The sequence below is a fragment of the Uloborus diversus genome, chromosome 1, assembly GCF_026930045.1.
Source record: "Uloborus diversus isolate 005 chromosome 1, Udiv.v.3.1, whole genome shotgun sequence".
Classification (NCBI taxonomy): Eukaryota; Metazoa; Arthropoda; class Arachnida; order Araneae; family Uloboridae; genus Uloborus; species Uloborus diversus.
The window spans coordinates 221,237,664-221,309,752 of record NC_072731.1 but is presented as its reverse complement, the minus strand read 5'-3'; the positions used below and the strand labels follow the sequence as shown (position 1 = coordinate 221,309,752).

At 33.2% G+C, this 72,089-nt stretch overlaps 1 protein-coding gene across 1 annotated transcript; it reads left to right on the top strand.

Moving 5' to 3' along the window:
* Positions 1-26,643: 26,643 nt before the first annotated feature.
* LOC129234174 (RING finger protein nhl-1-like) lies at positions 26,644-57,321 on the top strand. Its single transcript, XM_054868085.1, is given in 8 exon segments — positions 26,644-28,417; positions 29,180-29,184; positions 34,356-34,709; positions 34,743-35,807; positions 35,809-35,829; positions 44,866-45,147; positions 52,602-53,034; positions 55,138-57,321. Coding segments are annotated over 7 exon segments (3,933 nt in total). The 3' UTR covers position 53,034; positions 55,138-57,321.
* The last annotated feature ends 14,768 nt before the right edge of the window (positions 57,322-72,089 follow it).

Genomic DNA, 72,089 nt, shown 5'->3' with positions numbered 1-72,089 from the left:
GAAATTATTTTTGGTCTCAAATTTTATTTAGTAGAAAGTGGCACCATACTTCAAAATTATTATTGGTCCACTTTATTCAATAGGAATTGGCACCGCCTTTTTAGATTAGTATTGATCATAACTTTAATCATAGAGTAAAGAAATTACATAGAGAGGCCCCGCTATACTAAGAAATTGAAGCCGGAAGTTGCATCGCTGTATCCCAAGATCCTTAGCTTCTTGTTAAATATCTTGACATACATTTTGATTCAAAACATTGTATTACTGAATCTCAATTGGTAGTTACTTTAAACATAGATATTAATGTAAGTTTATTAATCATGTTTTTGAAATTGCATTAAGACATGAATTAAAATGCAGACCAATCTGCCAGCAACTTTATTTGTTCCCTTCGTGACAATAGTGAAAACCATTCTCGCAAAGCGACCATGTTATCCTAACCTCGCCCATCATTGCACTGCTGTATCCCATAATTGTTTCCAAAATTTTAAAAGTATTTTTTCTGAAAGAGCATGTTTAAAAACATAGGATTTAACCATTTTTTAAATATTTTCACAAAGTTTAGTATTTTTAACAAGTATTTTAAATGGTGCAATTTCATTTTTTACGCTATTGCACATGATCTCACTAGTGATGAAATGCCTATCACTGATGCCATGAGCGTAGAGAGCAATATTTAATTAGCTTCTTTACTCACGTGTACGGGCAACGATATGGTTTAAGCCCCTATATATACGAGCCGACGCATCAGCTTAAGATTAGCCTTTTTGGATCGGAGCGCGTGTTTGAGTGGTTGTCTTTTCTGGCAAGTTATCGCGTTTGGTGATCGTTCACTGTGAGCAATTATTAGCGGCACGTGAATTGTTTATTAAATAAAACGTTATTTTCGGCAAATTTGGCGAAATCCGAAACTTTGATGTGGTAACCCTAGCAGTGCAACAATGAAAAATCCGATCCAAAATGGCTAAACTTAAGCTGATGCGTCGGCCTATCTACAGTGGCTCCCAAAAGTGTTCGTACACTTTGATATTTTTTAGTAAAACCAAAATAACTCGAAACTGAATAAATAATTCGAATATGAAGTCCAATATTTTTTCACATCATTCCTATGTCATTCTAAATACAACCCATTGGTTTTTTCAAAATATTGACGAATCTTCTTTTTGAAATGGGTCAGAAAACGAAGAAACAGAGAAATAACACGCCACAAAAGTCATCGTACACTCAAATATTTTCGAATAAATTCATGATTAAAATTATCAAATGTAGTTTTTTAATTTTTTTGTATTGTGTTGACCCTTAAAAGTCATTTGGCTTTAATTTTTTTGTTTATTTATTCCTTAATATTGTGCTTATTACTGTAAAATGGCTTTTATTTGTAAAAAACCTCAAACACCATTTAAAATTTGAATTTTTTTCTCACAGTAGTGGTAAATTGGTTTGAAATGTCTTTAATTTAGTTAATTTATCTGTTTGTATAGTAAAGCGCTTGATAAAATGCTTTTAAGAAAGGAATCGGACCGAAAACAAGGTAAGAAAAGGTCAACCGGCAAAGCTGACAAAACGTGACCGGAGATTTAAAGTTAAAAAATTTATGAAAAATACACATTTGAGTGCTGTAAAAGTTTCTGCAGAGTTAAATGAAACATTTTACATTTAATTTTCACCTAAAATTGTTCGCCAACTTCTCTTATTAGCTGGATTAAATGGTACCTCTTCCCGCAGAAATTTTCTTGGTCCGTGCGAAAAACAGAAAACTTACTCTTTTCGCCGCAAAATCAATGATACATAAGCTAAAAACGTTTTAGAATCACGTCTTACTTGCAGATAAAAATTTAATTCAACATTTTTGGTTAAATTGTTGTATAACTGTAAGTAGAAGAAAAAATTAGGAACTTAATATTAAGAACTTCTTTGGATCAGTTAATCAGGACGGCGGAGGTGTTCTAGAGTGAGGGTGCATATCAGCATCAGGAATTGATAGTTTGTAATTTTTTGATGAAATAATGAATCATGCTGTTCCATTAAATATTTTAAAAACCAATTTTGAACTCTTAGCCAAAAATTTGGTTATTGGAAACAACTTTTTTTTTTATCAAGATAACGATTAGAAGCACACGGGTGCCAACGTTTGCGTCTAGCACCTCGAAAATTGTCCTAAAGTTTAGAAAATACCACCTCAATCTCCAGATTTTAACTTAATGTAACGTATTTAGACATATCTGGAGGCTAGATTACGAAAATAGGGCTTTAAAACGAAAATAGAGTTAGAAACAGTAAGACTCAAAATGTGGTTGAACACTTACTCAGAAATTACGCAAAAAAAAAAAAAGAAAAAAAAGAATGAAATCTATTCCCAGACATTTAAAAGGTGTTATGAATATTGAATGATATTCTACTAATTAATAACTTAATCAAAAGTTTGATTATTCAATAATATATAGACATTTTATAAAGTGTACGAAGACTTTTGTGAGATAAAATTTCCGGCACTTTTTAGTTTTTGATTTTTAAAAAATTAAATTTTAATATTTTTTAAAAACTTTTCATGTAGTTTTGTTAAAAATTGATCATAGATCTTAGATAATTAAATACCTATTCCGAAATATTAATTTTAACCAATGGATTGGGGCATATTTCGTTGAAAGTCGTAGGTGTACGAAGACTTTTGGGAGTCACTGTATATAGCGGCTCTGATATGGTTGATAGCAAGCGTAGAGCGCAATATTTAATTCGCTTCTAAATTATCATAAGCTGGAAACGAGGTAGACTGCAAGCGTAAGCATTCACCGCGCCAGTGGAGATCGTCAAAGAACATCACTTGGGACGTCATAATGATCACATTTTATTTTCAAAATCGGACATTTTAAAAAATTAAAAAATAAGCGTTGGGAAAATGAAAGTTTTTCCTTGCTCTATGTTATTTTTTTTTTTCTTATTCTATCAATTTCAGTGATTAAAAGTAGTGCTTTTGACTGAAAGAAACAACCCCATTCGGCTTCAATTTCATCTCCTTTTTACCATAGACGGGGCCTCTCTATGCAAATTTTTTCACTTAATGAATTTTATTTTACAGAAAACGCTACCAAATTTCAAGATTATTCTTGACCTTAAATTTTATTTAATGGAAGAGTACTTCAGATTTTTAGATTCTTATGGGTCTTATCTTTAGAAAATTTTCTTTCATGAGTCATAACTCTTTTACTAGTCATAGAATTATTTTTTTATACTAAAGGTAATAATTTCATTAAATGCAACTTTGTTTTCAAAACTCGTGTACTTTGTTTTAAGGGTATTCAGTTATTCATAATATATATATTTATATTGTACTTTTTGATTAAACGAATGCTCTACAATCAGATTACTCGTTGAGTTATGTAAATTTCTAATACTAATCACTACCTCAGCTTGTTGCCATGAAGGTAGCCATAGCATCACAGCCCCAGCGTTTGTTTTGGGGACCTCCTTGCGAGATAAGTTCCATTGTCCTCCCTCTTCATTCTCGCTAAGTTCAGATTTTAGATGCAAAAAAAAAAAAAAAAAAAAAAAAAGCTTTCATCTTAATAATTTCCTCTTGAGCTCTTTTTTTTCACAAGGGCTCTTTTGTTTATTTGCTTTTGGCAACTATTGTGTGGAGTTAAGGATTACGCTGAGATTTGCACAAGTTCAGTTGCTTTCTAATTTAAGAGGGAAAACATGAGTTCTGTCTGTTCAGCAAAATTATAGAATTAATTTCATTGTACTTATTTATTTTTCGATCAAAACTCGAAGTAGTAGTAAACGTATGTTTAGGTGGTGTAGCAGGGGCATGCACGGGGGAGGGGGAGAAGGGTTGGCCCGGTTGGCCCGGGCCCGAGTCTTAAGGGGTCCCAAGATTTTTAAAATGAGGGGTGAAATATAGTGTAGAGACGAAGGGGCAAACAATGTGGAGGGGGAGGGGGCATAAAAGTCATTTTTGACGAGCCCGAAAATTTCTGTGCACGCCTCTGGGTGGTAGTAGTACTCGCGTTTTCATTGAAAACAGTTTTAAAAACACGATTCTTTTTTTTTCCTCTATATCTTTTAAGAGTAAATATTTTTGAGTTATACAGCTGTTCATTAGTTTCCAACCTTTTGCCGCTATGAGTACCCCCAACGAAAAAATTTCAGTTTAATTAATATAACCCTGTTTAATTAAACTGTTAAAGTATAATTACTGTTACTAATTTAAGTTTAAAGCATAAAATTTTACAGATTGAAAATTTTATTACTAATCAGACATAAAATTAAAAAAAAAAAAAAACTCACTTAATAGTTAGTGGAAACGCTGGCGTGTATATGTTTACGAATTTCCTTAGTGTTTAGCTCCAGCTTATTTTAATACACGCACACACAAACACACACACACAAATACAGCCGTAAATCATCTTCAACAATAAGCTTGGTTCTATACTTTCTCTTCAAAGAAGTTTAACTTGAAATCTCTTTTAAGTTGTCCTATTTCCAGAAAGTACTTCATTCACAGCAATTTCTACTAGTACTTAGTGTTCGGTTTCAAGCCAAGTCCAGAAATTAACTGATAAAGTACAGCAATAATTTTGTCACAATGTAGGATTCTGTAGCGCAGCCAGAAAAAAAATTCTGGGAGGGGTTTTCAAAATCGAAAATCGTTGCTTTCTTTCGCATTCATTTGTAATGCGAAAATATTCAATATATTTAATCTAAGAGTTTTCATAGATTAGTAATTATTTATTTATAACATTCGCTTAAAAATAATTAATAATTCGTATTGATATCATCATGACTTTAAAACGATGAAAATGAAAAAAAGCACAGTAAATTTTTCATTGCTTTTACTTCTATTTTATATTCATTTTTTGTGGGGTTCTTTTTAGCGAGATCATTTAAAACCTCCTCTCTTCAAATACCTCAAAGTCTTTATGAATGTCAAATGCTAGTAAATCATAGTTTCGATCTTTCAATAAGAATTGGGAAGGAGCTTCATAAAAAACCGAAGTGGTATATATATACATACTTCCTCTCCCTAGGTTTCCAAAAATTGATTTGTGCAATGCTGAAGTGCTAAGCGATCATGGTGCGCTTTAACCAATTTAGCTCTCTTATACCCGAAGAAGGTGCTCACCATAAGATATTACTTGTATATTTAAGAACTGGAAGGTAATTTTTTAACGGTTTAACGATCATTCAAAACAAGTAAGATATTTTGTTGGAACTTAGAGCCTATTCTGTTTGGAAAAATTTAAATACTGTTTTTTCTCCCCGTGATTCTTACGGGAGGTCTAAATGTGCTCGAGTTCTGGGACGGGTTTTCACCCCAAAACTCTTCCCGTGGTTGCGCCACTAGTAAAATCATTTCATATTACTCAAACTTTTGTGTCAATTAAATTCTGGAATTATCAATACAACTATTTTTTTCTGGTGTATAATCGCATAACCCTTGCAGATTTTTTGTGTACTCCACGGTTGATATTGTGTCCTATTTTATTGTAATAATTCGGGGCGACGAAAGATATTAGAGGAAAAAAATGAACTGATTTTCCATATCGCTCACTCCTTTTAACAATGTCATATCGCAAAAAACGTGATTTTTCAGGAGAGGGATTTTAAAAATTAAAAGTAAGATATCATGTAGTAAAACTATTTTCAAGCCACTGATTGAACTTTTTCTTACGCATAAGGTCGTATAGGTTTTCAAGAAAATCTGGTGTTTTTCCTGTTTCATGAAGAAGTGTAAAAAGTGTTAGTTTTAAAAAGTTGCGTTTTATATTTACGACGATGACGTTCTTGCCCTAAATTTCAAAGATACTATTTGAAATATCTCAAAATATGTCCTTATTGTTACTAATTGTTCTCCTTATAATACCGACAACACCGACATAAATGCAAATAATGTGTTCTTGATTAAAAAATGCTCTTTTTTTTGTGTGTGAAATACTATTTTCGGATTAAATTATACCATCCTTCCATAAACGACACAGATGTTTCATAGGTAATGGATCAAGTGTAACCCAAGATACGACATTCTTGGAAGAAACATTCCAAAAATACTTGAAAACGCAAATACGATACTTTTGCTCTCTAACTGTGAAATATTAAGTTATTCGCAACTCCAATAAACTATAGGGGGCGCTGCAGAACTGTCTAATGGCGGATGAAAAAGGTAAAACAAACAAATGCCGTAACATATAACTTGCTTTGATGCTTAGTGAATGACAGTGATTTTTCAATCGTGTTTGTGGGAAGCTTTCTTTTCTATTCTTCTGAAATTACATTACTTCATAAACTGTCTGAAGCCTGTAATTTGCCCCATAGAAAACACGAGGAAAGGAATGTTTTACCTTTTTCTTTAGTATTGTTAATCACCGCAAGGTAGCGTATTCGAGCTCTGGAGTTGCGAATAGAATTGCAGGTCCTGGTGAGATATGCTACTCATTCATGGCAGTTCAAAAAAGGGCATAACTCAAAATCACTAATTTTTGAGTTATGACGTTTTTGAAAGGAGTGAACGATATGTTTTATACATACAATCAGCAATGATGTAATAGAATTATTACATAATTTTATTACATTATTCATATTAAAATAATTTTAAATTAATTATAATGATTGTATTTAAATCATAATCTAATAAATCCGCAAAAAAAGTTTATTAATACTTTTGCGCAACAGCTTTTAATCAGATTTTTTTTTTTTTGTAAATTTAATCAAATTTAACAAAATTAATGTAGCTGTTGAACATAATTTGCATTATACTATAGCTATTAATTAAAAAAGATAAGGTTATTTTTTATCGTGGTAAAATATTTAAAAATAAGCACTTTTAATAATAATAACAAATTAATTAGCAAGAAGTTTCGTCCAGAATTAACCAAGCCTACTTTCCGGTATGTCAATATCGACTTTCTAGTATCTGGTCAATATTCTCAAAATTAGCTAAAATCGCTAATTATTTCAAACGTAACTTTTAAACATTTTAATTGATTTCTAGAAATAAAATATGCCTGCTGAACAAATAGATGCTTAAAAAATAAATAAACGAACAAATAAAGTAGTAGCACGTTTTATTCAAAACAGTTAATGTATTTTTTACCATTAAAAAATCTGCAATCGCTTTCAAAAAGAAAAAAATAATTAAAAAAATAATAAGCTCAATAAAATAAACACATTATGTCAAAAAAAAAATTTGTTTTTTCCCTGTTGCCAAAAAAAAAAATTAAAAAATGAATAAATGTACTTTCAAAAATAAATAAAAACAATAAAATGTCAACTTAAAGAAATAATTTTCATTATAAAAAAAAATCATCTGCGCATATCTTGATGTAGAAACATAAAGAACTCCAAATTTCTCCTTCAAAAACTAAATACGTAAATTAAACATTAGAGTGAAAATAAAAACAAATTATATCAACAAATAATTATTTCACAGTAAAATCCATCACTGCGGAGTCAATCTCATTTTGGGTAAAAGAGTCAGATTTGAGAGTCGATGGTTTTCAGTTCAAAGACTCGGAGTTACAATCGGTCATTTTCCCCCAAACTCCACAACTCTGTAAATGTTTGTGGAGTCGGAGTCTGACATATTATGGGATAAAGGAGCCGGAGTCGGAATCAAAGACTTGAAAATTCCAAGAGTCGGGGAAAGTCATTTTCATTCGTGTCTAAACTTTTGCCAAAGCTAGGAAGTCAGAGTCGGAGTCGGGGAGTCGGAGTCTGACTAATTTTTGTGTACAGGAGTCTGTGTCAGAGTCGACTACCCTAAAATTCTAAGAGTAGGAGATTTGGTCATGAAGAGCTATTTCCAACTAAATTTGTTTGAAGTAAATCCACCTTTAAGTTCGGGATCAAAATTGAGTTTTAGTTTCTCCTTAGGCGCTAATGTTAAGGGATTTGAACTGTTCAAAATTGATCGGAAAATTGTTCAACTCAAAAAGAGCATTTCTATAGGATGTTCTTCTTTAAAAGCTTTTTTCTACAAATTTTGTTTGAAGTGCAGAATTTATATTTACCTTGAATTTCCCTGTAGGCGCTAACGTTAAGTTTTATTGAACTGTTCAAAATTGAACGAAAAATTGTTCAACTCAAAAAATGGATAATGGGAATGAGGTATCCTCGCCGAGATCTTTCGAACAAAAAAAATTGTTCGAATCAGACTATTCATTCAAACGTTATTGGGGGGGGGGGGGCAGACAGATATACAGACAAATTTTCCCCATCTCACTACCCTACTCTCCAGTTTCTAATTTTTCGGCATTCAATTGTTTTCATTTTTGATTCTTTTTTTTTTCGCGATGTTTTTCAAAGGCATTCAGCCTTCTTTCATGTTTTTTCTCCTTTCTCTGACTTTTAGTGAGAAAGTAGACAAAAAACAAATACATGCACTGTGCTATTATTAAAGTGAAAACCAAAATAAAAAAAACGCACAAATTCGGAAGAAAATACTCCATATAGTTATTTTAATGCTACAATAGAGTCTCTTCCTCAGTATAAAAAACTGTATCGGTACGTGGTGACGTTCAGTTCTCTAACGACTTTTTTGTTTTGTTGTTGAGTATTTTTGCACTTATGAGGAAACCCCATTGTAGCCTTGAAGCTGCTATATGAACTGCATTTTCTTCAGAATGTATGCTTTATTTAAGTTGGTTTTTCCCTTTAGTTATATTGTAGCACAAAGTTTATTTGATCATTTTTCATTTTCTGTGTTATTAGTTAGCGAAGGAATAACACTAGGTTAAGAAGATAACTTTAATGGTCTTGCACACAATACGTTGCATTACAAAACATTACAAAAAGAAACGCATAGATAAAACAAAGTAAACGTGCTCCTACTTTGAATTTCAAATTTGCAATTCTCAGTGAACAATTTTAAAAGTCTTTCTGCGGAGTTAAGCAGGCAACTTTTAAATCTCAGATTAGCGAGTCAGGTTAAGGAAGGTAAATTTAGTGAATATTGTACGCAATAGCTTGCATTGAAAAATTACTAAAAACAATGCATGGATAAACTAAACTAAACGTGTTCTTTCTCTGAATTTCAAATTTGCAACTCTCAGTCAACAATTTAAAAAATGTGTTTCTGCTGAATTAAGCTGGCAATTTTTTAAATTCAAATTTGCTTATCGAAAATTTTCATGGACAGCGCCTTCTGCTTGTAAAGTCAACTTTTTTTTTTCTTTTTTCTTTTTCTTTCTTTTTTTTTTTTTTTTTTTTTGAGTGAAAAGCAATCGTTTTGTAAAACATTTTCTAAAATAATAGGTATTTGTATTATTGCATTTAATAAATTGTTTGATTTAAAAATTGTTATACTCTATAAAATAAAGATTCCAATATTTTTAAAAAATATATATACACATTTGGTAACACATATCATACTGCAATAAGCTTCAGATTCAGTCCAATTGGATATTGAACTAAAAGTGATAACATAATGAACAGAAATTTGAACTAAAACAAAAATTCTCAGCTTTAAATTTATTTGAATGCCATAAAAAACTCAATTTTACTTTAATTTTACATTTTCTTTTCTGACGTCAATTTAATATTTCACACACACACACATTTTACAATTTTTTTTCCATTTGAAAACAAATGTACAGTTTTAATGATTATATACTACCTTATGGTTTAAATTTTAATGTCAACGTTCGTCTATTTTATAAACGTGCTACTGTCTTTAAAAAAGAAACTTTTCAATAAACCACTCAACATTCTACATGATATTGTGTATAGACATCTGAATATGTGTTAATTTGATGCAAAACCTTTTCTTCAATGAGAAGAATCAATATATTTATATGTTATTGCTAAATCATTCATTTTTGGTCTAGAATTTTTAAGTTACCGAAAAAAGTGGACGAAATGGACAAAATGATATTTTGTCCAGGGTGGTTTTTTCTAGATTTTTCCAGCGGTTTTTTCTCGGGTGGAAAAACGGATTAACTTGCCCTATTCCATAGGGGAGAGCGTGGTACTTTTGAGAGGCAAGTAGTTATGTGATTTCAAATTGAACTTGAATGTTATGTTTGATGTACTTTAAATATTTCGTGTTAAAAGACGAAATAAAGCATAATTGATACTATGAATGAAAAATAGTTTAGCAGAATTATTTGTTTCAGCGTTAGCACTCCGTTCACCAGATTTTTATTTATTTATTTATTTATTTAATTGTGAAAGGTTTCTTAGGAGAAAACCATAGCTTGATAGTTATAGAGATAAATATATTGGATAGATTTAAATAAATAGATCTAAACAGATATAGGTATTGACAGAAATAATTTTTGATTTGACTGTACATCGTGTGACCATAGGTTCACAGATTAAACATAAGTAAGCTTTTTAAATAAAACATGAAGTGTTTCTGTATTCTTTCAAATGTTCTTTTTGACAGTATTAGTCTTCTTAGTTTTTTTTTCTTTTTTTTACTGCAGTATTTCAAAACCCTGAGGGCATTATGAATCACACAATCCACTATAGTATTAAAATCTGTTCGCGTCCGTCTGTCTGTCTGTCTGTCTGTCTGTCTGTCTGAAGATCGATCTTCTCGAGAACCACTGCGAATCGGGAGTCAAACGAGATACCGATCAATTCGAAATTTTCCAAAGAAAACAATAGGACCAATCTCATAATTGTACGACTTTAATTAGCGGCGATATTAATTAAAGCTTTAATTAACATAACGCTATTCAGGAATTTTTATTTCTTTCCTGTTGCCATTTTGCATATGGTTGAGCAAATAAAATTCTAATAATTGTGTCAAAAGAGATTTTTTTGGCTGCTGTCCAAATCTTAAAACAACGTTTCCATCTAGAATTTCATTTTTAATTAGTTTAAAATTGGTTGCTCTATTCGGACATTTATCGTCTGTCCTTTCTTATTTTTTCACATTCAACGTTCTTAACTCTTTTCAGCATATGAAAAATGTTTCTTTAGTAATGTTTATTGATTGAAGTGTAAGTTTATCATTCACCGGCCTCATATTTGGGTACATTTAGGATGTGCGACTAATTATGTTTATTTTGTTGGACTTTTTTCCGTCACATGGGTGAGTTTTCGAATTGTAATAAATCTCTTTTTCCTTCCTGTTTCGATTTTTGCAATACAGTTTGTATCGTTAAAAGAACACGTTAAATTAAGATTGTTTGGATTTCTTTAAGTGAAACAGAGTTGAACAAAAAGGATTTTAACTAAAGCTTAATTGGAATCTGATGGCTTGATATTAAATTAATGCTTATTGGTATTTAATAAGTCTTAGTGCTTTAGTTTCACGTAATCAACAAAAAAGTGTGTGTCATTTTATGTAAAAAGCTGATTGTAATTGTACATAAATATTTCAGATATATTCTATCAGATTTAATTCAGTTTAAAGTGAGCACATATTATAGTTGAGAATGCATATATTTTCATCTTTTGTGCTAATTGAAAATACTCATAACTTGTATTATTGATAAATATGATTAACGTTAAAGAGGTTTTTGCCAAAAATATGCTCTACTGGTGTTTTGCGAACCTTGCATTACGCGTAATTATTTACTCCTTAGCGCTTTAGAAACTGATGTCAGACTATACAAAAACATCAATTGAACAGCTCTTTCATTTTTTAAGTAGCCCGTGCAACGCCGGGCAGGCAGACCAGTATTGCTTTTATAAAAAACGATGCTAAAATGTTCTGATATTTTAATGCAATCATTAACAACTTGTTAATTGTCATTGCCACATGTTCAGCATACCTGTTTAACTCGCCCATCCAAAAGCTTTTGGCCCTTACGATGTAAAGAAGAGCGTCGCAAGAAAAAGCAGTTCCCTTTCGCATGGAAATTGACTTGATCCGCAGCCAGACAAAATCTCCGCGAGGAGACGTTTTGATTGATATCAAGAGAGCAATCCAGTAGCATTGCGTTTCCTGTAAGTAAAGCAGAACCCTCTCCCGTGTTGTTCTTTCCAGTACGGGATCTGCAAATTTGGTGCTAGAAACGAAAAAGTTTTCTCAGCTTTTTACCATTGCAAATGGTGTTGGTAACTGTGAAACCATGTCGTTTTCCAATTAGTAACATGCTTTTAAAGTATGTATATTACTCATTCAATCTTTGTCTATGCTTGTTTGCTCTTAATTACTTCTTTGATTAATGCTTTGTCTAATTAGCTTACGTAAAAGTTTTTCTTTTTTCTTTTTGAAGTAGCACGAAAGAAAGCGAAATATATCGATAAAATATCTCTTAAAAAAGTCAGAAACAAATCAAATAACTTAAGGAATGGTATTGAGAATTTAAAAAAAAAACTTGCAAGTAGGATATTGAAATAAAAACGTGTTTTTCAGTTTGTCGGTCTGTCCGTCCTCCATAATAACTTTAAAATTGGGAAAAGTCCGATTTAGGCGAGACTGGACAAGTTATTTTTTGTTCGAAACTTCTCTACAAGTAAATTGCCTCAATTCCATTTTTCATTTCTTGGTTTTAGCAACTTTTTGATTAATTTAGGAAGTTTAAGGTACAAGGCCCATATAAATCCCAAACTAATAGCCCGATTTACAAACTTTGCTGATAAAAGTATCTGACGAATAACATGGGCAAAAATATTCTTTTGATGTTGGTATTTTAAGAGGAGTTTTTGAACAATTCAAAAGAAGTTAACATTAACGAATTTAAACCATTTGCCTTTTTTGTTTAAAAACTAACGACATTGTAAGTTTTTTTTTTTTTTTTTTTTTTGAAAACGGTCAAAGACAAAATACAGCTGTTGAAAAAAGTTTTAGTTTTTATTTATAATTCAAGTTAGATTTATTCATAAAGTAATGCATAAAAAGGGTTCTTACCTTATTTTATTTAATCATGTATTAATTTTAACTTTCAAATGTAGAATTTCATATTGGACGGTATTTTTGTTTTAATGCACTTGAATTATTTTTTCTTCTAATTTTGTCCACTTTCATAGTACTTTTTGAATTTAAAGTAACTCCTGATTTGAAGAAAATATTAATCCCTGATAATGTGAGAAATTTAACTGGTTTTTATACAGTAACTTGCTTTTTGTCTTTTCACATGTTTCATACTTTGTTTTCAAAAGACTCTTATTGGGTGTATTGGAAGTAGACTCGTTTAGTTCTGGACAAATTTCTCGCTTTATTATTTATTTATTTTTTTAAATTTTATTTTCATTGTGCAGCTCACCTACTGTTTTCGGTCGAATTCTTTCGATGTTCATCTATTTTTTAGAATCGACTGCGTTGACCACGATTTCTTGGATATTGAGAATGCTTTGACAATAAGTTATTGAAGTATTTATGAAACGTTTCACGATTTTTTTAGAAGAAAAACTAGAAAAACTATTTTTTAGTAGAGTGAAATAAATTAGTCGAATATCTTAATATCGGGCTAATAATTTACTGTTCAAGGATAAATTACAAACAGTGACTACGCAAATTTTTTGAAAGATCTTTTTAATGCATTCAAGTACAATAAAAAGAAACAAGTTTTGAAAACTGTCAGTCTGTTTTCCTCTGAACAGTTAGTTAAGTTTCCTTATCTCCTGACTTTTCGTCTTAAAGAAACTTTCTTCATGAATGCTGCTTTTATGTCCTCTCAATCAACAAGAGAGCTGAATGAAAACGAAATTATATTTAATTACGACACACGATAAAGGCATAACATGCACAGCAGATAAAGTCCATACTAGACGGAGCCTCTGTTTGACAAAACTTTAAAAAATCTAACTTGTATTTTACTTGCAATGCACGAGCGCGCAGCAACGTTGTCTAGGGGGGGGGGCTGAATTTAAATTTCGGGAGGGCAGAAATTCGCAATTTGCTGAATGGAACTCAAAATTTTGTTGAATGATGATAATTTTTCCGAATGAAATTACAAATTTTGCCGAATGTCGATAATTTTCTCGAATCATTAGACAAAATTTGCCGAATAAGGAAATTTTTGGAAGATCACAGTGACCTCCCGTGACTTCCCATCGGGGTGCTCTGGGTTGCTTGGAAAACTTCTAGTTCGAGCGGACTATTTTATTCAGACTCTAACTATAGTTCAACCTAACATATCCTATTTGTTGCATAAAAAAAGAAATATATCACAAAAGTAAGGTAGCCTTTTGAAACTGTGACGACCAATTGATGGTGTTGCTATAGTACTAAGTTTGAAACTTTTCTCATTCAACGGTATTTGCCAAAAAAGCTGTCGAAGCATCCATGACCGTAAAAAATTTATGAAGCTCAGGAAAGACAACTTCTTGCGTTGGCATTTGGAAGTGTGGTCTTTGTATAGTTTTATTCAGTTCTCTTGTGTGCTACAACAATTGGATGAACTCATTCAGTTGGTTCTTCAGATTTTTTTAACTATTCCTTTCAATTTCATTGAGTCTAATTCTTCTTTTACTTTATTTCTTAAAGCTAAAGGAACTTTTCTACTTGAAAGTACTCCAGAATTACTGTTTTCTTTAAGAACAATTTTGTGCACCATTTTCAGTCTTCCTATTCCTTTAAATACGTCTTCATAATTCTGAATAATAGCTTCTGTAGAACATTTCACTACTGTTGAATTTATGTTTGAACAGTTTCTACTAAGTCTTTTTAGTGCAATTATTATTGACCGGCTGAACATTCTTTTCTGCATCAAATTTTTTTAGATCTTCTTGAATATTTTTAATTTTGCAACAAAACATACATATACATATTCCTCTAATTTTCACATCATGACCTGCATATGAACTTAATTTTCTATTTGTTGGAAAATTTCAATATTTTTCATTTTCTGTATCAAGTTTAAGGGTGAAACATCAACTTCTGCTCCGCTGTCTAATTTAAAGGGAATCTCCATGTTATTTACATTGAAACATTCTGTTCATTCAATACTCTTTTTCTTCGGGGATTTGATTTCAGGTATAGACCCTAAAATTTCAATATCACTTTCATTTTCATTTAAAACTGCCGCTTTTATTTTTTGCCTTTGGCATTATGACGCAAAAATGATTTTCTTTATTATTTTTCTTGCATAATTTTCCCGAAGCTGGACATTGTTTAATTTTGTGAGTTTTCCAACATCTTCTACAATTTTTAATTATTTTCTCATTTCATTCTGAATATCTTTTGTTATTTTTACATTTGTCATTAAGTTTTCGATTATTTTATTTGTATTTTGTCGCTTAGAATATAAATGAATATAAATTTTAGAATCTTATGAATGTCTTCAATTAGTATATTTATTTGTTCTTTTGTTTTTGTTTTCTTAATTTTTCATGCACTCCCTGGATTTTCGTGAAAGGCTATTGTGCCCCAGATTTTCCTGGAAATTCTAGAGAAAAGTATGAAAAAAGAAAAAGGGAAAAGATGAAAAAGGTGCAAGATATTCAAAATTCGTATAGTATTAAATCAACGTCAAGTAAGAAAAATAAATTGTGCGTTATGTACCACGTCAGTTGAAATCTTTTTTGCTCGCCGTTCGCAAATCTTTGAAAAGAAAGTGGTTAGATTAAAATCCAAAAGTTCATTCAGATCCTCTGTGGTTGATGTTCACACTGATAGAAAATGGCGAGTTGTAAATTTCAGGGTTAAACTACTTTTCTCAGTTTTTTGTGATCATTCTTTCATAGAAAAGCATTTTTCTCGATGGAAAAAAAAAAGGTAAAGGAAATGAGCGTACACAAGCAATTGGCCTTGAGTACGAATACAGATAATGCCGCATCGGCTTTATAGAAAACTGTCAGTGATACAGAAACCTGTCTTTCCGTCATTAAGGCAAAAATAAACTTTGCTGATTGTTGCTCAAAACATTGGCAACGAAAGTTTTCAAAGGGAGATGAAACGAGTAGAACAGCTGTTAAAGTCAGGGCTCGAAGTATGGTGTTTCCCACTTCTTGAGGACCATCCTAAAATAAATGTTCTAAATTTAGAACACTTTTTTTTAAAATAGATACCCGGAATAAGTGCTGGATGTCGGAAAATAATTAATAATAGAACAATATGTTCCAAATCGTTAGCCATTTTACCTTTCAGGAAAAACTGGTCCTTCCTTCTTGAAGCATGACGTTCGAGACCCCCCCCCCTCGTTTTTTTGTAGAAGACTTGGTTTGATAATTTTAAGTTAATATTTATTTAATTATTTATTTATTTATTTTCATTTATTTATTTATTTTTTCTTTTTTTGAAACATTTTCTGGATATAACTGAAACTTCGTCTATATGTCTTGCTGTTTTTGGAGGCATTAAAATGTTAGAGTGAGTATCTGACTGTTCAGAAGCAAATGACCAAAATTTAGCACACTTAATTTGATAGATACTCCGAATAAGGGGCTGGAAATCGGGAAATATAATTAATAATAGAACAAGTTTTAAAGGGTTAGTTGTTTTTATCTTTTCGTAAAAATCGGCCTTTCTTTGTTGTGGCACAATGCTCGAAATCTATTTTATTGAGTAGAAACCTTGGCTTAATATCTTTATTTAATACAATGCCCCATTTATTTTCTCCCACTATTAAACAACATTTTCTGGTCGTAGTGAGTTCTAAATTTTAAACTAAAAACCGTGTTTTGATGCATCATAAGGTTAGAGTGAGTATCTGGCAGTTTTAATAACAAAGTACTGTGTCAGTTGTTTCTTTATATATATATATATATTTTTTTTTTATTCCGAGGACTCAGGTGCAATGCAGATAAGATGCACCAGTTAGGTGGTCAGCCGAACGCAGGAACTCCATGGCTTAGTTCGCAAGCAAGCTTCTTATTCATTTTATCGACCCACTGAGAGAATGAAAGGCTGAATCAACCGTGCCCAATCCGGGAATCGAACTCGGGTCTGCGGCGTGGAAGCACGAGGCGATACCATTAAGACACTGTGATTCAATCATTAACTTTATGTTGAACATTTGCTTGGGAAGCACTACCCCCCTTCATTTCTTACCTTCGTTTCTGGGCAAATTGGAAAATTGTCTTGCGTTGCTGTGAGAGCAAAATTTAGATTTCTAGTAATTGTTTTTTTCCTTAACGTTGATCTGTTGACTGAATAAGAAATGGGAAATCAAAAGAACGAACAGTTAATAAGTTTTCTTTTCAATATACTACTCTATTTGGCATAGACTCATCCTTGTTTTATTTCTAATACCTTTTTGTTGGAGAAATATACCTTCAGTTTAACTTTTAAACTGTCTCGCTTATTTTCGATGAATTAGCTTACTGTTTCCAAAATCATAATCAAACAAAATAACAATAGTGTGTTCCAAAATAAAGGTAAATAATCCAATTTAATGAAGTAAATTGTTATGAGAAATATTAACTTTACACGACGCATGATGTTCTTTGTAATTCAATACATAAGTTATAACAAATCATTCACTTTCGTTACGTTACTTTTTTCCCCGTACGTGTGTATTGTATAAATATATACCTACCAACATATGAACACCGAAATATCTATTTTGACAATCTCCGAATTTATTATATTAACGAATTTTCTTGTGGCGTCTGTGTGTGCGTATGAACGCATGTGTGTGACTATGAACGCATGTGTATGAGCATGAACGCATGGGTGTGCGTATGAACGCATGTGTGTAAGTATGAACGCATGTATGTGTGAATGTGAACGCAAAAACAGTATGCAGCAGCAGGATGAAATTTCGTATGTAGCATCCATGTAGGTCTGGTTGAGAATCTCTTTTTGGTTGCAATCGGATGATCCCACAGTCTCTTTAATGGTATTTTGTGTCAAATCAAAGTGAATTTCAATGCTGTTTGAAGTGTAGTATTACGAATCGGTGGCCACTTCACGATGTATCGCACAGTTGGTGACCAATTTGGCGACAAAAATGAAACGCTCACACCAGTGCTAGTTTCGTTATATTTAGCAGAACAAACAGCAAACGTTTTCAATATTTTTACTACAAATCTAAAACTTTTGCCTATATCGGTTCCCATTATTCAAACTGTTGTAAGCATTTAAAATGTTATTTTTCGCTTTAAAACACTTTTATATTTTATTTTTGTTCTTTTTACACGTTTCATTCAGTTTTTGTTGTTGCAATTTTAGATTTCAGACGCTAACAAAAACATCAAATACCTTTTTACACAGATTATTTCGTGTGTATGTACTCTTTCTTACACTCTTACTATGAAAGACGTCCGGAAAATACAGAACTTTTTAACCTCAAAAAAATCCGATTTTTTGAAAAAAAAAAAAATATGTTATTGCCCTTATTTTTCTGAATAATCTGGTACCAAACTTTTAATTATCGTCAAAATACTTCAGAAGTTATTAACAAAATAAAAAGGGCTGTTTTCACGTAGGACGTTTGTGAGTTTTAAATTTAAACGCGTTTTTCTCAAAACGTAAAATTTCTGATTGCTTGCATCATATTTAACAAATTATTGTTCTATTTCTCTGAAATTCTGTGGGACTTATTCTTGGAATTATACATCAATTTAAGTAAAACTAACAGAAAAATATTTTTAAGGACAGGTTTTACATCACAATTATGACTTTTATACAAAATTTTAATATTTATTGACATAAAAAATATTTACCACTTTATAAACTAAGAATTATGGCATCTTACTGTGACACTTGGCTGTCATTTAAAGCAAATTTGGAAAATATCATCCCTTTATTTAATTCAGAATCGTGCGCGGAGCAAAATATTAACTTTTTGCGCTTTGGACGAAAATTATGTAACGTTTTGCATCATATAGTCTTGATTATTTTGAATGAAAAATCAATTTGATGGTACTACATTACACATTCATATGTGTTTATTGTAGTCATAAAAAATCAACTTGCTAAAATGTTTCTTTAACTAGAGAAATTTTTTGAAATCAGATCTGTTTTCGCATGCTCGTCAAAGCAGGAAAAAGTACTAAGACCCCATAAATACCGATTTGGAAAACAAAAGCACATAAAAATATCTTTCTTTTTTTTTTTCAAAATAAAATTTAGCTGTGCATGGAAGAGAATTTCTCCAGCTATTTTTTTACGTAGTTTTCACCTTTGTTCAGACATTTATAGTTGCGGGAATCCAACTTTTCTATGCCCTCTTCAAAAAAAGGTATCGCCCAAGAACAGTTTCTTCCGATCCCCGTTTTTTATATCGTTATCGCTGTCAAAGTAACTACTTCCAAAATGAGGTTTTAAGTTAAAGAATATGTGGAAATTTAAGATGCGAGATCGAGGTTTTAAGGATTTTGTGAGAGGCCCCAACAGAAATTACACCTTTAGAGTACCAAATGTTGTAAAACTTGAAGTGTGGTTTTAGACGCTTTAACAACAGTGACCACGCAAAAAAAGAGACAAAAAAAAAAAAAAAAAAAAAAAGATGTTTATAGTTGTGCCACGGAAAGATGAGTGGTGAACTAGAAGCGGAAACAGAACACTTCATTCTGTAAACTTTACTCCTTATGCGTTCTTACAAATCCTACCTATTACAGAATGAAGTGTTCTGTTTCCGCTTCTAGTTCACCTGTCATTTCTCCGTGGCACAACTATAACCTTTACTGCTTCACAGGCGGCAACTTTCTGTGAAGTAGACATAGGAAAGTTAGTTTCCCGTTTGAGTCATTCCACATCAACTGGCCTAATTTTTCAAATCGTCCCCACTCGACCATCTTAGATTTGGATGAAACTTTATAGAGTTGTAGAGATGTCTTTTAAACTAGCCTATGCAAATTTTCAGCTTCCTAGATCCAAATCCTGAGGATCTAGGATCTCCGCAAAATGTAATCCAAAACGGCGGATTAGCTTTTTGTGTCAAATTGCCAAGTTCAGACAAAGTTTACAGAAAATTTTATCATGCTGAAAGTCTGAATTTTTAGGCACCTAAAGTACAATTTGCCAATAATATATTCAATTATTTTTGTGAATTTGAGCTCGTTAGATTTTGGGTAGCAAACGCATAAACTTGTGAAAAAGCGCGATATGGAAAATTTTTCGTGGATTTTACGTTGTCATAAAATCTGAACAAAAATAATTCAAAAGCTCGTGCTTCGTGATTCTATTGTAAAAATACTTGTTTTTAATGGGTTACAGTTGAAGAGCTTTAATGTGTATTTTATAAAAGATATTGTCATCAAAAGTGGCTTATGGGCTATCAAAACCGTTCAAAACAAAAATAGCCTATTTTCAAAGCGCTCAAGTTTGTCACCTCGAATCTTCTTTTCGTTAAAACCATTTGAAAGAACAAACTTTTTGTTTTCAAAATAAGTTTTTTTTTTTTTCGATGGTATTCTTTCGTTTAAGGATAAAAAATTGAGTACGAAATTCTATCTCTCGTAACGAATTGCCATGTCTAAGAGCAGATTGTGGAAAATTTTATTACACTGGAAGCCTAAAAGGTTAGGAAGTTAAAGTACTTTTTGTTGTTAACATGTTCTAGTATTTTTATGGATTTGAGTTCATTAACTTTTGTGTAGCACGCATGCAAAGTCGCAAGAAAAACGCAATGGAGAAACTTTTTCCTAAATGTTAGAATATCATAAATTCTGAACAAAAATGATTCAAAAATCGTACTTTGTAATCCATTGTCAATATACATGTTTTTAATTTGTTATAGTTGCAAGGTGTAAATATTGATTCTCTAAAAGATATTGGCATCCAAAGAGGCTGTCAAAATCCTTTACATGAAAAATGGCCTATTTTCAATGCGCTGTATCTCAAGTTTGTCACCTTGCATCTTCTTTTCGTTGGTACCATTAGAAATAACATATTTTTTTCCTATAAAAATAGTTTTTCCTTTTGATTTTGTTCTATCAGATAAGCGTATAAAAATGAACTTGAAATACTATTTGTTAACATGACAATAATAATTTTCTTCTATCATGAAATATGATAGAAGAAAATTATATTGTTCTGTCTGATGTATCAGTGTGCTTTCAGAACAGGATATTTTTCTGTTTCTATCATATTTAATTTGCAAAAGAACTTTTAAAAAGAGAATTAAAAAACAATTTCTGACTAATAGCAGTTGCAAAATACCTATTAATCAGTTTCCACGGCATTGAATATTCTTTATTTATTGTAGAACGAGATTTTTTCGTTATCGACAAACAGTATTTCAAGCTCATTTTTTTACGCTTGTCTGAAAGAACACCATCGGAAAGAAAAACTATTTTTATAGGAAAAACATGTTCTTTCTAATTGTACCAACGAAAAGAAGATGCAAGGTGACAAACTTGAGATACAGCGCATTGAAAATAGGCCGTTTTTCATGTGAAGGGTTTTGACAGCCTCTTTGGATGCCAATATCTTTTACAGAATCAATATTTACACTCTGCAACTATAACCCATTAAAAGCATGTATATTGACAAGTATATTGAATTACAAAGTAAGAGCTTTTGAATTATTTTTGTTCAGAATTTATGACATTCTAAAATCCAGGAAAAAGTTTCTCCACTGCGTTTTTCTTGCGACTTTGCATGCGTGCTACACAAAAGTTAATGAACTCAAATCCATACAAATACTAGAACATGTTGACAACTAAAAGTACTTTAACCCCCTAAAATTTTAGGCTTCTAGTGTAATAAAATTTTCCGCAACCTGTTCTTAGACATGGCAATTCATTACTCTCTTAAAAAATTCCAGTGATTTTAACTCAGACTGAGTAAATTTTCACTCCTTTCCAGTATTGAAAACGCACTTCCCTTATAAGAGTGAATTTCATTCCTTTTGCGGAGCGGTTATTTTCACTCCTTTTGGATAAGATAAATTCACTCCCTTTTGATAAGTGTTTTTCACTCTTTTTTAAGACTTAATTAATATCCTAAATGAGTGGCTGCTTTCCGTTTTGGAAAGCCGCTATTTCACTCTTTTTTAGAATAAAATAGGTAAAATCATTTCACTCTCATTTGGTGAAATTGCTTTTTAAACGTGTTTTCATGTGCTTATACTGTGTATTTGAATTTAAAACTGTTTTTAAAACTGTTATTTCATTTGAAAAAAAAAATTAGATTTTAAGTTTAAAAAAAAAAACTTTTTAGTGTTTCCGAAGAGGATGCACAAAAACTGTATGGTAAGTACGAAGAATTTTCTTTTTTATTAAAACTTGAACTGGTAATATTTCTTGAACTACTCGTATATCGTTACAAATCACCCATGTGCAATATTACGTACAATTCCCAATCTAAAGATTGAAATAAAATTAAAAAACCCGCACAGTTCCAAATAAATAGATTTAAAATTTTGAAACTCTATATTTATATTCTCGGTGTGCCTTTTAACATTAATAATGTTTTAAAAGTTACATCAGTCCAAATTAATTTAAAAAGTCACTCATAAATTGTGACAAGATACGTTTGAATTCAATTTTGTTTCTTCGGGGCCATTCATTAATTACGTAAGGACAATTTTGGCAATTTTTGACCTTCCCTTCCCCCTATGTAAGGGTGTGTAAGACTCCCCCCCCCCCATCTTCCGTAAGATTCCTTTTTTTCTTCACAATAATAAAATAACAAATATTACATCACTGGGATCGTTATTAAATTAACTATCATTATTTTTTTTTAACATTTTTGAGTAAAGAAATGTTTACTGTAAGGAATCTAGACCGAATGTTTTTTCGACAAATAATTTTTGTATATGATGCGATAATAATTAAAAATATGACGTGCAAAACACAGTGCGATTCTTTCATTATATTTTACACGTTTCATTCTTTGAAACACAAGTAAAAAACAGCTCATCCTATAATACATACTTTTACCTTCCTGAAGCAAAATAAATATAATATTTGACAAACCACTTGACCGCGGATTTCTATATAAAATATCGGCTTGGAAAATATTACGTTAGAATGGATCTAACACCCCCCCCCTCCAAGCAAGGGTATGTAGAGAATTTTCCACCCCCTCCTCCTCAGGACCCTTACTTAATTAATGAATGGCCCGTTACACATATGAATGCGTGTATTATACAAAGTTTATGATACTCTTTAAAGTTTATTATACACAAAAACGATATTTGATTAATTTAAAATTATGCAGTGGTTGGAGCTCCGACCATCGGGAGCGGATTCGGTATCCGACCTATAGATTTGTGCATGGTCGGGTCTGTAACACCTGCCTAAAATATATATACAGTACACGCACACACAGAAGATGGTAACGACTATGTCATATTTTTGATTCGAGGACCGAAACAAAAATGTTGATGAAAGTTTCATTAATTTGGAAGAAAAAGTTACAAAAAGTTCGCCGTAACATTGCACGTGGGTGATTTGTAATATGAGCAGTTCAAGAAATATTAACAGTTACAAGTTTTAATAAAAAAGAAAATTCTTCGCACTTACCGTGCAGTTTTTGTGCATTTCCTTCAGAAATCTCATTCGGCAACAAATATTGTTTAAATTCATTAAATGAAGACATTTAGATAGCGACATCCACTTGGTATTCGCGACCAACGTTAGTTAAGCCGAACGTGGAGGTATAGAAGATTCTCCCTAAACAAAATCACGTGACAGAATCGAACCAATGAAAATGTTTTTGAGTCCTTCTTTTAAAGAATGTTTTTATTTTTCGCTCATCAAACGGAGTGTTTCCGAATTTCACGCCAATAAGGACGAATTTTAGTCTTGGTTTTTTCGTAAAGCGTCTTTTTTCGTTAAAGCTAGCACTCAGAAAGAATGAATGCACCCGCAATAGATTTCACTCTTTTTAAGAGTTATTTTTTCGTTCTTTTGAATTAAGAGTGTACGAGAGACAGAATTTCGAGCTCAATTTTTTATCTTTAAACGAAAGAACACCATAAAAAAAAAAAAAACTTTTCCTGAAACCAAAAAAAACCGTTTCTTTCTAATGGTTTTAACAAAAAGAAGATGCGAGGTGACAAACTGATCGCTTTGAAAACAGGCTATTTTTCACTTGAACGGTTTTGATAGCCACTTTTGATGACAATATCTTTTATAAAATACATATTTAAGCTCTGAAACTGTAACCCATTAAAACAAGTATCTTTACAATAAAATCAAAAAGCACGAACTTTTGAATTATTTTTGTTCAAATTTTATGAAAACCTAAAATCCAGGAAAAATTTCCCATATCGCGCTTTTTCACGTTTACGCGCTTGCTGCACAAAATCTAACGAGCTCAAATTCACAAAAATACTTCAATATATTAGCGGCCATTTGTACTTTAGGTACTTGAAATTTCAGGCTTCCAGTATGATAAAATCTTCTGTAAACTTCGTCTGAACTTGGCAATTTGACACAAAAAGCTGATCCGCCATTTTGGATCACATTTTTCGGAGATCCTAGATCCTCAGGATTTGGATCTAGGAAGCTGAAAATTAGTTTCAAGGTTCTCTACACCTCTATAAAGCTTCATCCAAATCGGAGATGGTCGAGTGGGGACCCGTAGGTCACTTGACATGGAATGATCCATTTGTGTGAAGAGGGCATAGAAAAGATGGTTTACCGCTACGACGAATGTCTGAACAGTGATGCAACGCTGCTAAAAATATTTTGTGAAATACTCCTTCATGTAAATTAAGTTTTGTTTTGAAAAAAAAAATACTTTTATGTGTTTCAAATCTGTACTTGCGTATATAGCACTCTAGTATACCTAAAGTTTTGAAAGTTGTTTTGTACTACAAAGAATAATTACAATGGAGAACATCAGGTGCATTTCTTCAAGTGCACGTAAGTGTTAAGATTGTAATCAGTAAAAGTCTGCCAAAATAAGCTTACAAAAACATTCTTCTAACTAACATTTATCTGAGCATTCATGACCTCTTATCTTTTCTTGAAACTCCTGAATATATTTTAAAAACATTTCATGTGTGTGATGTTTTACTGCAATCGTAACCCTTGTTATCAGTCAATCCCTTTGAGTTCTTTACCGAGAAGAGATTTTTTCATGACAGTGCTAACCTTTTTGTAATGACGATAAAAACGACTTCAGGGAACAGCTTGCCAAAAACTATGTCTTCTAACTGCTCCAAAGCTTTCTGAATCAGTTTCTTTATTTAAGTTTAAATCTTCCAACAAAACTTCTAGCAATTGATCAGTGTTTTATTAAAGTTATGTAATATTTCACAGCGGATTTATTTATTTATTTATTTATTTTACATTTGAAGAAAGAAGGGGAAGGACAACCGAAATCCGATTTTTTCCCCCACCAAACTCAGATTACTATGGAAACTGAACTGGTAGATTATTACAGATAGTAATTAACTGCATAGTCATTCAGGCAAGAAAAGTCATAGTCACTGAATTATAATCGGGAAAAGATTGCAGCTAACATGGAAAAGATTGTGAACTTCAAACGTAAACAACGTAATGCTGCATCATATTGTATAGACTTGCTGATGGGCTACGATATTTCGTCCTGATGCCCTTTCACTTAATTTTTGTTCAATCATAAAAATAATTGATGGTTTACTTTTCTTCGGACTAGTTTTAATTTCCTGAAGTAACGAGTCTTGGCTTAAATCAAATCTTTTAGTCGCAGTTTTGTTCTCCGAAAATGAAATAACAAATGCATATTTATTGCTTCTATGGTTACAAAAGTCTTAGAGAACTTTGGCTTCAGAAGGTTAATTTTGTAAATATTTTTCATGATCCAAAAGAGTGCAACCGACATTCAAGATTAAAAGTTAATAATATAAATTCTTAGGTCATGCTTTGTTACTGAAACGTCCTCACTAAAACCTACTTTTCTGTAAAAATAAGAAAGACACCAATTAATTAAGATAATAAAGTATATAAACATATGGAAATAAGTTGTTTTTCCGTAAAACATCATTGGAATGGACACAAGTATGGAAAAAAAGTTTAAAACTTAAATCAAAATTAAAATAAGTTTTTACAAATAAACTTTTGAGATAGGAGAAATATGTGCCTGTTGGTCTGTTTGAATATTTTACTTCTGACTGTATTAAATTATGAAAAAAAGTCTATCTTCTGAGAGAAATTGTAAAGGAGTTTATAAAAACTTGTTGGTTTTACTGAATATGATCATGAATTTTTTGTTGCCTTATTTTTAATCATGTTTTTATTTTCAGGTTAATCTTCTTACGTCTCATAAGTTGCTGATGAAGAAGCCTCTAGTTAAAGAAAATGTGTTTTGTGTCTCCAAGAATTTAGCCTCTTTACTTCAAACAGGAAAATGACATTTGCAAGAACTTTTTCGGGCCAAAGATGAATACCTAATCTACCTTTCGCCGATTGAGTTAGGACTCATACTAAACGATGGTTTAAAGAGAAGTATCAAAGCTTGGAAGTGTCGTTGTTGTTTGTTTTCAAAATGCTTTAAAATTAACTCGACGCTTTTGAAAGAAAACTAATGCCTGAAAATAATTCACCTTTGTAGCAAGCCTGTGTGATACTAACATATAATTATTTTTGATAACACTACAAAAGAGTATTTTGTAAAGAATTTTCATTCTCAAGAGTTCCGGAGAAAATTATAGAATTTTCAAGTTTTTGAAATTTGTTTTGAGTGCAATAATGAAGAATTGTTCTATTTCCACGATCAAGCTCAAGCAACGAATTTTGAGAATATATGTGCATGATAGTTTAGCATATTTGAAATTTTGTTTATAATGTCTCTAAAAGTTTAGATACAAATATCGACTATTGAAGATGCTTGTTTAAAATATCCAGTGACAATTAGCTAACACTTTTCACGCAATTGTATTCTTTCATTTACCTCAATAACTTGAAGCAATTATAACTCATACAAAAATGGCATCCGCTTGGAGTCAACTAGACCAACTGCTTACGTGTGCTATTTGTTTAGACAGATATCGCAATCCAAAACTGTTGCCATGTCAACATACCTTCTGTATGGAGCCGTGTTTAGATGGCCTAATAGATTACGCGCGTAGGCAGATCAAGTGCCCTGAATGTCGCGCCGAACACCGTATTCCATACCAAGGAATACAACAGTTTCCCACAAATGTAACTTTAATGCGGTTTCTGGAGCTCCATAGAGACATAACAGGAGAAGAACCTGAACCGCCGCCATCTATGATGGAACGGTGTAGCGTGTGCAGTGAGAAAGCAAATCTCGAAAAGTGCGCGCATTGTGACAAAAAGATTTGTCCAGATTGCAAAGAAGCTCATGTAGATATTCTTCGGAGAGAGATAAACAGGATTAATAATCAAGTGAGAAGAGGTTTGCATCGGTTGTCAGAAGCTCTAACTCAAACTAAGAAAAATGCCGAAAAGTTGCAATTTAATTGCAATCAAGTGAAAGAAGAAATTGAAGATCTTGTTAAGAGATATTCCAAAGATCTTAAAGTCACAGAAGAGAAATTGAAACATGACTTGGAAATTTATACTGAGAGCGAAATGAAAACTGTAACAAAACTCAAAGAAGATCTTGAAATCGAAGTTACAAACATAACTAGCAACTGTGATTTAGTTGATAAATATATTAATGATGATTACGAGTGGTCAGATGCTGAACTTCTTGAATACAAACAAATTTTTCTAAAAATGTTGGATTTTTTGAGGACTTTTGACCCTGACAATGCAGATTTTTCCAGGAGAATAAAGTTTCAGCCGCGTGCTGATCCAGATTCGTTGAGAAAGAATATTGCTGATTTTGGAGAATTGAAAATTAATGCACCCATGAATCCAGTCCCCTCGCAGCAGTCCTTGATGCCTTCAAATTCAAATGCACTCATGAGAAGTCAAAGTGATCACAGGCTTGCAGCTCAGTTTGCTCGTAGAGGTGATAATCGATCCTTTACAGACATTAACCAAAGAATAGATTCTGATAGAGACAGTGGAAGACCTACTTCACCACTGATGGGTAGAGGAAGACGAGACACGGATGGTTATAGACGATACAGTGAGAGATCTAGAGACTATGATTACCAAGATAGAGTGTCTAATCGTTACAGCAGAGAAGATACCGCGTTGAGCTCTAGGTGGCGGGATGGTGACGATTATAGTCATCGAAATAGGTATCCCCGTGACTACGAGGAATACGATTCTGAGCCCCATCAAAGTAGAACTGTTAGATTCGCAGACGAACAGACTCCGAAAGAAAAAATATTTGACCTCGATGGTACAACAAAAGGCCCTCTTAGTGGAGTTGTGAAATTAGTTGATTCTGCAAAGATCATGGAGAGGCTACATCAGAATGAAGTGAAACAAAAACAACAGTTATCTGAAAAAGATAAGGCTAGCTCTACTCAACCAGCTACTCCCACGATTACTCCAGCTCCACAACCTAATCCACCACCTAAACGGCAAACATTGCGTCAACAAAGTGAAGATGATATAGATCGGCAAAAACGGGCTAACCAACAAGCAAGTACTTCTAGTCCTTCCAGTAGTGATTCTTCACCAAACGTGACTGCGAACCGAGACAGCAATGCAGAAGTGACAAGAGTAACTAACACAGAAAGCAGCGAAAGTTCCTGTCCCCCTGAAGTCAGGGAAACTACAGAAAATGCACGTAGCAGAAGGCGTCTAAGTGGCACAACCAGCTTTGACGAACCACCGAGTGAGAGGACATCAAAGACACCTCCCAGGCAAGTATCGAATCCTGATTTAGAATTAGAGACAAAAAGTACAACGGTGGGGAATAGTCAAGAATCGGTGGGGCTTCGAGAAAATAGCACCCCTCGTAGACACGCGTACACCCGCCACCAGAGTGATACTCGGTACGATAGGCCTATTTCAACAAACCGCGAACGTGAAACAAAATCGGACTCCTCAACCATTTGCCCATCAAGTGCCCTTTTTAGCAGTAGGCCCTCTGCATCTATACGGCGGCTAACATTGGATGACTACACCGGTCAAGAAAGACCCAACTATTCCCGTTTTCGGAACAACGAAGTATCTAGGACTTCAAGTCCAGTTGACGGTTCCAGGAGCCCCACTTCTCGCTACTCCCCACTCTGCCGCAGAACCTTTGTTCTACCATCGATACCATCTCTTGAACCAACAAGTAATAACGACTCCTGTTGTAGTTCTGATTCTTCCGTTAATATTTTCTTCTCCTGTAATAGTAGTCTAGAAGATATTTCTGGTGTTTCTATCGAAAACCCTCCAATGTAAGTTAACATTTAAAGAGCGAGACCCCGTGTGAAATTTTTACACAGACCTGGGCAAAAAGCTTCGATTTTTTGATTTTTTCACTTTGTAAGAGATATTGGCGTAAAACCTCAACATGGGTAGCTAGAAACAGGTTTTTCCATTTCTTTCGTTCTTTTTCTTCTTTGTTTCCATAGAACAGGCTTTTTAGTTATGGTAAACTAGTCAGACAATGTTTTCAAAAGTGTGTTGTTGCTTGCATCCACACTGCAAAAACTATTCAGAAACGTTCTTGAAAAATAATGGGCAGCTAATGTGCCTAAATTTTGCCCGTAACCTATCTGGCAAAAACCAGGAAGGCTTCCAGCTAAAATTCTGTGACTTTCCTGAAAATAACCTGGAATCTTTCGGAAGAATTCATAAGCCTTCCCAATAGAAGTGATTCACGTTTTCGAAAAAATCAGGACTCTTCTGTGAAACCTTGCATGTGTTTATAGTACTCGTTTGGCACCATTCTAATTTACTATTAAAGCTCCTAAAGTTTTGAGAAAACCTAGCCGAAGCTAATGCAGAACTGCACTTAAACTTCCCTTTGCTTGCCTGCACTTCCCGCAAAGCCATAGGAATCGGAGACTGATTTTTGCCCCGTTTTGGAGCTTAGTCAATCCGGGCTGACCGCAATGGAGCTGAAACTGAAACATTTAATAAAAACTCTAAATATATTTTGAAACTGGTATTAAAAACTATTTTTCGCTACCAGTTTCAAAATATATTTAGAGAAGTGAATTTTCAAAACATATTTATGGAAGTCCGCATTTGTCAACTTGTTAACAGTTCAGGAAACCTTTTCGCAAAGATCCTTGAATTTCCCAGGAAAGTGATCCAAGCTCCTGAGATCCTGGAAAGTTGTCCGGAAATAATCTGAGTTGTTTCGGAATTTTCTTACAGTTCAGTGCATGGGAGAGTTTTTTTTTTTTTTTTTTGTAGCAAAACTTTTGAATCCATATATCCGAAAAACACTAAGGCAAGTGGTATTCGTTGTTGTAGTTAAAAAAATCAGAATATTAAAAATATAATTTTTTCCGTAGTGATTTAAGGTTAAAATGCAGCAGGTTTCAAGAGGACAGAAATTTCAAAATTCGGATTGAGGGGTTATTTTTCTTTTTTAAATTTTTATTCGTAATTAAGTTCTAAATCTGTAACAAAAACGGAATCTGGACGCATGCACACACATATGCAATATATGATCAAATTACTTTGCTTTTGCATGAAAGATACATTCAGTGCATGATTTATCGCAATGCATCTGATTTACATACATAGTTTCAATGCTTGAAGTTTTCGAGGAGTAATTTAACGCTTGGTCAAACATCTGTCAAACAAGAGCTCGTGAAAAGTTGTTAGTTCCTTCACAATATTGGTATGTACTCGTACATTAGTGAATCTTTCCCATTTCGCGTATCTTCAATTTTAATTCGCGTATTTTTGTGTTTATCTGTCAATATAAGTCAACAGTTAAATGCTCGTATTTTTTTTTTTTTCAAAGTCGACGTTTTTACAGAAAATATTTTTTTCGGTGTGACGCTGAAGTTTTGCAACATTGTAAATGATGAAAGTGCTTATTGCATATTCGCTTCTCGCAGAATTTTGGATTTATTTATTTGTTATGAATTGCTCTCTCGCTCTCTTTCTTTTTTTTCCGTTTCTTTTCTGGATCCCTTCTTCCTTTTCTTTTTTTTTTTTTCCAAGATAACTAGACTTTGCCGAAATTTCAAATAGTGGTTATGCATACTTAAGTGTTGCAAATGTATTATTATTGTTTTCATATGAAAAATATCGAAGGAAATTAATTCCACAGAGCAATTTTGGCATTTTGACATTTGTTTCTACAACTACTTGGTATTCCATCTTTCAAAATAACCAAATAATGCTTGCATGAGTTTTAAAACCACTAAATTTCTTCAACAAACTTAACAAATGATTATAAACAATTCAGTTTTGCTGATCTGTGTTGTAAATAATTAATAACGCTTCGCTGATTCGTGTTTAACCCCATCTGCACTCTGGATGAAAAGTTTGCTTAAGCCTGATGCAATTTTTCTTCTCTCAATGTCAGTATTATTTTCTGATAAACTTATTATATGCTTTGTTGTTCGGCATTAACTGAGTCCTTTGCTACGCATTTAGGATATGGTTTACCATTATCTTTAAACACCTTTTTAACGTTCCTAGATATTTAAAGACTAGCTTGTTGCAGCAAGAACTTGACTAACTTAAAGTGCTCTATGCTCTGTCTCTTCAATAATAATAGTTTTTTCACCTTTTGGGATTGTAAACGGTTTATATCGTCCTCCTGAATATATTTTGATTATTCAAAGCGTTATTTCCTCACTCTAAATTATCCTGTGGTGAGGAAATGGTAAATCAGCTGAAACTTCTTTGCGATTAATAAATTGATCTTTTGATAATTTTAAGTTTCATTGCATATCAATCATTATTGTATATCAGTCCTTAATTAGAGTTAATCACCGACGGGATTACTGCAGGTTTTTGAATTTTAATCCCCAAGAACTAGAACCAGGACCATTAAATTTTCAAAGTCTTCTAAATAGTTATACATATCAATAAACACGTTTTTAATTTCTAAAATAAAATACTAATCATTAATGATTTTATAGATTTCTAAAGTGAAATTGAGCTTAAGTGTTCATTCGCTGGGCAAACTACCCTATAAGAAAGCTACAAGCTGCATAAATGTAGGCTTCTCATTGTTGTGAAAAAACTTTTAGCTACTAGTGTGAAGACATAATCGGCTTCTTTATTAGATAGTTCGCCTTCAGCTTCCTTATGGCTCTTTTAGACCAACTGGGCGCTAAGAGAAGGAAAAATGAAGTCTCTTGATGTAGCTTTGAAAGATTTGCGGGTATATAAGCTGTTTAGCATTGCTTGCAATTCCGCCTCAGCTTCGACCATTTTTGCTAAAATACTTTAGGAGCCTTACTAGTAAATCTGGAAGGTTCAGGGCTATATCAATAAACAAACCTAAGTTTTCTTGGAAGGTTCCTGATTCATTCCAGAAGCGTACCTGGCTTTATTGAGAAGGTTCTGAAATGTTTGACAAGATTCAAGATTGGTTTCAGGAAGGTATCTTGTCTTGTTGAGGGACACTTTCCTGTTTTTGCTTGATATGTTACTAGCATAAATTAGGCACATTTTAGCTGCCCATTGTGTTCGAGGAAAGTTCCAGATTTTTTGTTGCAGAGCGGTTAACTTACAGTAAACACTTCTATGTACAACTGAATAAAATGAACATGAATATTATCATTTTATGAATGGAAACCTTTTTTCACTCAAGGTTTTTAAACCAATTTTCTGTGTGCTACATTGTACCGCAATTTTTTTTTCTCACATTCGTCTGTTCACACATGTTGTCGCTTTTCGGACAACCCACTTGTTTTTTCTTTTTTCTTTTTTTTTTTTTCGGATACCAATGCCAAGGACGGAAAAACAGACTTAAGAATTCAGACGCGACTTATATATTTTACTCAGTGCGTTATCTTGCCTATTGAGCTACGAATGCAAGGCTTTATCCAGATAGCAAAGTTTAGAATTTTTCATGTATTTTTTGTGAATTATTTATTATTTTTGTGAAAAATACGATTAATTTATGTTTTTTCTTTTTCTTTTTCTTTGTAAGTGAAAAAGTCGACCAAACCATCCTAAAAATTTGAAATATCATTGGAATATAAGCGGATTATAAGTGCAATATGATACTCTTCTATGAATTATATGCAAATAGTATAGTAAATTAATGTGACTTTAGACATTCAAGCTTGTAATTTTTATCCTAGTATAGATACTGAAACAAATATCTATTAAGAATTTGCCTAGGTCTGTCATCCTTTAACCCTTATTCCCTTCCTTCCTCTTCTCTTTCTTAACACCCCAGACTTTGTTATCGTATACAATTAGCATTTTTTTAGTTCGAACTCATCACATAGCTAACAAATAGTTAACTGCTATAACTTTTGGATGATTATATTGCCCAACATTTTCTGTTATTAATTTTCTTTTTTCAAAGGAAGCGATAAATTTGAGCCAAATTCTGGGACATAGTTAAATATTTCCGTAAAAAGAGGAATATTCTGTGAAAACCTAAAATGAACAACAATTAATTAAAACTATTCTGCATATTAAATTGAATTGAAACATCGATTTCATTTTCTCTATTACTCCAAAAATATTGTAGTTAGAACAAATATAATCACATTTCTGTGAAGAAACTGTTTCTGCCTTACTTTGAGGCAAATCTTATCAAATATTTGAAATGAAGATTTAGCAAATTTTTATACAGGGTGATCTAAAAGTCAGTAGACTTTTCAAAACCTTATAGTTATTGAACTGCTTGCAATAAAACGATGTCGTTTTCCACGAATGCTCAGAAAAACGCGGGATCTCTGTTGAAAATGAAAAAAAAACAAAAACAAAATGCTATATTATTTACATTTTTGACTAAAATCTGGTGCTGTGGTGTGGTAGGTCTACTGACTTTTGGATCACTCTGTACTTGAAGCAAAACAAAACAAAATAAAAAAAAACCCTTGAAATACGAACACATTCAAACAAAGTTTTTGATATAGAAAACTATTTTACTATGCTTGAAAGCAAACAAGTTGATTACATGTTATGTAGACTCTCATTATTTTGTTTTTATGTTGCTGCAAGAAGCACTTTTGCACAAAAGATTTTCAAAGATTCAAAAAAAACTGAATTTGAAACGAATTTTGATAAAATTTTATCTTTAACTTCTGTGTTTAAACACGCCATATTTTCGTCATAAAGCTTTATCAGTAAAACTTTTACAAAAATGTAGAATATCCTCCCTCCCTCAAGGTCTCTAGATCTTGCATTTTATGACTTCTGGTTATGGAGCTATTTAAAGTCTTGTGTGTAATAGAGATCGGTCTACTTCTTTGACTGAGGTAAAAGAAACTACTCCATCACGTGGTAGTTATACCCTTGGAGATGCTTTTAACGCTGTGCAAGCTGTGCTTTTCTTCATCTGACTGCTTTAATTCTCAATGATATAAAACACGTTAAATATCTATCATATTGAAACATTTCTACTGATAAAAAGAAGGTGTGTATTATAATGATGTTCCATAAATATTACTTCAGTGCCGCCTTTTGGTCAAAAACGTAACTGATCTAAAAAAAAAATATAAAAAAAACATTTTTTTATATATAAAAAAATCTTCCCTGTTTCTGAGCATCCCTGTGTAAACCGCAACCGCATCGTTTTATTGTAAATAGTTTCATAATTATAAGGTTTTAAAAAGTCTACTTAACTTTTGATCACCCTGTACTACTTGATAATGTCAACATATTCAGTTAAGTTACTGAAGACATTCTATTTTTGCAGATTCGCTCGTTCGCCGTTGGTCAAGGCTGCGTCAGTAGACGCAGGAGACGCGTCACGAAGACCCTTGGATAAGAAAATGCCTCCTCGAGCTGCAACACCAGTGCGTCAGGAAGTTGAATCTGAAGCTTCTGAAGAAGAAGACGATGATGAACCTTTCGAAACAGCCAGTGAACCTCCAAAAACAGCGCAGTCATCCTTCTTTAATCGACAAAGGCGATTACCAGACCCAGAGCCTCGACTCCTTGAGATGCACGAAACAGAATCTGAGGAAGAGTCGGAGTCGGAGGAAGAAGATGAAGAAGAAACAGAACCTGCAGTAGCGAGTGGTATACACACTGTTCCAAGTGTTTCGGATGAAAAGAAGGATGAGGAAAGTGAAGATGAGGAGGAGGAGGAAGAAGACGATGAGGAAGAGGGTGAGGATGACGAAGAGGAGGAAGAATCAAGCAGCGGCAGTGAAAGCGAGGGAAGCGAAACGACAAATCAGGTGCATGACCATGGGTCAAAAACCGTTGACTCGAGTTCAAGAAGGTCATCTATTCCTAATTCTAGTGAGGCGGGAAACGTCAGAACCGAAGTAAGTCGGAACTTTCCCGATTCTGATGAAGAAATGAGAGAAACGTCTAAAACATCCGAAGATGATGATGATGAAGATGATGAACGAAGCAACTTCAACTCGAAAACAGTTTCAGACATTTCTTCGCACAACAGACGGAGCTCTCCTTTATCATATGAACCACATGACCAGGGAAGTCACCGAAGTCGCAAGCGATCAGACGACACTGATACGACGGACAGCAGTTCCGCCAGCTCTTCAACCCATTACCATAGTCTCAGCAGGAATACTACTCCACTTGTCTCACCCAACAACACAACAGAGGACAGAATGTCATCCGAAGGTAGTGGTAATGATTCAGGAACTAACAGATTTCGACGCCGTCCATTCCTTTCTAGAAGCAAAAGCTCTCACGAATTGGGGCTAGGGTACGAAGCAAACGTTGGCGATGACGATGAGGACGATGATTCTACGCCACCCACCCCGACCTATCGATCCCGTTCTGATTGGAGTTCAGAGGACAATTCCAGAACTACCAGGTCAGGACTAGATAACACGACCTCTTCGAACAGCAATACGTGCTGGGCGAAATATTTAAAAAACAAGTATGGCAGCAATGCGGCAGGTCGCGTTGTTCCACGCAGCCGAAGTTCCCACTCTTTGTACCAGAGGAGTGACAGCGAATCTTCTGATGATGATGTTCCTTCTGGTCGTGATCCTATTATTTCCAGTACTTATGGCTTTTCAAATCCACGGAATACGTATATGCAAAAGCGGAAAATGCTGCTTAAAATAGGATCCAGAGGCACTGAACCAGGAAATTTCACTTGGCCACGAGGTGTTGCTGTAGGTCCTGATAACTCCATCGTTGTAGCTGACAGGTAGCAATCACAGAGTTCAGGTAAGGGTGTGTTTTAGTTATGACGATCTTTTACTGATTTGTTAATTTACTGCTTTTGTGATTCAAGTCATTTTCATTACTAATTCTGGAGAAAACAATTTGCTAAGTGTCATAGACACACATTTTTTGAGGAAAACAGTGAAGAAACAAAATTTTTCTAGCACTTTTCCTGCTCGTTTTTTAATACGAAAAGCTTTTTCTCTTCAACTTTGATTGTTTATGTTTATATGAATATTAATTACATAAATTATTTTTTTATATAAAGATATATCATGCTCAAAAAAACTATTTTTTTCCCCCAAACTTTAAAAAATTATGCTAAATACGTTGATATTTCAACTAGGGACTAATATAAATAAAATTATAAAAGAAACAATTCAAATTTTAATACGTCAGTTTTTTAATTGTGTATATAAATGCCTTTTCAACTTAAGCTATAATTTTTTTCAACTTATGCTTTAGAAAGAATGCATCTCTTTTTTGTTGAAATCGATACTTCTCCCCTTTATTTATCAAATTTTCCAACTAAGATTTAGGTTATCATCTCAACATTTCTGTGCCTCAGAGCCAGATGGACGTAAGTCACATTATGATAATTTTACAGGAGAGGGGGGAAACTTTTTTCTGGCGCATGCAAAGGATGAGATGCGCGCTCTTTTAACCTCAGTAAAAAATCGAAAGGGTTTTTTTTTTTTTTTATTTAAGAATTACGTTCACATGGCTCGATGCGGAATGGGCTTCTACATACAATGCACTAATAAACGGAAAACCGCAATTTTTGGACTTACGTCCTTAAGGCTCTGAGGTACAGATTTGATTTCCCCCCTCTAATTTTAAATGAGTACTTTTTTGGCTAATAGTTTCAGTAGCATGAATAATTGCTTGCCCCTTTTCTCCTTCACAGGAAACCTTTCGAGCTACGTTTTATTCCTTTTTTCACTTTTCTTTTTTCGTAAGCTTAGTTATAGACATATCAACTTGTGTACAGGTCCAAGACTAGCTTTAATAAATCTTCTCAGGCTATTATTTATCCACCTTTTGGCAGAGTTTCAGGAAAATTCCTTACATTTTAAAGCCACCACATTGTTTTTTCTTTTAAGAATGTGAAGCATATTATAAATAATGACAAGAATTCAATTATTCCGATCAACTGACCAACAAAATTCCTGCTTTTTTTTCATTTTTAATGCTGGAATTTAACCGAAATAAAAGTTTTTTGAGTAGTTTTTATACGTGATGGGAAACTTTATAGTAGTATGCAGCTGAGGAAACAAGAAAGGAATGTAGAAAATCTAATTAATAGTTTTAATTTACAAGTGTAATATATTTTTCTACATAGTCAATTATTCTATTCGATTGTTAGATTTAAAAATTCTTAACTGCTGAAGGAGTAGTGGAATAAAAATTCTTGTTCAGATAAGGTGGACCGGGGCGCGTTTACGCATGGGGCACGTTTACGCAGTGCCCTTTTTTCAAAACGCATTATAACTGGAGAGCCAACAGTCATAAGATATTGATACTACTCCTTTGCAAATATCCTCACAAGTTTTTGAGCATCAGTCAAGCTTCGGTCTAGCATGCAGAAAGAATAATCTGTTTTCTATCAAGTCTTGATAGAAAACAGATGTCAATTTTGAGTTAAATGTTTTGAAGCTTATTTTGAATAAATAATACTTATTTAAGAAAGAATAAACATATAAAAATTAGCAGAATTTTATCCATTTTTGAGAATTGTATTTGTATAAACTGAATTGTTATTACATTTTTTTTTCCACGTTAAAAATATATCCAAACTTGGTGGCGGTACAAGATTACGCGTTGACGTCTGAGCACTTTTACGTACGTTCTTACTGTGTCTTACCTCTAAACATGCCCTGACGCTTTTTTTGCTCCGAACTGTCTCAAAACTTTTTAGTATTTTCAGACTATTTAGTTTTGTTAAAATCACCATTAAATGTTTATTTGAGTTGTAAATTCGCATCTTATAGCTTACAATCATGTAGTGCTGTCTTCATGTCCGTTTGGTTTTTACTTTATACACTATTCAGTCTGTAATAAATTTGCGTTATTTTAACGATTGTAAGACATTATGTTCAAAACAGTAACAGAACCACGTTAGATGTGAAAATAAGTATGCGTAAACGTGCCCGGTGTCTGGGGCCAGTTTACGCAGCCGACTTGAGACTCAAAAATATTTTTTTAACTGTCAAAAACACAAACCGAGCAACAAGTGAATGTACCAATTTTGACTCCGTTAACTGCTTTATAAAACCGCAATGTCTAAAATGTCCTACGTTAAAACATAAAATTTAGTAAATTCATTGAAAAAAAATCGGCGTAAACGTGACCCGGTCTATCCTAGACTTCTAAAAAAATATTTTTCTTAATTGAATTGTTCTTGTCAAAAATGGTACCTGACAAAAATAAACTAGTATGTTGTGGCCATCACGAAACTTTCTTCTATATTTTTCCTTTTTCTGATCCCTCCTCATGCTTGACGAGGAAGCAATATTCCTAACAAAAACAAAATTACACATGCAAAACCCAGCCAAAAATCGACTGCAGTTAAACTGCAAAAAAACTGGTGGTATTTGGAACCGAGCAACTGCAGTTCAACAAAGCATTAATCTTCAGTTCAACTGCAATACGGAGGTTCAAAAAGACTGAACTTTTTGAACTGCAGTTTTTCGGTTCCAAATACCACCAGAATTTTAAAATAAAAAAACAGCAGTTTTTTTGCAATCTAACTGAAATTTTCTGAACTGCAGTTTTTCAGTTCCAAATAACACCAGAATTTAAAAATATATATCTGCAGATTAACTGCAGTTCATTTTCTGCTGTTCTCTGGTTCCAAATACCACCAAAATTTCATAAAATGAGAACTGCAATTTTTCTTGAGTTTTAAAAAAAGACTGAAAAAACTTTACCCACCAAATTAAAAATATTAGTGAACAATTAATAACAAATAGAATTAATGCGATAGAAATCCAAAACCACTTCAAAATTAAAGCTTAGACAATTCTTGAATAGAAATGCCTAAATTGACTACAGATAGATGTGCCTAGTGCGTTTTATAAAACATCTAATTAAAACCGGAACGCTTCCTCCGAAATACAAATTAAGATTTTATTAATTTGGAGGATATCAAAATTGAAATTTTCCAGCCTAATTTTGCACGAAAATACATTGCTATGATTATGAAAGTTCGAGACACAATAACAAATAGAACTGTTTGTAAAGATTAAAAAATCATGAAATTTGTCCAAATCGCCGACCACGTGGTGCGAAGTAATTAAGTTAATTAGACTGGTTAATATTGAGATATCATAACACAATTTTTTTCATGGCTAGATATTGATAACATGAATATTCGCTCAAAGTTTTAAGTCAATCGGTGAAAAAATAAAAATTACAAAAATTAAAAACTTCCAATAAGGTATTAAATTTTCAAGCTAACCCTAAGCTGCTATGCACTAATTAAATAAGAGTTAATTACACAAATAATAGCAGGTGAATTTTCAAGTGTCTTACCTTTTTGTAAACCGGAGTCATATTTCAGTCCTTTTGCATGGGATTTTGAACGATGAAACTTAAAATTGCACTAATAAATTGATTTCGAAGCGGAGCAAAAAACAGCGCGCTTTCAGGGCTAAAGTGGTTACCTTCCTTCGTAGTTCTTTGCTGGGGAACCCCGCGGCGCCGCTAGTAGTTCGGTCCCGATCGCGGTGTTCCGGTGCGTTTGTACTTAGGTTCCGGGACATTGTTTCAAGCGATATGTGTTCTTATTTAATTTTAAATTCCTTTTTTTTTTTTATAAGAGACTAATTTGACATTGTTTAAATCCGAATCCTTCTTGAAATTGTTTTTTTTTAAAACCATATTTTCACCTACATTATTCAAGAGCTAATAAATATGGCATAACTTTACAAGTGTCAATGCCAAAAGTAATATATTTATGTTTTCAGCCAGACATGCACATTTATTTTATCCTCAATAATTTAGCTTTGATGAATTTCATTAGGTGCGGCGTGTGTGCTCAAGGAACATAAAAGAGATCAAATATCTCAAACGTCACAACAACTCACATAAGGTCCACTCGTCATATAAAGCAATCGACCGCTATCTATGAATCATAACTTGCATAAAAAAGCTAAGGTCACGCTACGGCAAAAATTAATTTATAAGTGAAATCAATCATGATTCCTCAAAAATTTATAAATAAATAATAAGAATGTATAAATAAATAATAAGAATATATAAATAAATAAATAAATAATAAAAATATGTGAACAAATAAATACAATAAAAATAGATAAAAAAAACATAAAGATTAAAAGTTTCAATGTTATCTTTCTTTTTTTTTTTGCATGAAATTTACTTAATAGTACTTTTTTAAGGAGTTATACAGTCAGACCTCGTTTTGCAACACCAGGATTTCACGACATTCCAGATATCACGTTAATTATTTAAAACGACGAACACATAACACATCATTTCAATGCTAAGTCGAGCCGGATTAAACAGCAGTGTTCTATTGTGAAACTCCAGCTAGCTGCTTAAACAAGATCTAATTTTTCTTCACAATTGAAATCTTTTCAGTAAAACGATAAAAACATCCGGAAAAGTTGATTGCTGGAATTTCTGAGAAGCGATAAGAGACCTGTGTTAGTATAGCCTATGCCTGTAGAATGGCGGGGCGGGTACGTAAGTTCTGCACGTGACGGATTTTAACGTTTGACATGAGGGACAATAGATAGGAATGCAGAGCACGCGAGTTTCAAAAAATGGACTAAGGAAGTAGCAACAGAAGAGCTATAGCAATCCTTGCAAGCTTCTCTCATGGGAAAAGGAGAACATTCTTGACACCCATATTAGATTTACAAAACATACACAAAACCTTTTAACTATAGCAAAAAAATAGACAACGTTCTTCTAAGTTCGAAAGGTAGGGACTAGCTTTTAGAATATTTTCACTTAAAAATCAACTTTGTAAAAAGTACGATTGTTTTAATTGTTATTCAAAAAGTTAAAAAAAAAAAACCTTTCTGAAAAGTTTTACGGGGAAATAAAAATAAAATGGAGGTGTTTTTTTTTTTTATTTTTTTTATTTTAAGACTTTAAGCTTGTTCTTAAATAATTCAAAATTATGTTAGTTGAATTTGATCAATAATACCAAATTATTAATTAGTTTAATCAATATGTAAATTCATTAAAATATTGTTTAGGCGTCAGTATGCCTATCTGTCATAGTTTTGGTTGTTTGCTATAGTTTTGGTTGGGGCGGAGGTTCAGTATTCATATAAATGGCATACATACATTACTTGCATACATACAATTTTTGGAATTTCGAAAGGTGGTTGCTTTGTAACACGTAACTCAAAGGAATAAATAGTTAAAATTACAACTTATTTTTTAGTTAAAAAATGAAATAATGTTACAAAAAGGAAAAAAATTAAAAACACCGAAGCAATATAGCATATAGTTGAGAAAAAGATAACTTTTTTTTTTACTTTAAAAAAAAGTGTAGTTTTTATGAAGTTGCGTTTGAAACTTTAAAAAAGTCACCAAATAGTTGGTCCAGTTTGCTTCGATAGCAAAAATCTGCAAAATAACTGCAATTGCAAAATAAGATTAAATAAAAGCATTTTGCATTCACCAAAACAACTGCAGTATTTTTCAAATATACGCGAAAATTTCTTTTCATCTGCAGTTTTTTTGAAGTCGTTTTTTAGCTGGGAAACTTGACGACCATCCCAATGTCTGAATTTTTGTAATAACAAAACAAAGAGCAAAAATTGAAAGTTACTTTAAAAGCCTTACTTCAATTATTTACAAATATTTTATTTATTAACAAACATAAGATGGAAACAGTTAAAAATTTTAAATCATTGAGATAATATTTCCGATCATTTCCATACAATTAAAATCACGAGAAATACGCAGACGACAATCTATTACGATTTATCTTTCTTATTGTTGCATTAATAAAACTATTTTTATTCAAAAAAAAAAAAAAAAAATCAACACCTCTTGGAGCGATTGGAGTCAAAATTGAACCAAAGCCTGTTTACGTATGGATTCACATATATTCCAAATTTCAACCAGAACGTAGCATTACTTCTTGAGATAGGGCACTCACAGTGGAAAAAAAGAACGAGCGATTGCGCTACCCCCCTTTTAGCTGTTGACACCAAAATAAAATCAGCTCTTATATCCACTAAGGGCTACTTGTCAAAAAAATTTTGTTTGATTCCGTTCGTTATTTCTTGAGATACAGCAGTCACAATTGACGATAAAAAACGCTCTACAACTCAACCCCCGTTTGAGCTATTGACACCAAAATTGAATCAGCACCTGCTCCTGTTAGGGGCAACATATGGACCAAATTTTGTTTGATTCCGCCAGTTACTTCCTGAGGAATAGCAAGCACGCGTAACTCAAAAAACGTCCCATTGCTCCACCCCCCTTGGAGGAATTCGCGCCAAAAACTAATGGGCACAAGTTCACATAGGGGCACATATGTGTACCAAATTTCGGTCAATTTCATGCGGTAGTTTTTGCTGTAGAGCGGCCACAAAAAACTGGTCACACACAGACGTGACACACACACATACACACATACATACACACACACATACATACACACACACAGACAGACAGACATTTTCCAAAAATAGTCGAAATGGACTCAGCACACCTCAAAACGTTCGAATCCGTCAAAATTCGAAATTCGAAAATTTGCACGAATCCAATACTTTCTTCTATATATTAGATATAGAAGAAAGTAAAAAGCTGTTTACCATAGTGGCCCCCATGCTTTGGGCGACTCATGCAAATTGTTTTCTAGCTGAAAATATTTAACACATGCTTCTTTCTGTGGTAAGAATGGCTATTTTTTGTCTTTCTTTTCTCTGTTTGCATTTTTCTTTTTGACTCTAACGGATCTTTAATGCTTGCTTTTTGATATGCTTTTTGTTTTGTGTATGTGTGCAAGAGAACAGAAAATACAAACCGTGGTGGACAACTGCTGTAACGAATGTGTCGCAATTTAGCTATCTCACTTTTTGAGCTTTTTCTTAGCTTCGCAGATGCACTTTTATATCTTGCTGGAGCTTATTAATAGCTGTCACTTTACTATCGTCATGTTCATTGTGATTCAGTGTTTGTGTGTATTTCGAATTAAGAGATTCTGCTTTCATTATATTTTCCGTTTAAAAAAATCTTGAACACATACACATTCATCTCTATTTTAAGTTTAATTTATAATTTTTAATAATAATATGACTTTTAGTTTTTAACTTTCCTTTTGTATAATGTTAATTAACATTTGTCTAATATAAATCCAATTTAGTGAGAATCAAAAATTTAGTAATAAATGCACGCAACATTATCGGAATTTTTTTTAACGTGTGGACGTATATTGAGAGCAGGGCGGTCTTCATTCAATCATTCTTTAACTCAAAAATAAGATGTTTTCGACAGAAGAAAAATCTTTCTACATTTTACTCCCAAAACATTAAAACAAGTGAACAAGTGAGGAAAAAAAAAATGAAATTTATTTTGGTTATCTAAACGTGAAATCAAAGTATAGTTCCAATGATACCAGTGTTTATTTGATTGTCTAATAATAGAACTATACACGATTTTTAAAAAGCTTCTTTAAACTTCGCCTCAAATTTGTTATTTCTTTAGAGTATTAATAGCTTGTTTCTTTACTACAGAAACTTTTATCACTGAAAATTTCTAACTTTATACGGTTGGTGAACGCAAAACCATTGTCTTTCTTTAAATTAATTAGATCTGGATTAAATTGTTATGTTGCTTTTGTAAAACAAAACGTAAACGCATATGCACAATTTTTAAGTTTCATCCAAAGATTTATTAATTTAAAAATCAAGTTATGTTGTTGGATTCTAAACATGTTAGCTATATGTAACTCTGAACTCAACACTGTTTTTCACTTCTTAATGAAACATGCATTGAACAAAGGAAAGTTTTTGGCAAGTATTGTTTCAACGTTGAAAAAATGCCTAAGTCTTCATGCTGACTATTACTGTTTATGTAGAACTTTAACTAAAAGGGGAGAGACAAGCCATCAGCGAACACAAAAAATATATTCTTGCTTTACAACTTTACGAACGTTACAAAAACATATCAACTAGTAAACAAGTCATTAGCAAACATGTTTTGAAAAGTATGGCTGGAAATTTTTCATTTCCATGAAATACTAACAGCATGGAATAGTGAGCAGAGAGAAAGTCATATCTTTTTGTAGTTCGTAAATGTTTCAAATTGAGCTCTACTTATTACAATGCACATGTATTTGGAGTTTTGAATTTATAACAGAATAAAATCTGCAACGAATGACCTTTTAATCTTGATCTTGTTTAATCCCTGATCTTGTTTTAAAAAAAAGTTATTCCCCTTGACATACGCGGCTCCCAGTTACCCTATACAAAAATAAAACTTAAACAAAAAATTTTAAAAAAAACAAAAAAAAAACGAATTCCTTCTGTGCTGCTTAGAGCTATGTTTTGAACGTTTTAAATAGTATTCTAATATGTACTTAAAAACTCCTCGTTATGTCTGTTTCAAAGAAAGTTTAAAAGAAAAGATATAGATAAACCTTAGAAAAAATCAGTAAAATCAATTAAAAGAATACTCAAAGAAATATTTATAAGGGGAACTTTTTACATTGCTTTAAAAATGTAACTAGGCTTAGTGATTTTAGCATCTCAAAGACGAAAATTTTTATTTAAAGAAAAATTGGCGTTATGTAGATGTTAAAAAAGTTAAAGAGAGAGATGAAACAGTGCTTATAAACTACGTTTTGTTATGAATGCTCGGAAGTTGAATCATTTCCTTTTCTTTTTTTCACCCTCTTATGATAAATTTTCTTAGTTTGTTTAACTTTAAAACTGAAATATTTTTTTTAAATAAATAGACAAAATTCGGATTTCAAAGAATGATTTATTTGTGTGTATGGCAACAGCAACCGGATCCACCACGGTCTTGACAGTCTGTCTCTCTGCACAGGTGTTCGACTCTATCGGCAAATTCTTATTCGAGTTTGGGACTTATGGCAGTGGCGACGGGGACTTCGATTGCTTGGCGGGAGTGTGCGTGAACCGGATCGGCCAATTCATCGTCTCGGATCGCTACAACTACCGCGTCCAGCTATTCGATCCGACGGGCCGCTTTCTACGGGCCTTCGGATGCGAAGGGCGGACAGATGGTCGCTTCAACTACCCGTGGGGCATAGCTATCGACAGCTTGGGATTCATCTATGTCTGTGATAAAGAAAATCACCGAATACAGGTCAGTCCTGTTCACTTTTTCTACAATACAATGAAATCCATCCCTTTTCCGATGGGTGAAGGGTTAAACGATTCCGATTGTTAAAATAGGGGTGAAGAAAGTCGGTTTGCTTCGCCAATAACAGATATTGATGTTTTGCCAGTGTAAGAATTTCTCCTCTTGTATTGGTGCATCCAAACATAACTGGATTCGTCTAAAGTCAAGCTTCTTGTTATCAGAGCTATACTATCATCACCCCTATTTTAACAAATGGAATAGTTTAAATCTTTATCCATCGGACATGTGTCTTCAGGGCATTGCTATAGCTGGCACTGTGTGTGAATGATAATGAGTAGCGACAATTTAATACTTTTAACTCAAAGGCTCTGAACAGAAATGAAAAGCACTAGGCAGAAGCAGTAGATGAAAAACACACAGGCAAAATGGTAACAGAGTGAAATTAAAATTATTCAGTAGCATAAAACTCATAAAATAAGGCCTTTCCAAGATCGTCTGCGAAAATGAAATTACTGTTAATGAACATGAGGAATTATAACTTACATGATGAATATTTATTCATATTAACAGTTATAACTCCAGTTCTACATGACTTTGAAACTCGAAACAAACTATTTTGGGCTGTTTGTTTGTCATTCTTTTTCTCTCCATTTATATTTTTAATTATTTCAAAGCGTTGTTTTAAGCATGAGTGTGTCTCCTGTGCGTGGACAAATCAATGAAATTTTACATTTCCGAAAAAAAAAAAAAAATGAAGTAAAATATAGCGAAACACGATTAATATTGCATTTGAAAACTATCCAGTACAGTTTATCACATACTGTAAAACAATTCCGAAATGCCACTGATTACTTTCTTATAATGTCTGGGTTTCAAAAGTTTACACCAGTTTCCTGTGAGAAACAAGTTTTTTTTTTTTTTTTGCGAAAATGTTTCCTGAATCGCAACAAATTGTATGAATGCCGATTTTATACTGTGGGGGAAAATATTTTAGCTACCAGTGTAAAAATATATTACACTTCTTCATTAGGTGTTACTCCTTACCTTTAACACGATCTCTCTGGACAAAGCAAACTGAGCCCCAATCAAGGGCAAAATTCAGTCTTCGGATAGTGTAGCTTTGAAAGGATTATTTACAATCCCCACCTAGCTTCGACCGTATTTGCTTTCGGAGATTTCCTGGTGAATCAGGAATGTGTCAAGCTATTACTATATACTTATGCATGTTTTCCCTGAAGGTTCCGAATCAGTCTCAGAAACAAAACTGGAACAACTTTGGAAAAGTTTTGTGAGTTTTTTAGAAAGATTCTAGGTTAATATCAGGAAAGCTACTAATTTTTAGCGGTAAACTTTCCTGGTTTTTCAGCCAGATATGTCATTGGCAGAAATTACTAAATTATGCACATCAGCTGCCCGTTATTTTCCAGGAATGCTTCAAAAAAAAAACATCAGATCTCGTTTTCACGTATTTTTGCGTACATCACATGTTTCTGCGTTCATTGTAATACTTGAAAATTATGTCTCTGTTGTCAACGGGTGAGTGATACGAAAAGTTGCTTTACTATTATAGAAAATCTTTACTAATATTATAAAGAGAGGGGGCGGATTTTTGTGTGTTTATATGTTCGAGGTAATCTCCGGAACCATTGCACCTATTTGAAAAATTCTTTCACTATATGAAAGGTGCTTTCTTACTGAGTAACATAGGCTATAATTCGAAAAAAATCCGATAAATAGTTCTTTTTTTATTCAAATTTTGGGCTCAAATTTCACGTAAATTGCCTATTATTGGCTATTAAAGGGGTGAAAAATTACTTGCACATATTAATATTATATATCGTTGAAAAGGGTAGAATTTTCCGCGTTCTAAACAATTTATTTCAATGCTCTAACCTCATTACGGCGGGAGTAATTTGCGTTTTTAGCTCGAACTTTTTTAGGCTTAGCTGAAATTTAGGCACTACTTTCTTCATTAAATCCACAATAAAAAGTGAAGGAATCGTCCCACAGATTTCTTTTTGACAGCATTGGAAAAAGCGACATTTTTAAATCCAGATCTCTCTCGACCTATTGTCGAAACAATTAGTTTCTATCTTCAAAGGAGAAAAAGTTACAAGCGTTTTTAAATCATTTTCGAAATATGTCATTTTGATTCAGGATGTCAATCATTTTATTTTCGCGTTTCCATGGTTACGCTTTTTGAATCTATTGTATATTTTCTTATTTTGCATCTGATTTTTTAAACTTATTTTATTTCATGTTTCCATGGTTGCGCTTTTAAAATCCATCTTTCGCATTTTAATTTCTTAAAAGTATTTTAATATCTGTCGTCATTGTTTGGAAGAGCAATTTTGCATGGTGTTTTTTTTATTTTATTTAAGTTATTTTTTATGTTATTAAGTTATTTTTTAAGTTATTAAGTTATTCTTTTAATTAATTGTTGAATATATGTCACTTGACACAATTTTTGTTCTCAAGGTAGACCGGGCAAAGCCGGGCAACGCAGCTCCTAATATATAAAGATTTGAAAGCTACTGTTAATGTGATTTTATACCTTTTTGTTTGTTTGGCGAAATATTTATTTTTGCCAAAGAAAAAACATCCGCTTCACTCGCAAAAGGGCTGGGTTTCGGTAGCGTGGTCGCTTGGCACGTTAGGCGCTGAGCAGTTCAGTCTAGGATTATTGTTTTAAGGCAACCGTTAATGTAATTCATTGTTTTGGCGATTTGTTTTGAAAGAAAAGAAACTTTTGATTTGTTTTTATCCGAGTGAAATATACGACATTTTTTTCTGACAATGATTTTTGAATGTTCCACGGGATGTTTTTTTTTTTTTTTTTTCGTTAGACGGATGGATTATGATAGCGTAGTTGCTGGGCAAGTTTGGCGATAAACAATAGAGCACAGAATTATTTTTACATTTGAAAGATATTATTTGATGTCTTTTTTGTTTATTTGACGAAATATTTTAAATTGCAGTAAAAACCGCTTCACTCGCTAAATAGAGTTTTAAAGCAACTGTAAATCAAATTTGATGATTTGTCGAAAAGTTTTAAACTCCAAAGAAACTTTTTTTTTTTGTTGAAAAGGTGTGTACTCATTTTATACAAAGATAAACGATCATTTCACATCAAAGGCGGAGGGGGCGTCAATTCTTTTTATTCAACGGACTTCCATTAAAATTTTTAGCACGGGCATCGCTGTGCGGGTACTGCTAGTAAGTAGGATAATGAAACCAAACCACAAGCAAGAAATGAAAAATCCTGAGAAAACCCGTGTTTGAAATAAAACTTACGAAAAAATACGATGTTTGATATTATGTGCTCGGGTAGATTAGAAATAACTTGTTTCAATTTAATAAACAATTGAGCTACGTTATATTAATCTTCTTAATTTGATCAACTACTTCGGTACAACGAAATAGCTAAATTATGTGTAAAGGAATTCTTTTAATTTTTTTAACAAATAGAAGCTATCATCAATGCCACCGATAGTCCCTTTGTCAGTTTGGACGCCGGCCACCTTAATCCCAAAAAACTTATATAACTTAAACCACTTTGATTCCGAGCCGGGGCCCTGGTTTTCGACTAAGTTGATAAGGCCTCTCGTCGACCCTGGCTATGAACATCTTTAACTAAATTCATGAGAAATGAAGAATGCAGTGAAATTCCGTTACAACGAACCAAAGGCGCCCATATGCAAAATTTTAAGGGGTGCTCAAAAATTTCCCCCATGGTTTAGCAGAATATTTTTCACATTGAAACCGATTTCAGCACAGATTAGATATATTAAAATTTGACATTTTTAATAACTTATTCATTAATGGCTGGAAAAGAAATTTTTGTACATTGTTACAAAGAAAAAAAGCACTAAAAGCAAGGAAGTTCTCCTTTCTAGGGGGGGGGGTTGCTTGAGCCCCCCCCTTGCCCCCTATATGGGCGCCTTTGCAACGAACTTCAAGGGGTCACAAATTTTATTCGTTGTAACGGGTATTTGCTGCAACGGAATTTAAGAAACATAATGATAATTAAAATACAGGGATGAAAATTTATTTCACTGAAACGGATATTTCGTTGCATTGGTATCCCTTACAACGAGATTTCAATGTATTTACAACTGAAGATCGGAATTTTTTCTTAAGGTTGTTAAAAACTTTTCGACTTTTACCGTTTTATGTCGGACACTGAAGAATAGTTTGTATTCTATCTAATTTATTTATTTCATTTTATTTCTCTTTTTCTTGATTCATTTATTCGATTTGATATTTGTTTTATTTATTTATTAAATTATTTTGACTTTATTTTTTTCTTTAGGTATAAATTTATTTTTTATAACTAATATTTTGTCCGTTAGAACCTTAGCAATATTTATAGTTCAATTATAAACTTCTATGATATTTAGTTTACCATTGAACTACTACTACAATTTTAGTTTTCAAACTTTTGTTATTTTCTAAGAACCTGTTCTTTAAGACAAAGGAAATCGCATTCGGTGCCAGAAAATCCCCAAGTTTATGTAGAACGGGAATAGTTTCCTTCCTACGCTTCAAAGGGGAAAAAAAATTAAAATGCGTAGGTTTGTTCTTGGAAACGTTTCAGTTTAAAGCACATTACATAACACTTTCCACAATGAATTAAATGCTATATTTAGTGACATTTATTATTGAGAAAACATTGATACACACAGATTAAAGATGTTGACAGAAGACACACATCTGTCAACTTGCATAATTTCTTCCCTCTTGCTACGCTTATTCTCAGAGTCGCACAGGGTGAGCTCCCATGAGAGCTCCAACCTTGACTCCCAAGGGATGCAAAAAAACACAAAGGCGCACAGGTTTGAAGGCGCAAAACACACACACACAGATTTTAGAGCAAAAAAAAATTAATTTGAATTTTGACATCTTGAATTCAAATTATGTTTTTCGCAATCACGAGTGTGTGTATGTAGGCGTGTGTGTTTGTGTATGGGGGGTATGTGTGTTTGTGTGTAGGGGGTATGTGTATGTGTGTGTAGGCATGTGTGCTTGTATCTGTGTGCAGGCATAAGTGTGTGGATAGTTGTGTGTATGAATGTGTGTGGGGGGGGATATGTGTATGTGTGTGTAGGCATATGTGTTTGAGTCTGTGTGCAGGTATGAATGTGTGGGTAGTTGTGTGTTTTTGTATGTAAGCGTAGGTGCATGTGTCTGTGTGTGAGTGCGTGTGTGTGTAGTTGTGTATGTATGCGCGTGTGTGTAGGACATGGATGCAACCCGGAGACGGCTTTCGCTATAGGAGCAGCATCGTGAGGAGCCGGTCGACAGTGATGGGGCGGAGGGTGGCGGTGAGAAAGTAAAATGATAGGATATCAAAATAGTCAAGTAAGAACAATAAGCAATTGTGATTGCTCAAAAAAAAAGAAGAAGGCGGACGCGTTCGAGGACTCAAATAAAGTAAAATAAAAGAAAATAATAACAATAATAATAATAATAATTGGTTCAAGGGCGCAAAAAAGTTTAAAAAACGCCCAAGTTTGAGGGCGTAAAGGAGGGGGGGGGGAGTGGGACAGGAATGAGGGCGCATTAAAAAAAAACGACGCTGAGGTTCAAGGGCACAAAAAAAAAAAGGCGCAATGGTTTGAGGGCGCAAAAGAAAAAAAAAGAAAGAAAAAAAAAAAAGAAAAAGAAAAGAAATTACGCCGGCTTAAGGACGCCAAAAAAAAAAAGGCGTTCAAGTTTGAAGGCGAAAAAAAAATCTAATTCTCACAATTCTGAGGGCGAAAAGAAAAGAAAAGAAAACAAACAAACAAAAAAATAAAATAAATAAATAAATAGAAATAAATAACGACGGCGCACAGAGGGCTTTTGAATGTGCACAGGCGGCACATGTGCCCATTGGCCGATGGGCCGGCGGGCCAGTCCGCCCCTGCTTATGCACTGGAGTCTGCCTTCATTGGAGTCTTGACTGAGAGAAGATGCGATCTTCCCTGGCGAAGTCAAAACTTCGCGTTGTGAAAAAGGGTACGATATTTTAGTAAACATTCACAATTATTTTAAGACCACTTGTAAACACCCTTCAATCTCGCTTAAACCATTCCTTAACTATACATATATCACAGTTTCCTACATGGAGAATTAAATTTAAATGCTGTTATGATCCATAAAATCTTTTTTTCTAATTGTTAGAAACTTCATTTTCCCATCTTCACTCGCTTTCGAAAGTGGTTCTTAACATTTTGAGCCCATCGCTCTCCTCTAGAGGTTGACAGACACCTATCGCTCCCCCCCCCCGTCTTCTTCTTTATAAATACACACAATTTGGCGCTAATGAACATTATTATTGTTGAAAATACAAATACCTAATTTAAATTCAAAATAAAATGCAAAAAAATAAGCAATTTTATTTAATCACTCATAAACTTAAAAAAAAAAAAAAACTAAATAAGTAAAAGTACCCTTTTTGCCATCCCCTTCCTCTTTATTTTATAAAACGAAGTGATAGATGTTTGAAGGGAAATAATTAAGATCATTGAAGTACTTTTCAAAAACAGAAGTACATTTTTGAAAGTATTTTCTTTTCCATTCTAAAATCTGGGGGAATTAAAAACAATGATATTTTATATTTTAGAAAAAATGAAAATCTGAAAACTTACAAGATTGACGATGAATGATTTATGAATACTTTCAAAACCTCAAAAAGCATGCCAACTAACCTTCATCATGCATCAACCAATGCTGCTACTCGGTCATCCACATGATATATAAACAAATTTTGTAGTTGCTCAGAGTTATACAAATAAATACAAATACAAATGTGATGACCAGCAACAGGCTCTTGGTCCAGCTAGGCTGGCCGTAGTCAATTTATTAGTCCTCAATGAAGATCAATGACCCTCTTAAAGCTATCTACCCCTTTGCTCATTACCACCTTTTCCGGTAAGCTGTTCTAAGTGCCCACAACCCTACTAAAGTAGTAGTTTTTCCTTATTTCCAGGTTAGCCTGAGATTTGAATAGTTTAAAACGATGACCCCTCGTACTGCTTTCGGTGCAAAAATTTAATTCATTAACATCATTCATTTTGATAAATTTAAACAACTGAATCATGTCCCCTCTGATCCTTTGCTCCAGGCAATACATATTAAGCCTATTAAGTCTGGTATCATAATCTAAATCTGAAAGTCTCCTTACTAGTCTAGTTACCCTTCTTTGAACCCTTTCCAATACACAAATATCTTTCCTCAGATAAGGCGACCAAAACTGCACAGCATACTCTAAATGGGGTCTTACTAAACTCCTATATAAAGGCAGAAGAATATAACTTTCGCTCTATTTGTATTTTTAATCTAAAATTAGAATTGCTCGAAGTCTAATTTTGTGTTTCCGTATGTGTTTTTATTTGGTGCTGATGAATTTTGAGCACGAACTTTCGTTTCGTCTAGTCATGATGTTAATCAACTATGCTCTTTTCCTTTCTCAGGTGTTTCAATCGGACGGTACTTTTGTTGGCAAATTTGGTGCACTGGGTAGCCGTCCCGGTCAACTCGAACACCCGCACTACGTAGCAGTGACGCACACGAACCGCGTCGTGGTCAGCGACACCCATAACCACCGAGTGCAGATCTTCGACGTGAACGGACGGAGTCTCACCACCTTCGGCAGCGAGGGCAGTGGCCCTGGTCAGTTCAAGTTCCCTAGAGGCGTGGCCGTAGACGACCAGGGCTACATCATCGTGGGCGATGGAGGCAACAATCGGATTCAAATCTTCCAGCCCGACGGTACTTTCCTGAAGGCATTTGGCACCTGGGGCAGCGGCGATGGGGAGTTCAAAGGGCTGGAGGGGCTGGCCGTCACCAGCAGTGGTTCCATCATCGCATGCGATAGAGAAAATCACAGAGTGCAAGTCTTCTGAGGTAAGTGACCAGCTGAACCATTCAAAGCTAAATTTTTTGAAATAAAATGCTTTCAAATTAGTCAGCAGCATCGACATTTTTGGCTATCTGCTGTAGGCTGAGGGTTGCCGAGAGTTAAAACGGGTCCCTTGTCAGTTTGGTCTTTAGTCTCCCTCCCCCTATAAAAGATATACTACTCCGATCCCAAGCCAGGCCCCTAGCTTCAGACTTATCTCTAGTCGCCAGTGGCTGGATGTCCTTTTACCATAATCTTACTTTAAACTTATGACTTAACTTACTTTAAACTTAATTACTTAATATTAAAGTAGCATCTAAAATATTAGTAACAAAAAAATCACAACTATTCTAATAATTTTCACACATCTGTACATTACAGATTTAAGGAAGAAGCTAAAATATTAATCGTATTTGCGGAACCTTCAAAAGAGAAGATAGCCAAATCAAACTACGGCGCACTAGAGGCAGGAGGGGAGAATCGATTGGAGTAGATGCGACATAGTATTGCATGGACAGATCTTTAATAAGAACTGAAATTATTTGTAATCAATAGACAACAGAGGCGGCGATTGGGGCTTGTAAGTGTGGAGGCAAGTTTTTTTTAGGTTTTAGGCTAACTTGAGCGACTAAGTGGGGGGGGGGGGGTTCTGATGTTATACCGCGTCAATGTTTTGGAATGGCAGTTTCAAAAACTCCGATTCAGTTTAGTTTTGTCAATGTTTGGGGAACGGAGAGGAGTTTCCAGGGTTGTCCCCCGTATTTTTTTAAAAAATAAAGTCAATAATTAAAAAAAAAAAAAATCGAAGAAGTTTGGACTGTCTTTCGTATTCTAAGAATAAGGAAGGCTCTTCCCGGAAGAAAAAGCTTAAACTGATGTCTTAAAGACGTAAATTAAAGCCATCTCAAGCAAACTTAGAGCAAGGGGTTTGGGGTTCTCTGCCAGAAATTTTACAAGGTTTAAAACGTCTTTTAAAAGGCATATTTCAGACTTCTCTTTTATTGACTTATGGTGGAATGAAAATGTTTGGAGGTTCTCCCATTTTTTTTTCTTTGAACTGATAAAATCATAAGCCTCATGCTGAAATATGTTTTTGAATAGTTAGAAAGAAAATCAAGATTTCCGCACATGATGGTTTAGCACATTGGTAAAGTATGGTGAAACTGTAACCAATATATTGCCTCATAAACTCAATTCCAATTTTCAACTAATTTGGTGTTCTCTGAGTAAATGCTAAAAAAATTGCAAACTACCAACTTGAGAGATTCGACGACAAGGTGGTTTGTAGTAAGTCATTACCTCCTCAACGAGATTTTGAGATCAAATCCAACCAAGTCGATCAATTTTTCAAACGCAGAAAATCGACAGTGTCCATATCATATGGTTATCTGGCACATTAAAGCTCTTTTGAATAAATTGGGCTTGAATGCTCAGGAATAAATGTAATTCCTAGTGCAATTCGCATCGTAAGAGCCCGAGTGCCTGTATCTCGTACAGTGGATGATACATCACACCGGATCCCCCTTCCCTATTACAGTAGTGGCTTTCTCAGAGTGGCGGATACAAGGGGAGGGTCATGAGGGTCCTGACCCCCCCCCCCTAAACCGTCGCAATTGTATCCATCCACATTGTGTGCAAACACTATGAATAAAATGGAAATGATTTCAGTATAGTCTTTTCAGTTTAATAATTATTTTAGAAAGTAAATATTTGAAATACTACTTTTTTCATTGCAAATGAAATTAATTTGTAACGTTTATGCTCAATTAGATGCCTTATTATTATTCCTGGCCAGTTTGGTACTACTTAATACCTTAGGTTCGTTCAAGGAGGGGGAGGGGTGGTCATTCGTCAGCATGACACCTCCCCTCTCCTAAAATGGTTGTCTGTATCCGCCCCTGATCTCGTAGGGAATTGGATAGCAAAATTCTCAGTGATAACGGCATCCACCGATAGTTGTGCTGCGTGGAAGAATGTTTGTCAGTTCCTGGACAACGCACTGGTTCTGGTAACTAGTAAAAGTAGTACCCAACCGCATTACAAATAGCAACAATTGCCATATCTAAAACATTAACTCAAAAATGCATGTAAACTTTTTTTATTTTCAGATTACCACTACTTGTCTTCCTTTTATGTACCACAGGGGATCCGAAGGCTGAGATCTTCATTGTTCCACGTCGAACTTCAATGTTCTTGCCTTTTCCGCTCAGTGTATGCTTCAGTCTACCACGTACAACGCAAGACGTACTCTTCTGCTGTTTGTTGCTCAACCAGCACTGTGATGACGTCATGAGACATTGCAAGCGAGCGTCATGGACACGACATTATTGAACTGAATGGACTCGAGTTGACCAGGACGGCAAATTTTAGCTCATGGACATGTTGTTCATGTAAAGATTGTTTCATCCCCCTGACCCCGAAAGAATTCCATTTTATATTTACCACTTATGGTGTACTTAAATATTCTAGAGCATTTGATACATAAGTCATTATCAAGTAGGGCATCGGTTAACTTTACTGTATACTTACTTATACAGATCTATGTTTAACTACCTACAGGTGAAAATGACTCATTATGCTTTCCACACCTTAGCTTTTTCTTTAGGAGCGATTAGCTGATTTAGCGTTTATGGAGGATACTAAAAGTTTTGTATCAGTTCGTTTGTTTTGTATCAGCGATTGATAGTTATTTTGAACTTATTTTTTGTATTTTTGAGTTTTAGAAAATAAAATATGGTAATTGTTGAAACTTTTAAATTTTTACCATTTTTTATTGTTGACACTTTTTTTAAAAAAGAAGGAAAGAATTAAATTTAAGTAGATAAACTGAATAAAATATTACTCCATGTCTTTGAATTATATTGATATAGAAAACATGACGCTGGATTATTTCTAGTAAGAACTGGAATCTATGAACAAATAAAGAAAATAAAAGTTTACAAAAAGTAAGCTAATAATAGAATTAATTAATTATTAATATCGTTTAAAAATTAACACTAGTGCTTTCAATATTTTATGTTGCTCTTATATGGATTAAAATACAAGAGACTTGAATTGTGATCAAGATTTTCTTAACCTCTAAATACTAGCTATTTTTTCTTTACAAATAAATCTTAGTATCGGAAATAGTTATGCTGAGAGGGCATTCGTATTTTGAATTGAAAATAATATAAAAATTGTTTTTGTTTCCACTAAATTTTATCATTATGAAACTAATTCTTTATTGTGTCACTAATCTTATGTGGTGATATTTTCAAAGATGTCAGATTCAAACTAGAAGATTTTTTTAAAAAATCATTTTCAAAACTAGAGCTAAATGTATTTGTACTAGGGTAGATTTTTTTCTCAAGTACATAAGCCGATTTTAGGTAATCGGGATTTACTGAATTGTAATTGAGTTATTATTTCGTGTGATTAATTTCTTTGTTGCATTTTATTTTCAAATAAAGACTCAAAATTTGTAATTTAAAAAATCATTCGACAATGCTAATGACGTCATTCGTGCTCTCTTAAGATCACTCTTGTTTGATTTTCATACAAATCTCTAACTAGAAGTATAAATATATTCATATTCAAAGAGTTTGAGATTATAAATAAAAATGTACTTAACTCGGTATTTGGTTTTATTGTTAAAATACAGACGGCGATTTATTGTCATTGAACAAATAAATTATTAGACCATTTCACAAAAAAAGCTGCATTTTGTAATGCACGTGATAAGAAATATATTTTATTAAAAAGTAGCAATTTTTAAATGTTATGAAGAAATTTTTTTGCTTAGGAAATCAAGCATATGTTTGTGATTTCTTAACCAACAAATTTTTGTTTATTACCTTCTGAAATTATTAGTTTTAATAAAGCTGTAACATGCGGAATAAAATGACCTTTTTCCGGTGAATAGTCGTATTTCGTTGCTGTGAGTTGTTTTTTCGAAAATCAGCACGAGAGACAAAACGACTTCATATCTTAAAGTATTCATATATATTGTTTAAAAAATTTTAAACTATGGTTGAATTACCTTTTGATATAAGTTTTAAATTTTCTTGCTACCATGCTCTGCCTAAACTAAACTCTTACAGTAAAAAAATCTTTCTTGTCCAAGGGTACTACATAAATCAATGAATTTGGAATGTCAACAGTGGCATATTGAAGCTTCTGCTTCCCTTTTGCTGTCAACAAACTCAATGTAATGTACTGATGGTGGTATTTTATGTAAATATTTCACGTCGTCTGGTACGAGTGAATTATTGTACTTCGTATGTTTTTTAGAAGTGGCTGCTTAAATAAAAGAATTTAAGAAAACAAGATTTGGTCTTTTTTTCTTCCCCCCACCCCTCCATCCTATCTTTTCGGACGTGATGCAGAACTATGATACTTCAGTTACTTGTGTACATGTGAGTGTGTGCTTGTCTCTTTATTGTGTATGTGAGTGCTTTGCAGAATTAATTTTATTCTGAAAAAAAAAATTAATTTGAATTTTTAACTTTTGAATTCAAATTATGTTTTTCGCAATCACGAGTGTGTGTATGTAGGCGTGTGTGTTTGTGTGTGGGGGGTATGTGTGTTTGTGTGTAGGGGGTATGTGTGTGTAGGCATGTGTGTTTGCGTCTGTGTGCTGGCATAAGTGTGTGGGTAGTTGTGTGTCTGAATGTGTGTGTAGGCATATGTGTTTGGGTCTGTATGCAGGCATGAATGTGTGGGTAGTTGTGTGTAGGTGTGTGTGCATGTGTAGGTGTCTGTATGTATGTGTAGGGTCTGTATGTGTGCGTGTGTGTATGTGTTTGTGTATGTGTGTGTAGGTGTTTGTGTTTTTGTATGTGTGTGTGTATGTGTGCGTGTGTGTGTGTGTGTGTGTAGTTGTGTATGTATGCGTGTGTGTGTAGGACATGGATGCAACCTGGAGACGGCTTTCGCTACAGGAGCAGCATCGTGAGGAGCCGGTCGACGGTGATGGTGCGGAGAGTACTGGCGGAAAAATAAAATGATAGCACGCCAAAAACAGTGAAATGAAAGCAATAAGCTATCGTGATTGCTCAAAAAAACCAGGCTACTTTACGTACTATTCAAAGCTGTTCATGATTTAGAAAAACATAAAATTTAGAACTCTAAAATTGGTGGGAAAGAACTGAAAAATAGAGAAATTAAGTATTTGTTTATCAGTCTAAAAAACTTTGAAAAATATTTAAAATAAAATTCTTACACTTCTTTCTCTTACATATTTTAAAGGCAAAAATTACCTTTTGTTTACTATTTTTTACTTCAATATCAAACGAACTTTCGTTTAAACAATTCATTCTAGTAATGCATATATTCTAGGTGTTAAAATAAACCATATAGGTTTAATAGGCTTGTGCTGCGTCTGTGGCTTAATAAGCTAAGTGCCAGTATTATGCAACTATTTTGTATTAGTTCGATTGCGAAACGAACGTGTTTAGATCGCTTTTGAGTCTTTCTATACTGATAGAACATTTAAGTTAGTCATTCCTAAATTGTCTTTGTATTTTATGTGGCCCAGTCAGAGCCGATAAAACATAAAATCAGTAAAAATATTTTCAAGACATGATCTAAACTGTTTTTGAACTTTTTCCCTTTTTAATCGCAGATTCTATCAATCCTAAAAATTGTGTGTTCGACTAGTTCAGCGACATTATCAATAAGTGATTTGCTTATACTGGTGTTAATTTCTATTAATTTTGTCGTTGCTGCCCTGTAATACTTGATAAAATCAATGAAATTTTTTTTTAAGCAGTGATATGAACTTTTTTTTCTCACTAGTGCATAAAAAAAGACTTCTTCCCTTTTGTAATCAGATTTGACCTGCCCTAAAATTTTTTCGATGAATTCAGGGACATCGCCAAAGAACGATCAGTTTATAACGATGTTAGTTTCCATTAATATTGACTCTGAATGGTTATTTTGTGTATGTTGACTGAAAAGAGAAAAAAAATGTTGGGCCGAGATAATTCGGGTATTTTTCTTCAATATTTGCTCGGATTGACAATTTTCATTTGAAATTTGACTTCAGTCTGTCGCAACGGCTATTTGAAGATCAATGTCGTTGTATTAACCTCAAAACGCAGCTAGGCTGTCATAACTAGTGGCCTGGCTGCCCCACATCCTGAAGACACTTCAAAGAAAAGACACTTCTCTTCCTACATAATTTCCGTACAAGCACTGCTGATGATTTGGACAAAACAAAATGTTTACCAAAAATGCCCTTTTTTTCGGGAACGAAATGAATATATGACACTGCTTCTTGAGCTCATTAACGCCCATCTACAGCAGTGGTGCCCAACCCACGGCATGCGGAATACATGCGGCCCGCAAAGCTTATCCATGTGGCCCGCTGTTACGTTTATTTCGAATCGAAAACTACGTTCTGGAACCTTCCAAAACAGCCGATCATCTTCATTCGGTACTAAGAAGTTTTGTTGCTAAATAGTCAGAAAACAGAAACTCAAATGAGATTTAAAAAAGCGCAAGTAGTAATAATGACAACGATTTTTAGTTTATAATTTTCTTTCCTTTCCCGTATTTTCTTATGTTATCTAGAAAACAAAAATTAATGAATTATATTTTTTTCTGTGTTTTGGCAAATGAGATTCATCTTAATGTCAGGTGAGACCTTCGGGGGAAAAAAATTGAGCACCACTGATCTACTGAACCGTTTTTTAAAAGATCAAACACCCAGAGAAAAAAATAACTATAATAAACGCAAAATCATTTTGTATTACTATGGAATTTTTTAAAAGTTCATGCTTTTCAACTGTGCGCGAAGTTACAAAACACTTAAGTGTAACATATGAACTAAAATAAATAAAAAATGAAGTCCAATATCCATTTTGTGGAAGCCAATAAATCTTAAAAACTAACAACATAGAATGAGTTTTTCGATATACCGTTTCTTTAGAAATCTTTGAATGATTAATCCTTCTTTCTTTGAAAACAATTCACACTTATTCTAACTACGCTTGCTTCCCCCCCCCCCCTCCGCAAATTGCTTGGCTTCTTTTTTGATGGATTAAAAATCATTTTTTTTTTCGCTTAATGGAGATGATTCTGTCGATCCTAAATTTTTATTACTCAAATTGGGAACACACACGTTTTCTACTATAAAATGCGCCATGAGTGTTTGCTTTTACTGAACTAGTCTGAAGCAAAAAATATTTTTTTTTAATTCTAAAACATAGTAAAGTTTTAAAAGGCTTTTTCTTCCCCAGTGCGGACGCTAAGTGCAATATGGCATTCCCCGCGAATGCCATGAAATTGTTGATCATTTGTAAAAGAACTCCGAGTATGTAAGTCATCATTGTCCCTCACACAGATCAACAGTAACTGTCTTAATCATCAGAAGATTGCTTCACCATTTATCTACTATGTCTAATATGAAGTTGAAGGAGATTGAAAAATTCTCCAATCAGCTGTTCCCATGAAAACTGCTGGAAGACCAATCACAGGACTTTCGGACCCACAAATGTATCGAGTACGTACCCGGTTGGCCTTTATAGCCCCCGGCATCTAACTTGCGATCCTTCGATCTCAAGCCTGATGCCCTAACCACTAGGCTTCTCCGGCTAGTTAGAAGTTCCTCTTTCAGTTTTTGTGGCACCGTGAAGTTGAAAATTCTTTTCAAAGTTTTCAAATATTTTTTTGCCAATAGATTTTTACTTCCAATTTTTTGTACAGCTGCCAAGAAAAATTTAAGTTGCGTTTTCTTATGGCACCAAAATCAGAAATTCATTTGAATGTTAAATCATAACAATAAAAATTTAAATGTAAATTACAACGAAATTTCAATTTTTGAAATTCTTATTGTTTTGTTTAAAATAATTTAAATGCTGCCTAAGAGATCATGAGACAGATCTGCGGTCAGGCTCGGGGCAAACGGGGAAATTTCCCTGTTGACTTGCCCCCTTATGAGGGGCACTATTCTCCACTGGATCAGCTTATGCTGTAAATACGAACGAAATTAATTTTTACAAGGCATATCTTTTTATAGGTTTTTCAAAACTATATTAACCAAAAGATAAGCTTCAATGGTGAAGAAGATTTTGTCAAGCTACAAATCATTAGACAATGTTTTGTCTCCTTAAAAATAGTCCATTACTATTAACAAATATATAAAAAATAGTTAATTTTTAAAATATCGCACTGAGATTTTTACGTTAAGATAATTATTAAGATATGAATGAACTATTCCTAATGTGTAAAGGTGGCAAATATGAATTGGAAGAGAATCGGGGTTTTTTTCTCAACTCAATAGGGTTTTTTGGGGAGAGGGGTACCCACTGACATTTGCTTCATTCCTTATGAAAGCTAGAAGTGGCTGTTCAGAGAGTTTGTTGCCCTAAGCAAACAAAACTAAATTTCGCGGGTACAAAGCTATCAAAACATTCTTAAAGACACGGGTTGAAAAACTTTTAAATACAAGGGAGCCCAATCATAACATGGGGGGTGTGTATATTTGGCTCCTCACGCAGTTGTTTCCTCCCACACTCTTAAGTGGGAGAATAATAAAATTGCTGACTGTAAATAGAAAACGGCTTCACTATCTTAACTTACATGGTGTCTCACGCAAAAGTTGCATCCTGTTCTTGGTGGATGTGTTGTTCTCTTGAAGGGAAAGTTGAGACTTGAGGACTCTTATTTTGCCAGTTTCCGGACTGGGTAGAATGCTGAAAATAACCGAAAGAAATCCATACTTCTAAAATTTTCAGTATTTTAAATAGTTTTAAAGTAAAGCTTTTTATTGTTATGAGCGTCGTGCACACAGTGATATATAAAAATTACCCATCTCTTACATGAACAAGAAACGGTAAAATTAAAAATTTTAAAAACACCCGACTGAGTTGCAACTGTAGAATCAAGATGAAAAATTTAAAATCCTTTTAAAAGCTTTAAATTATTAAAAATCAATGTCAAGTATTTTAGTTGTTATTAAATAGAAACTGGGAACAGATAAAAATTTTAAATCATTGCTTTTAATTTCCTTGTCGGCCAACAATGAATTCGGTTACTAATCGCGTGAATAAAGACTTAGCCGTTATTCAAATCTGCCTTTAAAAAACGTTATAATTCGAATTCTATGAAACATGGAAGTTCCAAACACATTCTATCAGACGCGGAAAAAAAAATCTCTTTATTTTGGAATTAAATTTAAAAATTTGTAACTATGTTTCCACTGCCAAAATGGCGAAAACCTTTTAGAGGTTTTTAATTAATATCTTCGTTAATTAATATCATTCAAAGATGCGAACTAGCTACGAACACTCTCGATCAACTCTTTTCGAACAATTTCTTTTTTTTTCAAAATCGGTCCATCCGTAGGCGCTAGAGTGCCACAGACAGACACACAGATACATAGACACGTGAAACTTATAACCCCCTTCCTTTGTGTGTCGGGGGTTAAAAAGATTTCAGTCACACTCTAGACGGAGATAGAAATAAATTGTTTTATTTAATGGGGTTCTTTCTATCAGTTAAAAGTACTATTTTTAGTCGCTAAAATCGATAGAATGAGCAAAATAATAATAATAATAATAATAATAATAATAATAACAATAATAATAATAACAATAATAATAATAACAATAATAATAATAATAATAACATGGAGAGAGGAAAAACTTTTATTTTCAAAACGTTTAAATTAAAATTTTTTTTTAATATCCGATTCTTTAAACAAGGCATGGTCTTTATGACGTCACAAGTGATGAACTTTGGCGTGCTACTCCACTGGCGTGCTGAAGCTTACGCTTGCTATCTACCGCGTTTTCAGATTATGATAATTAAGAAGCTAACTAAAAATTGTGCTCTACGCTTGCTATCAACCATATCGTTGCCAGTACACGTGAGTAAAGAAGCGAATTAAATATTACGCTCTGCTCTAATGGCATCAGTGAATGGCATTTCCTCACTTATGATGTAATGTGCAGAAGCGTAAACAATGAAATTGCACCGTTTAAAATAATTGATAAAAAATTTTAAACTTTGTCAAATTATTTAAAAAGTGGTCAAATGCTATGTTTTTCTGCATGCTCCTTCAGAAAAAAATACTTTTAAAATTTCGGAAACGTCTCCATTGAAAAAGATTTATTCTAAAATATTAAGAGTATTTTAAATTTTAAGCTATTTATTTTTAAAAAAAATCTGAATGTGCTTTCAACGATGACAAAGCTGGACGAAAGGGTTTCATATTAGGGTCCATTTCGGCAATTATGACCACGAAGCTATTGTTTTCTGTCTAGATATCTCCAAACATCCTCAACGAACCTGAATTTATTACCTAAATTTTCGCTTCAAACAGCTTCAAGATGTCTTCAATAATTGGTGGCTTCACTTTTACTCTCAGTTGATATTTTTTTAATTGCCCCAATGAAATGTGACTTAAACAATAAAATTTTTACTGCAATTTGCAGGCGAAAAGGTCTTTATTTCATTTTTGTAACAATTGAAGCATAATTATCTCACAATCAAAACGAATAACATTCAATAAATGTAAATGTTCCACAAAATAAATAGCTCACATCACTTTTATGCCGGCAGCTGAAAGATTCCTTTCAAAATAACGTGAAGTGTATCTCCAAATCAAAACGTTGTTACAGTAAAAATTGCTTAGCATTGTTATCAAAGTTTTCCTCTGGAAAGTATTTCCCGCGGTTCCATGCGCTAATGCAGAAAAGATACTTTCTCAGAGGTATGGAAGGAAATCTGGAACTTATGATTGAGCTGGACGGAAATTTCTCCAAATATCCCAAATGCCATTAAACTGATACTGAATTTGTTATTTCATTTTTAGCTTTTGATAGCACCAAGAAGCTGTCAATTTGTGGTTTCACTTCCGCTTTAAGTTGAAATTGTACTTTTATTGCGCTAATGAAATATAAATAAAAAAGTAAAACTATTACTGCAATTTGCAGGGGAAAAGGTTTTTATATGAGGCATGTTTCATTCCAGAAAAAATTGAAGCATTGATTGAAAAATTCAAATCAAATAAAATTAAATGTAAATGTACCAAAAAAAAAAAAAAAATCTCTGAGGTCAATTTGTGTAGCAGTTCAAAGATTTCTTTCAAAATGACGTAAAAATTATCTCCAAATCAAAATATTGTTACAGTAAAAATCACTTAGCATTGTTACAAAAGATTTGATTTTCAGGGATTTTTCTGAGGGTTCTGTGAACTAATACAGAGAAGACAGTTTTACAGAGGTTGTTAAAGGAAATCTTGAACTTAAGATGGAGCTCTACGTAGATTTCTCCAAACATCCTCAATGCATCTAAACTGACCCTGAATTTATTACGTCATTTTTCGTTTCAAATAGCATCAAGATGTCTTCAATTGGAGACTTCACTTTTGTTTTAAGTTGATTTTTTTTTATCTCGCCAGTGAAATGTGAAAAGTAAAATAAAATTTTCACTGCAATTTGCAGGGGAAAAAAACTTCACATGAGATAGGTTTGGGTCATTCTTCAAAAAATGTAACTTTTTTGTCACACGCCTTTTCAATTCATTTAACAATGTTTTGTTTTAATTTCATAAAAAGTATATCTATTTAAACCTGTCAACAATTTTTTAATAATAATTTTTATTTTAATATATTTTTGGCTCACAACATGTGAATTCTCACCTCCCTCCGTGGCATGTCCTGGTGTGGCTGTTTATGTTGCTTAATAACTTGTTTAATTAAAAGTATATACTAATTTATTTATTAGTTCCTTCACAAGTGTCTCAAATACTAATTGTTTAGGTATATTTAATTTTACAATATTATGTTTCAATTCGTTTTGGTACGATATGGAATTACGTCACACAATAAATTTCCACCTCCGTTACCAAAACACAAAAGCCATTTCTTATTAACAAACAGCAGTGATGACATCAAATTTTATTTCCCACAATACAAGGGAGCCAACTTGTTTATTTTCTAACATAAAGAATTTGTGAGATTTTTGTTGAAAAACAAGAAGATAAATTTTGTTTTAAAAACCAAGTCTGGTTATTAGGAATTCTCACCTCCGTGAACTTGAATTTCAGGGGTGTAAATTATTATAAAAAAAGAAGTACACATGTTTTCATATACTAAACAAGTGCAGATTGTAGTCAAGAAGAAAAAAGATTCCCCTGAAAAATGTATCCATTAGGCCTACATTAATGGAAAATTCATCACCTCCGTGACAGACCTTATCGATGTCATTATTTCTGAGGTGAAAATAAATGATGAAGGGAAAATACATCAATATTAGGCGTTCCATCAAAATTATAAATTACCAGTATATTCTCAAATTTACTAAATACTATTTTTAACAGAAATTTGAACTAAAAGGATAACTAAAATTTAAGCCGTACTTTAATTAAGTGAGCCTTATATTCACCCTGATAATTAAAATAGCTCATTGTTTGTACAATTAACAAAATTATTACTTTGATATTAAATTGAACTCTATTTTCAAACACTTTTTTTTTCCCACGAACAATGTATTTTTTAATTTTTGTTATTTATGAGTAAAATAATTGGAATTTAGCTGGGTCATTGTTTATGGTTACTTCCAGTGGGTAACACTTTCATTTAAGAATGAAACAAAAAGAAAATAAAAGGTTTTGAACTTGAAAAGTATTTTCGTTCAAATGTTACTAATTCAAGAGAATGACCTGTTTCTTTTTTGGAGCAACTGAAGCGTAATTAGCTCAAAACACAAAACTAATAAATCCAATAATTGTCGTAAACGTACCACAAAATAAATAGCTGAGATCAATTTTATGCTAGAAGCTCAAAGATGTCGTTCAAAATGACGTGAAATTCATCTCTCAAATCAAAACATTTTTTATAGTGAAAAATCACTTAGCATTGTTTCATCTGGACCTCTCAAAGGATTTCTTCTGGAAGGATTTTTCCACGCGGCTCTGTGAACTAATGCAGAAAAGATAGTTTTACAGAGGTTGTTGAAGAAAAGTTTGAATTCAAAATGGAGCTCTACGGAAATTTCTCCAAACATCCTCGATGCCTCTAACTGAAACTACTGTCGTATTTTTAGCTTCAGATAGTGCCAAGATGCCATCAATTTGTGGTTTTACCTTCATTTTAAGTTGAAATTTTTCTTTTGTTGCGCGAATGAAATATGGCTTAAAAATAAAATTATCCCTGCAATTTGCAAAGAAAAAGATCTTCATATGAGATGCATTTCAATTTTAAGAAATCGAAGCAAAATTACCTAAAAACTCAAACCAAATAAATGCAAATGTACAGAAAAATAAATCGCTGAGGTCTTTTTTGTGTTATCTACTCAAAGATTTCTTTCAAAATGACGTAAAATGCATAAAAAATGAAAAAAATATATTTATAGTAACAGTTGCCTGGCGTAGTTACAAAAGTAAAATGCTTGTCGACGATATCCAACAATAGTAAAACGTTATTTTTCTGCTGTGTACTGTTAGAGCTAAAATTTTTAGGCGTCTCCCCAGTTTCCCGGACACGCAATTTCTTTCCCCTCTGTTTTTCAGTTTCAATGATACCATTTGATACATCTAAGGGGGAGGAAATTTTAAATGTCGGCAAAACTGGGGATAAACCAATTTTTGTATAGATGGAAAAATATATGTAATAAATTCCATAAAATTATATCAACATATTTTTTCCAGTTCTGCCATCAAAAACTACAATATAGTTTTTGATGACAGAACTGGAAAAAACAATAGATGCATATTGGTTTACTTTAATTGCATAACGCACATTGAATCCTGATGCGAAAAAAATCATGTTTTAAAACTGAAATTGCTGTAAATTTTGAGATTGTCCTTCTATAAAGCAATAAATCTGAAACTTTAAATTCTTCTGATAAAAAGTATTACAACCGCTGCCTCCTTAACGGACACTCCCGAATAACGGACACCTCTAATTAACGGACATTTTTGCAAGTCCCAGTCCCTCAATGTAAGCCATTCCATGCAATTCACTCTGAATAACGGACACTCCGAATAACGGACAGTTATTTCACAAAAATTTTTCCTTGCGATCGTAGTGCTTTCGGTTTTTTTTTTTTCCTTTTACGGAATATCTTAGTAACTGCTTGTCTTACAAAGCTTTTCATCCTCCACAACTGATATTCCATCCCCACCCCCGTCATTTCCTTATCACTGTTTCTTGGAATTAAAAGGGTGGTAAGGGGCAGAGGCAGCGATTGGGGCTTAAAAGTTGGGGGCATAAAAAAAAGAACTAAAAGACATGGTACTTTTTGCGGGCAGCAAAAAATGAAAAAGAAAAAAAAGTCATAATTTTGTAACGGCTAGTTTTGAGAGTATTGAAGCAGATAAGTGAAAACTGATGTCAGCCTAACAATTAACGTACGTTTTTCTTAAGATTTTAATGAATTTTGTACACAATAACTATTCAAAAGTTTAAGATAAAAAAGAAGAAACTGGGCGCTTTTTCTAAGTGGAGCTCTCGGGAGATGCAATTGAGCAGACCAGCGCCGGTAGTAGTCGGCTTTATGCGCCGTGGTTTCGTTGGGTTGTTTAATTTTTAGATATGAAAAAGATTTGTCCATATTCAAGGTCATATTGCCAACTGTCAAAAATGCAATAGTGATACTCCAGATAAAATAAATAAATTAACCATAAAAAGTGTGTGGGGGGAGGGGGGTTGCTCCGCCGAATCGCCGCCGTTGGTAAAGCAAAAAAGAGATGTCAAACTGTTTTAACTGATTAATTACACTTGACGTAAAATGTAGTAAACCTTTCGCAATTGTTTCGATTGTGTTCTACAAAGGGAACAACAGCCCATTTTGAAAAAGGTAAATTAAGTAGTTCCTCCTAATAGCGGACACTTCCCAATAACGGACAAAACTTCTAGTCCCTTGACTGTCCGCTATTCGGAGGTTTCACTGTATCTGTTTTTTCTATGTTAGAGCAATTGACAAACACGCAATATAAAGGCAACTTTTACCCGCATTTAAATTAGTGTTCTTTGTCTATGAGTTACCGAAGCTATGATTTACTTATTTATATTGACAAACAGTGTTGTGTTGATACGTGGACCAAAGTACAGATTCATTGTCGGAAGCATTTTACATTTTCCCATGAGATTGTAATGTAAATTATGCTTGTTTTAATTAGTATAGAGATAAGTAACGAATTGACTACTTGACTCGTATACAGTAATAGGTCATGAACAGACCTGAGGCATTTAAGTTTGAAATTTATAAACGAATATACTAGGGCAAGTACTTCTCTATGTAATAACGAAATGTTATGTGAATTGAATATGAGAATCAAAAGTTCATTTTATTCGTCAAGGTTTTACATACAATACAATTATACTTAGAAGAATGTAAGCTTAAAAATTATTTTGAGCACAAACAGATAATTTTGAGATACTTCTCTATTTTTTAAAAATTTGAAGTGGAGTTGTAATATATTGCAAAAACGGTACAAACTTTAAAAGCAAGGGAATGTGGGACAAAGTGAAATGGTTAAGATCACTTACATTTTTCAATATGAACAAATTGAAATTTTGTTTTAAAATTTAAGGTTCTTAAAGAAGGAACAATATATTTTATAACAAAACTTGCACTGAAACATTCTTTTTTATTTTGGCAGTAACTTTGCACCTCCGACAAAAGGTGGAAAAATTTTATTTCTTTTTTCCATGGGGCAAAGGGAAAAAGTGAATTTTTTTTCGAATGAAATATTTTTTGTTTGATTATTAAAGCTAAATAAAAAGAAAAGGAAAAAAATAAGCAAATAAAAAATTAATTAATTAATTAAATTACGAGAAAAAAATAAATGAGTGAATAAAATAGAGAATGAATAAGAAAATAAGTGAATGAATGAATGAATAAGGGAATTATTAAATGAAAGAATGTAAATGGGAGAAAAATAATTAATAAATAAATATGGAAAAGTGATTTGATAAATTATTGAATAAGTAAACGAAATGAGCTATTTCACTTTGTCCCATCCACTTTGCCTCTCATGCACTTGAATAACTGTACAAATTATTTTAAACTTATTTTAACAAGTAAGCTTAATATTAAACACATAAATACAGCACCGAATAATAGTAGATCTCAATTAATATTTAAAACGTTAATACGAGAACTTTATCATTTAATAATAACAAAAATAATTTTTGACTTACAACAAAATATTACAATACGAGTATCCATTTTTTAAAAGTGTTTTTATTATATTCTTTGCTTTTCAGAGGTAACTACATTTTGACTGGAATGGAATACATGTGTCAGGGTAATGGCACCAGTGACAGACATGCTTAAGGCATCGCTCTCAGGTTAACTCCATTTTCTGAGCCTTTTAATGTATTTAGACTTTAAAAAAATATTTTTCTTTCATGCAACTACATCTCATCTAACGTTTGGCTGCAACTGGATCCTCTGAATTAGTTAATTCTATTTTTATTTGCTCAATTTCGAATAAAGGTCCGACACCCCAGTAACAGGACAGGCACCAACAATTCTGATGATACCCAATAACAAATAGGATGAGAAGTATGAGTAATGGATAGAATTCCCCTTTTCTCATCAAAATGTGCAAAAGTTCTTTATTTTTAGATCTATAACCTTATTAAATTCAAACTAACATGAAACACAAGCTGATCTCGTGGTGTCTGTTCATCACCAATCACCACTCTCTTGTTAACACCAACTGGCTCATAAAATTCACTCTGATAACCACTAGATGGTTGCACCGTATTCATGGGTTGCAGCTACATCAGTTTTACCCGCCTAAAATTCTTATTTTATTTAAATCCAAACTTACGACTGTCTGTTACTGGACCCTTGTCTGTTACTGGTGCCGTTACCCTACTACATATTTAAAATATTACCAGCTAGATGGCGCTAAAAGCGTACTAAATATTTCACCATTTTACTTTGCCTCGCTATTTCACTTTGCCCCACATTCCCCTACTTATTTAACTTATTCGCAGGCAAGAAATGGGGATCGAAAATACTGTCCTTGAAATTTCTCGAACACTCGAATTGAATTGAAATGATCCACAAAATGTAATTTTAAACACTGAATTTGTACATTCACACATGTGTGCATGCAGATAATTTTATTGCATCATGAGGGGAGTGCTGTGACCTCCATCTCTTCTTGACTACGCTACTATTTAAAACTATGTCTTATATCCTTACTGTCCATTTTAGGGAATTTATTGATCTATTTCACAGTATTTACATATGATTTTTGCATAAAAGTTAACAAAGGACCAATGCTTCATTATTCCTTGTGCTTAGGTAATGGAAGTTCGATGTTCTAATTGCTAATCTATGCTGTTGACGCTATAATGCTCTTATCTGTCGAATTAAAAAGCCTTCTATGTTTTTATCAGATAAGATCAGATTATACCATTTTCAAACCTGTTACGAACTCGTGAATTTAGGGTCCAATTATGATAGTTTTTTGGGAAAATTTGGAATTTAGATACCATATTCTAGTGGCAGAACCAAACTTAACTGGTTAGTACTTTTTCAGTTCATATTCATTTTATTAATGCTAAAATTCGTTCTCGCTACTTTATTTATTTGTGTACTGTTATTTTCTAAAAACCAAAAGTTTTATCGATAAGTATATTAGCACTGTGTAATGGGAAATTTTGTGCATACGTTTTGTCTAAGGGGCCATTCATTAATTATGTAAGGATGAGTTTGGCAATTTTTGACCCCCCCTCCCCCATGTAAGGGTACATAAGATTTTTCACCCCCCACCCCGTGCTATTTTTACGTAAGATTCCATTTCGTTTTCCAAAATAATAAAATAACGAATCCGCAAATCTTGTATCACTGGAAACGTTATTAAATTCACTATTATTAAATTAAACCTTATAGTATCAAGAAATATTTACTAAAAAATTGGAATCTAGACTAAATGTTTTTTCGACATTTTTTCTTGTATATGATGCGATACTAATTAAAAATAAAGCATGTCCTACATAGTGCGATTTTTTTGTTTCATTTTACACCATTCATTCTTTGCAAAACAAATAAAAAACAGCTCATTCTAATAAGTTTTTTATCTTCCAGACGCAAATGAAATATGATCCCTGCCAAACCACTTGAGCGCACGATTTCTAATGTAAAATATCGACTTGAAAAATTCTACGTAAGAATGGGAATGACCCCCCCCCCCCCCCCAAGTAAGGGTATGCAGAGATTTTTTCAACCCCCCTCCCCCTCGGGACCCTTACGTAATTAATGAATGGTCCCTAACACTAATAAAGCTGATTCAAAACAGTGGTGCTCAACCTCTTCTGCCCGTAGGTCGCACTTAATGTTACGATGGTTCGACCGTTCCAGAACACATATAATTGACATTTATTTGAACTTTTTCTGTTTTTCATCAAAACTTAGAAAAAATATAGAAAGGAAAGATAATTACAAACCTATGACTTATTATCAACACTTGATGCATAATTTATTGATACGAAGTTCGCATTTGCTTTCCAGAGATGATTGCTTTGGAAGATTCTAGATTGTGGTTTTCAATTCACAACATTGAACGTAACAAGAGGTCACGTAAATCAGCTTCGCGGGCTGCATATTGCTCGCGGGTTGTAGGTTGGGCACTACTGATTCAAAACATTGAAAACTATTATGATGAAAAATATTTCACAACAACATCACGTTACAAGCAATTAGTGTTAATACTTTACTAATCATCTCCCGAAAATGAGAGTTAAAATTTTAAAAAGATATTCAACACATCAGGATTCTACATGAAATACACCACCAGCTCAGTCAATTCCAGTCGAGGACTGCAGTTTCGTGCTTATTAGCACTCATCAGCCCGGCATAGGAGTGACTGAGCTGGAGGTGGAAAACCTCAATTGACCTAACTTACTGAATCCTAGGATTCTGTTCACTGAAATTTAAAGTCTTCTAATTATTTACTCATTTCATTATTATTATTATTAATCGTAACCCAAAAATTACAAAAATGTGAAAAGTCGAAAAGTGACAGCCGAGAGTCAAGGCGGTCCCCTTTTGTCACTATGATTGCTGGGGCCGCTTCTCCCCATAAAACTTATAAAATTAACACTACTTTT